Raw genomic sequence first — 68,096 nt, 5'->3', positions numbered from 1 at the left:
GTCGCATAACACAACTCAAACCAAGGATCAAATATCCCGAGTACTGTGTACTTGCACTGCCTCGCAAAAGGGTTATGTCATATGATAATACAAAGGTGAGGGAAAGCAAAAACCAACTATAGCCTCTATTTCAGTATGGAATTGTCGAAACAAATGTTTTTGGGACTGCACCAAGGCCGACTACAATCATAGGGGTTGTCTACATATTCGTCTCCCAAGGTGGGGTTGGGCGTAGAGGTGTCTTGGTGCCAGCGTGGACGTAAAAAGGTCTAGGCGCAGGTGTCTTCTTTCTAATGTTTATTTTATTTAATACGTTTGACTATAGTATGTATTGCTAATAAATATTTTTATACTGCCAACCTTTGGTGTCTTGTCTTTTTCAGTACTGGTTTTAAAAATATTTGTCCTTCTTCACTGTGTCATGTTTTTGTCCTCTGACAATCTACGTAAAGTTTGGTGCTATATTTCGTATATCATCAGATGCGTTTGATCGACTAATGCGCCAAAGTAAGCAAGGGTGAATTTATTAGTCTATGGAAGCTGTCACCGGATTATCACCGTATTAACTTTGACAAAGTCAACAACCAACGCACAAGCAAGGTATAACAGAAGGAAGGGGAGAAACTCTCTAAAGCCGTGTCCACGGAAACCAACTTTATAATAAAAAGTTCCCTATTTACGAACAACTGCAGCTTTCGGGCATGCTGAAATGGGGACAGTTTAATTTCTGGGTTCGTCGGATTCTTATTTTGCCTGTGGAATGCTGTTAGAGGTCATGGAGTCAGTATCCAGATGTGATCCTGCGGACCGAGAGCCAGAACAAGAAAACCCTTGACCTTCATAATGTTTAACTTAAGCTCACAAGATCGATACAGGAACAAATACCAAATATTCTTTTGGATTCCCTGTTCATGGGTCGAGGACAGCGCTGATTATAATGACAATGCTTTGGGCGAGGGCTGGTGCATAAACACTGATAAGTCGGCCAAAGTACTTTCAACAAAGCCATCCGTTTCTGACTAACATGCAAGACGTGGACCATGCACGAATGCGAATAATTCGCGAGACTATTTAGCTTATCTAATTTCTCATCTGGTTTGACATAACAGCAAGCAAAAATTACATCTTTATGGAATGGAAAAGTAGTTTATCCAGGCGGAGAAAAATGCAGTCATTCATATTGCAATGAAGTTCCTGCACTTTGCTGAGAAAGTTTCTGTGAATTTATACTGCTATTCCTCCGTTGGGACGGCCTTTACGTCTGCGTTTGGAGACATGAGATCTAAACACTTTATGATTTTCTAGAAAGTCAACTGAATCAAGTTCAGTTCATAATGTCTCCGTGAAACCAATGATATCATAATCGTTTACAAAACGATACAAAGTCTGAAATGGAAGTTTTCGTTTTCAGTCCCCTAATGTTCCAAATTAGAATGCACAGATCAGTGACACTCGGGCCTGACCACACTGCTATTTCGTCGCATTTTGAACGTCAATCATTTCACCTGTTGCTTCATTGACTTTGTAAACCTTCTTTTTGCCAGTCTCGTCGGTGCAAACCAGCATGTCAAACGAACTGGAGCTTTCAGCGATTCGTTGCCTTGCATCAGTGATCTACGGTGTTCGAATAAACGGGCACGAATATCTCGTACACGCTTAGAGAAATCTTCTCCAACACTGATGGTTGATCCACGAAGCTTGTTGGCACTTGCAAGGATTTTCCCCTTGTCTTTAAATTTTGACAGCATGGCGATAATAGGTTTACCTCCTCTAATTGATGGTGCACTTGAAAGGCGGTGGCATCTTTCAAACTCCACTTCTGAAATTTCAAATCTGTCCTTCAGTACAGATTTTATCTTTTTCTCTGACTCATCCCAAGTCTCATTTGGATTCTTTTGTTTAATTCCATAGAATATCAGATTGTTCCGACGACTTCTAATTTCTAGGTCGCCGTTGTCCTTTCTCAGCTGCTCATTTTCTCGTTCAGTTTACCAAGCTCTTCTTTAATTACGTCAAGAGATTTCTGATTTTCGTCGAGTTCATCTATTTTTTCGCTTTGCTGGTCTGTAAGCTCTCTTATTTCTTGCAATTCGTCTTCGATACTGTTCATTCTAGATTGAATATTGTCGAATTTCTGATTCAAAGTTGCGGAGTCTCGAATTACTACATCTAATTTCTTTAGTATACCTGATACATTTTATTTGGTTGCAGAGTCTTGTCCGGTACCAGTATTCGTGCCGTCTGACCGTAGCTTTGGACCTGGGTTCTGTTCCACGTTGCCGCTGAGCACCAGCAAACTGAATAGGCACAGCTTGATAGCAAGTGACACCTTGCAATTCAATTCAAATGCACAACGTGGCCACTCCTGGCAGCTTGGACTGGCGAGCTGGGTTACCTCCAGCAAAATTACCAATTTTTACTTGAAATTGTTGTAATCTGATGCCCAATTTAGCATGAATCTATAGTACTGTTCTCCAGGTCAGTTTACAACTATAAAAGACAGGGAGGTTGGCTTAAACAATGACATTTCCATGAATGTCTTGCGGAGCGCACTTTCGTACGTGTTGTCTGTGCGAATCAATATCGAGATTTCGTATGATTATCACAGGAAGTTGGAGACAAGAATGTATTTTTATCATCTTTTATTTCCAGGGTAACGATATATGCAAACAAACATGGTCATCCAGTGTAAGAAGTAACCAAAGCTACGCATCTACAATACACACAAAAGCTTACTAGATCCAGAGAATATTTAACTTTCAGATGTAACAGTAAATTTATTCACGCACTGGCACGTTTTAGATGTTCGACTCTCCCTCTTGCAGTACAGGAAGGTCGGTTTCAGAGTATTCCCTTACATCTAAGAGTTTGTCAATTATGCGATCGTGGGGCTGTTGAAGACGAATATCATTTTTTATTGATATGTGCAATTTATAACATCCCCAGAAATGAGTATTTATGAAGTGACACATATATTGAGCCAAATTTTGATAAATTCCAGAGGTTAGTAAAGTCAACGAATTCAGATGTACTTACAAACATTGGTAAATTCATTTATAAGCAGCAGAATGAGAAATTCCATAATAAGCACAGTGACACTAGTGTTATTAAGCCCTTTTTATAATTTCAGTTTATTCAATTATTTACTTATCTATCTGCATCTTTATATCACTCATATATATATATGAAATGGACACATTGTGTCTGTGTGATTAAGTAACTTTTTGCAAGATATTTTGTAAGTCCCTTGCATTTGGGCGGTGGCCTTGAAAAGCAATAAACTTATTATTATTATTATTATAGTTCGCGAGATGTCTTGTAAAAATATGAAGAACCATTGGGATCAAGGACAAACCTATCAAGGTCGATTTATGCTTGGGGAGATATTGATGTCACAGTCTGTTCAGAGGTTCTTCCCTTTCTTCTGTTATACCTTGCTGGTGCGTTTGTTGATGACTTTGTAGAAGTTAATACGGTGATAATCTTGTTGCAGCATTAATTAATAAGTAAGGAGCATTGGGCAATTAAACGCATCACATAATAAACGTAACACGGTGACAAAACTTCACGTAAGATTGTTAAAGGACAAATGCATGACAGAGAAGAAAAATGAAATCTTTGCAAAATCAGTGCTAGCAAAAGACCAAGACACCAAAGGTAGGCAGTATTAATCTTTATTTGTCATACATATCATAGTCGAATGTATTAAAATAAAATAAACGATATCACAAGAAGAAACCTGTGCTTGGACCTTTTCACGTCCCTGCTGAGACCAACAGACCTCTACCCCAACCCCATACTGGGGGACAAACATGTAGACAACCCCTATGCTCCGATAAATCTCTAAAACTGGTGTTGACAGGACTTGAGCAATTATCAACGTAAGTGTTACTAAATGAATGAATCGCACATAGTATACAAATAGTGCCTAGGCTTTCAAAAAAACTTTAAAACGTAATATACAAGCTATGCTTGCTTACACTTCAATGTTGTAACGTCTGGTTCACAAACCGTTCCGACACACTCACAGGTTTTCTGCAAGCAGCTCGTTAAAATTCATTCAGTAAACAACGCGAACATGGACTGATGACGCGGTGCCCATGACGTAATATAAAATATCGCATTCGGCCATACAGACATATTGTTTGTTGAAGGTCTGGATATTACACTTTTTCCTTGTTTTGAAATAGCTAGGTTGTTGATTTGTTGTCAATTTTTGTCAGCAACGTTTTCTTTTTCATTATGTAATTGTATTTGTGGTGTCTCTATATTTTAATAGGAATTTTAATTAAACATAACTTTCCAGTTACTGTACCAATAGCAATTAGAGGCCATGTAACACATTTAATACCAACTCTGATACAGTTTGCACAGTGATGAAAGTGTTTGATCAAAGGTCCCGGGTATAGGGTTTCCCACAGTTTTTTAATCAAATGACTTAAGTTTACTTTTGACATTGAACTACGAACACAAACAAGATATGAACTGGTAATACATACATAATACTTTTCTGATGGCCGAACGGAATATTGTCTTTTCTTGCCTGCTATTCATAATCTTTCACGTACGCTTGTTGTCGTTTTCTTTGAGGACAAAGTCTCCTTCCCGTGACTTGATTTGTTCTTGTATTGGTTTGCATGAGATATCATCAATTGATTCTGTTTCCTGTTGTTGATTATATGGTTCAAAGTCTTCTTCATTTTCAGTAGAGCTTTTACTCGCCAGTCTACTTTGTCAGGTGCTCTAAGTCTCCTTTTTTCTAGGGTTTCCTAATCCAGCTTTCGTACTACTGCATATACCAGTTGAACTTGCTTGCATTTTCGTATACTTACCTTCCATTGGTAAACCATCTTTCTGCAATGCTTAATCCATCTACTATTTTAGCATGTACGATGCTGGTTCATAGGCGGTTGACCATTTGCGTTTCTTCTGTTGTTTCATCTCAGTGGTGTGGTGTTAGTGCTTCTGATTCCAGTAGCATATTTATCTTCTCTATATTCCTAGTCTCTTCATTGATTTTAATCTGTTTACTTTATCCTAGGTCCTCATCTCTGATACCCTTGCATTCTAATGTGGTAGTGCTTCATAATGGGTGTATCTGTGGCTGGCTGTTGTGATGAACGGTATCGTGTCAGCATGTCTTGGGTGGCTGTTTCTCTATCCCTGACTTGCCAGTGTGCATTATTCCTCTATTATTCAACTTTTCAAGAAGCTCTCAATTTCCCAATTGGCGTGTACATGTTGTTGAGTTACTGCATGGTAAGAGAATCCTTCTTTTGCAGATTTAGTAAATTCTTCTGAGTTGAAGATGGTCCTATGTTACTCTCTGCCTGTGTTCGCATACAATATGTGTTGCAAACATTTTCTTCAATTTTCTTCATGTCGCTTTAACAACGGTTGAGTATACAGTTTTACTTCTAGATATCTCGTTTTTTCAATGCTACAAAGTTGTAGTAACCTTTAGGGTATGGTCCATAGAAATCCCCGTAGCATAGGCCTATGATTGCCTCAAAATACCTATCATTATAGGAAATCAATCTTACCCTCTCCCAATCTTCCTTGTCTTGGTCGTGCCTAGTGACCTAACATGTGTGTACTTTGATAACTTTACTTGCAAGTCTTTTTAGGTATTACCATACGGTTAGAATCTGAAGATCAAAGTATCTGCTCTTCTCAGTTCCTATCTTACTGTGTAGAATGGATGATGACTGGGTCTTCCTTTTGAATCTCCAAGTTGTCTCGATGTATCACTTTGCTCAATTTCTCGAGCTCACTTCTGCTTTAATTTCCTCTTTTATTCTATTTATCAAATTTGCATGCCCTGTCTTGATCATTGTTTTGATGATCTTCCCGTACTATCTATGTTTGTTTCCGGTAATGGATGTCTTGCTAGGACATCTAGGCGACGAACAGCATCATTCTTTTCCTGCTGCGCGAAGTTACCCATAATCATGATTTGCAATTCCATAACACTGCATAAAAACCCTATAATACTTACTGTATTAACATGGATTATTGCCTGTATTTTAGCTGAAGAGTGCATATACAGATGAATACAGTTAATAATCCATTTCTTGTATTCAGCAAGCCTGTATTCATGTTGATTCATGTGAATTCACGTGGATTATTCTATAATACAGGCAACTCAATAATGTGAATTGATCTGTATTATTGCGTTTTCATGCAGTGTAACCTGTTTTTCTATTCTTGGTGACAGCTTCATTGTAACTCGTCTGAACATTAGGATGAGCAGTTTATGTGCTGTGACGATTTTGAGTTTGGTTCCTCCTATGAGGCATATTCTGAATTTGTTCTTTGCCAATTTGACTGCTTGGTGTATTCTTCTGTCTGACTTTATCTTTCTAAGAACTTGTCACAGTATGGCGTAAGAAGCGTAGAGGTTGCAGTTCTTTCCCATTATGTTTAAAATAGTCCTGCTGAGAGCCGTTCATGGAAATTTCCTTTCTACTGTCTCCTTGATCGGTCTGAGGGTTGAAGTAAGCCATTATCATAGTATCGTCAGTTTTTGTATTATCTTGGAGTGTTTCAAAGCTACCTTTTACTTTGGTCCACATCTGTTTGTGCAAGTTCCCTTGACGGTGCTGTCAGTGAGGTGAATCATAGAATGAACTTTGACAGGTAACCTATCATCCCTGGGAAACTTCTCATTGCCACCTTAGTTGCTGGTACCGTTCGTACTTTAACTGCTCGTACCTTATCGGGTGTTCGTTCAGCAAATATTTGTGAATCAGTTCAATCAATAAATTTCAATCCCCTCAACTCATAACTGGCATTTGTCAAAGTTGAATGTGATACCGAAGTCTTGCGTACTCTACTGAACTTTTTCCAGTTTTTTATTATGTTCTTCAACTGGATCGCCTTCCAAGAGGATGTCATCCTGCTTATTGAGATATCTTGGTATGTTGCCGAATATTCTGTATTTTGTTTTTTTGAACATATCTTACAACGACTTGGCTCTGAAGATAATTCGTGTGGGCATCATGTTGCCATAGGGTGTGTCAAAGGTTGCCACTGCTTTAGATTCTGGATTAAGTAATAGCTGGGTTATCCTTGCTTAATGTAGAGTTTTGAAAATATCATGCAATCTTTAAATTATGATCAAAATCCTGAACTAGTGGACTTTGATTATGCGGTTTCTTTCTATGAACCTGTACCCTTATATTAACACTAGCTCTCAACATTGTAGCTCTAACTTGTCTCGTGATGTCTCACAAAATCTTTGTTTTGGCTATGGCCACGTCCTTGGCTTTTCTTGTGGCATCTTATCTAAAATTTGCTTTCATTTAATATGCTCTAATGATTTATTTAAAACTAGCCATATTTAATGGTGTCTGAAGGTAGTGTGCAACAGGTCTTTATGTATGTGCCACCGTACTGCATCTCTTTCAATGCAGAACTTTGCATGAATTTCATAGTTATTCTTCATATCTCCTATTCTTCAAAAGGTTCTGACCGTTGCAACTGTTTTGATGTTTCAAGTTATTTATCAGTTGGCTGTGTTTATTCCTGCCAGGGAACCATTGGTCAAATTTGCATCGTATCAATTTTCAGTGAGCGTGTTTCTGCTGAAAAGTGATTACGAATTTATTCTACCTCTAACTACAATAAAATTGTTTTCTACTCCACAGGTCGTATTTCTCAGAGTAGTTTTGAGTCCCCTTGACAGATAGCACTGCATGAAAACCCAATAATTCAGATAAATTCACATTAATGAGTTGCCTGTATTATAGTATAATACACGTGAATTCACATGAATCCACATGAATACAGGCTTGCTGAATACAAAAAATGGATTCTTGACTGTATTCATCTGTATATGCACTCTTCAGCTAAAATACAGGCAATAATCCACGTTAATACAGTAAGTATTATAGGGTTTTTATGCAGTGTAGCTGACTTTGCAAAATATTAAGTATCATATTGCCGGTCAGAAATGTAAACCGTTGGTTAGATCTCTGCAGTAAAGCCGTGAACTGATGTGTATTTATGATATGGTGCTTTGTAGTGCGGACGAAGATAACCGAAACACGCAAAATGAATTTCCTCTCTTGAGGGTATGGAAAGCAAAATTTTAAAAAATCATCACTAAATCTAGTGCGACACATTGAAAAGGTATTTCGAACAAAGTTCATAAAGAATTGAACTAATGTCACTGATATAAAGTTACTAATAACACGAGAATTGAAAGATAAATGGAAAGATTTACAAAATCGTACATAATGAGTGTCATTTTGTCTACATTTCAGTAAAATCGTGAATACAAAATGTTGTCTCTTGCGTTTTGACAAAAAATACGACTGAGTCACTTCTGAATTTTCAGATCGTTCTTCTTACATTTTGTTCTCTCCAAGTCTGATTTGGTCTCTATTCTTTCACCCATACATCAAACTAATCTTTAAAACGACGTGTCTTAGTTTTAGCAGTAAGACCACGGAACAGAACTGTTTACTTCAAATAGAACCGGCGGGTGCCAGTTTTTGTAAACTTCTGAAACAATAGCTATAGCGCATGCATGAAGGTTGTTCTCTAACGACGATACCCATTGACGCGTTTGTCCAAGAATCTCATTCTTATGTTAGTGCATCAAAGAAAGTATCTTGCTCTGGAATCATATTCTATTCGCGGTAATTCATGTAACTCAGAGCTATTTTGCATTCGGTAGAATATGTCGACTGAATCACTCAGCCTTCATCAGCTGCCCTCCTGCGGTCAGCAGACCGGTTATTGCAGCAAGCTAGATTTTAATAGTGACCAATGGCTTAATTGATAATAAAGCATTTTCGTAATGACATATCAATAAGCAAGTAAAATGTTTCAAATTATTTATTAAGTAAGCGGCGAAATATTTGAAATAAATGGGTCCCTAACTGATTACTGAATTAAACGACCAACACCTTCTGATCTAATTTGGGATTTTCTGATCTTGACCAAATCATGATATTTTCACGTAAATTCTTGCAATTTCACACTCTCTCTATTTAACTGACATTTTAAAGTATTAAAAACTGAAAAATAGAAATCTTCAACCTTTAACATCAAAAATCTTATTTTTTGGCAGGTAAAAAATCAACTTTTTCTGACAGGTTTCATTATGACATCTTTGAAACACAAAATAACCTGCATTTAAAGTCTCAGAAATTTTAATTTCAAAAATTAAAAATTATTACATATATTGTTGAAGATCTCTAACATCGGCTGTGTAGACACAGTAGCAGGTGCCTGGTACAGTCTTTTTGGAAGAATGCTAGCTGACCCTGCTTGAGATGGCGTTCAATTGAACGCCATCTCAAAGCACAGCCTGGCCCTGCTTGAGATGGCGTTCAAATGAACGCCATCTCAAAGCACAGGCTGACCCTGCTTGAGATGGCGTTCAATTGAACGCCATCTCAAAGCACAGGCTGACCCTGCTTGAGATGGCGTTCAATTGAACGCCATCTCAAAGCACAGGCTGACCCTGCTTGAGGTGGCGTTCAAATGAACGCCATTTCAAAGCACGGGCTGACCCTGCCTGAGATGGTGTTCAATTTAAGGCCATCTCGAAGCACAAGCAGGCCATTTCAATGTTGGAGAAGGAACATTTCTGATGAACAAATAGGCCACCTTGTGTTATCATTGGTGAATAAAACTGATATATTTGAGAGGGTGTTTGTACTGTTTCAAAGTAAAAAGTGAGTAGTTAATAAAAGACTACTGTAGGTAACAGCATTTCAAAAAATCAGCAAATCTAAGTGAACTAATCTTTTATTTAAGAAAATTTAATATGTACATGATAACATTATGTAAACACACAAAAATTAGACATTTTGTCTACCCGCATAACACCAGCTTTTCCCAAACATTGTGTGGAGACAATGGTAAAGACCACACAAATCCTGCACATACAGGCAGCAATTTCTTAACTTTTGACTGTTAATTGTTGTAAAGGCTGCCTCAGAAATTTGATTATTAGTGACTGATCACAAAATAAAACAAATCAATGTTGTAAACACATGTAATGTACCGTACACTTTGGCTATAATTCCTCTCTTTAAAAGTAACAAACTAGTTTGCAAGTTCCCAGAAGAAATTATTATCAATACACAGCACAGAGTGTTTCCTATTTAAGAATACATGTATTTAAGAATACATGCATCTTTCACCAATGCCAATTACACAACTACTGCTATAGAATCTAGATACATGTGGCAAATTTTGATTATGGAATAGTGAAAAATAAAATTAACAGTTATAAACTAGCGTCCCTATGGCTGATACAGCTTCACTGTGTTACATGTACAGAATAACTAGAATTTGTGATACTTGTGTTGATGATGAAGGTGGAAATCTTTGTTAGCTCATTTCAGGATGGCCTGACAAAAAGTAACAAAAAATAATAGCAAAATACACATGGAAGATTTCACCATAATTTGAACAAATTATATTAAGATCATTCTTAAAACATGTTAACCAAAGCTATCAGGTGAGTAGTATATCGAGAAACATATTTTTTGACCAAAATGGCTAATATTGCCAGAAAAATACAAAAAGTGTTGATCTTATAACAATTTAATACATCACATTGAAATAAACCCCAGGAACCTGTATATAAAATGTCAAAGCTATCAGAAAAGCAGTTTTTGAGAAACAATTTTTCAGCAAAAATGGCAAAAATTGCCCCCTGATTACAAAATTTTTAGATTTCATGATTTTTTAATACATAAATAACCCTTAGGAACCTGTTGACAAAATATATCAAGCTATTGAAAATTTTTGACGAAAAAGTATAAAATTAGCCTTAAAAATACAAATTTGCATATTTCATCACAATTTGAACAAATCTGATTAAAGTCATCCCTGGTTACCTGTACTCCACATTTTAAAGGAATCAGAAGAGTCATTTTGAAGATGCTTGGAATGTAAAAAGGTGACATACTCCAGACAACGAATGCCTGACATGACAACAGACAATCGACATCCATCAGTTTGATTAACTTTGCATCGTTAACAGTGAAGCTTAAAATAGAAGTGAATTGCTGCATGTCATTTTGATTAAACATCAGTCCTTCACTAGAACATAATTGATACTATGTTCCACTATATTCGAGGTGTTGGTATATATACTGTATGCATCAAAATAGTCACCTACATGTACAAGTACAGCAGTACAGAAGTTTATGTTGATATCACCTAGCTGACAATGCACATGTACATACACACTTTCCCAGAGGTTAAGCTTGAAAATTGTAAACTTTCAGAGCAGAATTTATCACCTACTTTCTTTAGCAATATTGCTGCATGTATTAAAAAAAAGTCTGATTGCAATGTTGCCTCATTTGATTGCCTTTCTTCCGATTGTCTGCCTTCTGATTATCCGGTGTGCTGCAGTGTTCAACAATATCCTGCTGGATGCAGTGTCGGTGGACTTATACTCATAGTTCTTCACTTCAACATGTTTTTCAATCTGAAGAACCTGTTCGCATGCTGGACAAAGAACACTTCTACTATCACAGCTGGCTTAAGAGTGCTGAAGTTTTCCCATCTCTTATCTTTTCTTCAGTCTGTGTTTTCCCAGAGAAACCTTAAAATGAATATTTAAAATTTCAAATTAGGAGAAAATTCAAAAGTGATAGGAAAAAATGAAATTTGACATTTTACAATTTACTAAAGAACAATAAAATTAAAGATGTAAAAATTTAAAGCTATTATTATCAAAGGGAAGCAGTCATAGAAACTGTGTTCAAGGGTCGTATCTGACTCGTACAACCAATGTTAACAGTGTAACTAGGGTATGATGGTGATTGGTGAAAGTTAAAAGTCTGTCATAATCTACAACATCATATAATTTAAAAGTTGGAGCTCACATGATGAGGGACATCTGGATATCTTTAACAAAATACCGGTACATTGTTTGTAAACAAGAAACTCACACAGATGCAGTTTCAATGATGGTTTCCATTGAGCTAAAGATGATTACTGGAGGGAGGGTCACCATATATTGTGCAACCATAAGAAGGAAAGATGTGGCTCATTTAGTGCTTCATCCAAAAATATCGAATCATAATACATGGAGTCTATCTGGCAAATTGTTGACAATTTTCCCCCACAAAACATGCCGTATCTGCATGTAATATATATTTGTTTGATAATGTATTTAAATGTACTTTGCTTGAATTGGAAAGTAAAATGTGCATTTGTGTACGAGAGATTGATTTCTGAATTTCATCTAAAAAGCTGGTTCACTACTGTATCCATGGTGTCTATGATGAAACTATGAATATTTTTTTTGCAGTACAAAATTAGATAAATCTGTGCATTTATGTATGCCTGATTATTTACATTATTGTTTTTGATTAGACTAGAGTGGTTACAAGTCCATGGTTGTGCAAGAAATTTGATTTTGGAATTTCACCGAAATGTTGATTCACTGTGCATTGTGGTCAATGATGAAATTATGAATACCTTTTTCCAATACAACATTAGATAAATCAGTTCATTTATGTATGCTTGATTATTTACATTATTGTTCTTGACTAGACTAGAGTGGTTACAGGTCCATGATTGTGCAAGAAATTTGATTTTGGAATTTCACCGAAATGTTGATTCACTATGCATGGCGGTCTACAGGGAAACAATGAATAATTTTTTTTCCAATACAAAACTAGGTAAATCTGTGCATGTATGTGTGCTTGATTATTTATATTAATGTTTTTGATGAAACTAGAGTGGTTGTAAGTCCATGATTGAGCAAGAAATTTGATTTTGGAATTTCACTGAAATGTCAATTCACTATGCATGGCGGTCTGTGAGACAATGAATAATTTTTTTTCCAATACAAAACTAGGTAAATCTGTGCATGTATGTGTGCTTGATTACTTATATTAATGTTTTTGATGAAACTAGAGTGGTTGTAAGTCCATGGTTGTGCACTTGAAGAAATTTGATTTTTGAATTTCACTCAAAAGTTGATTTACTGTACATGGTACGTAGCCTATGAGAGAATATGCACAAGTTTTCCAATATAAAACTGACAATATCTTTGAATTTATGTACATTTGATAATAGATATACACTTTTCCACCTGTTGCATATGTTTTTGCCTCTTGTCTTTTATCAGTTTTAACTGTTCAAGATGTGTAGGATACCACTTTATCTTCTTTGCTTGTGAAACTTGTGGATAATGTGTACATATTTTGTTGGTGATTTCCTATTCAGGAAATATCACATGGACAATCAAAGTTTTGGCCATAAAATCAGCTTCTGTCAAAAGCTGACCCCCTCCCCCCGATAGGTTATAAAAAAGTGACTCTCCCCTTGAACTGTTTTCTAAAAAGTGACCCTCCCCCAATTGCCCCCCCCCTGTAATTTCTGAAGGCTCCCTAATGATGAGTCCCTTATCGTTGGTGACTGTCACTGTGTCAGGTAAAATCATTTCAATGGAGATGCCCTAACCACTGATATAACTGAAAATATAGCTTTTTACGTACCATCCTCTCAAACATAACTCCAAAGGGTCCGTTTGGCAGTGCTTTCACCTCTTAACGTTCACGCTACGATCACAATTCCTTTCGCTCTGCATGCTCTGCAAGTGCTGACATCATTTCTCGGGAACAGCACGGTCACTCCAGCTCCACAACAGTGTTGACAGACATCAAATTCATCGGCGATATCCAGGTTTCCGTTGCAGTTTCTATGTAGTCCTGCCATTTAATCGTCGGAGTAATGGATGTTCTACATTCGGAATCAGTAACCTTTCCCAACGTAGAAATTAGTGCAGTGGACATAACAAAATCATTCGAATGCCGCGCCGTTTACCTTACACGTTCGACTTAAACAATGCAAAAGCCTCACAGCTGGGTGACCCGTGACCTTTACTATGTTAATTTGCAAAGACCATCTTACTTGGTGTAAGAGTTGGCGTCTCGCTTAACGAGAAACATATCATTGACTACACCTCCACAACAATCATGAAGACTGTAACATACTACCCAGTATTTTAAACAGTAGGAAAACTTTACGGCATAAGAGAACAACATGTACCTTTAACACAACCGCGCGGCAAGCCCTAGGTGTACCTGTATATTAAAATGGAATATGCCGCCATGAAATGATTGTTCGTGAATTGTTTACAGTTTGTGTAAGACCAGCGACTTCAGCAGCGTTCATCAGCGAGAGAGTACACTACCACTAATTTATCTAGACTGCTCGTCGAAGTTGACTGACAGTTGAACTACTGCCCAGTTCATCACATTTATGCCAGGGAGAACATGTCTTGTAGATCTCGTAGCGTGATAAATGCGCAAAGACGGGTTCCAGCGCTGACCGATCAGCCACACATCGGAGCAATGAGGACGGGTTAAGCTCATTACATAACACATTGGCTCGACTTTTGAGGTGCGGAATGGAATGTAAACATCCATGGGAATATTGACGCTGTTTATCCAGCAAGTTTGGCCAAATCTTTTCAATGATTCCTCAGCCTGTGAGCTTTACCAAGAAATGCTTGTGAATGCACTAGCTGGCGAGCGAAACTTGAATGAAGGTAATGTTATATTTTGTTTAACCTATTGTTAAACCATTGTTTACAAATCCAAGCCCCTCTGATTGTGGGGAAAAAGGGCTGCAGTCTGTATACAGTGGGAGGGGGGTATGTCAATATACTGGCCATTAGAAAACCATTTATGCGACCAAACAGAACTTTAAAATGTCGAGCCATATTTTTATAACATTGTAGAAAAATCACTTGATTGTTTTTCTCAGCTGTAATCATGATTTGTAAATCATTCCTTGTGTGACAAGAACAGTAGAGGTTGAGATAGAGAATTAATCACTACATCATCAACTCTGTATTTGATCCATCAGCATACTGTATTTGCCATACAAACTGTGAAGTTTGAGCTTAAATGATCTCAGGAGAGACAAACTGTCCAGTTATTATCAGGATCTACCAAAAACCTCCCCTGGGCATAATTCACAAAAGAAGCCCATCTCTAAATTCATCATGGATGCAGTGTCATCTTCAACAAAAGTAAATATTAAGAAAATTGAGTAATAAACGAGTGAAAAAATCACCCATATGTTCATTTATCTGCACAAGATTGTATTTTTTACGAGCATCTTATTAATTATTTGTTCTAGCAAGATCTCTGCCACAGATGGAAATGCTTGGGATGCATCTTTCTGTATAAACTTATACTTATTTTGGCATAGAAAGATAAGAAATGATGTCAGAGAATTTATATGACATACATGTAAAGTCAGTGGTGGCTAGCATAGAGTAGATATTTCATAAATGTGAGTGGAACTTTGTCATTTCTCATACCATACATGTATACTGTAATTATTGATTTTATAGACAACAGTCCAACTCTATCTGTGATGTAATAATAAACTACTGGTATATCATGTAAGTGTTCAGTGAGGGACAATGATTTAGACATATGACTCCTGTAAAATTTTCTTTTTCAGGATTTTGACACAGAGATGATGTATGGGAGACTTATTACCTGTAAGAAAAGACCACCAGTCCACCAGCCTTTCATTAACCCTTAAAATGTAAGTGTGATCATCTGACAAAGATCAAATCTGTCCAACATTCTCTCTCTTTCCAGTAATAAGACTGTGTTCACAAACACTTCAGGACAGGGAATGGCGGGGACTTGAAAACAGTTATATGTACTACATGCAGGGGTGGGGGTGTCTGAGAAAAAATTGACATTGCAAAGGAGGAACTTAAAACATTTCTGAATATCAAATTCCTTTCCAAATATGTTATAGCACTTTCATTTCCTGCCATTTCATTTTCAGCACACCCTTTGGGCACTGTAAGTGATTAAAGCATAATAATGCACTTTTCATGCACATGTAATATTTAATTTTTGCTAACTTGAGACCACTAAGTGTATATGTATGTGTTATTACATTTGGATCATCAATTAAGCTCACAGTTTTAATCATTATGAAAGCCAAGTCAGAATATTGTTTATTTCTACACAAAATTTAGCTTATTGAAAACTAAACCAATAATATTTTTCTGCTTAAAATTTTCCAATTTTTTACTTCCCATTTGCCATACACATGGCAACTGGGAGGTTGTATGCAATGGCATCAAAATATCTGCATGTGATATGTCTGACTATACATTGTATGTCCGTACAGTGTTTGTATGTCTGTCTATCTGTCCGTCCAGATCAAAAACTTCCAAACCTCTGCTCATGTTGAGCTGATTTTTGAGTAGTCATGCCATGTGTGATGTACCGGTAGATGTGCCGTTGTTTAAATGAACCTCATCATTGAAATGATGGCAAAATTCTCATATTTGTATTTTTGTGGCAATATTTTCCACTTTTGATCAAACTATCTTCTTCTTTGAAAGTGTTTATCCCATTTCTTACAAATTAGGTGCCCAGGTCATTATGAGATGAAGTACTTCATATATGCTTCAGTATAAGAATGATTTGCAGTCGAATTTTCTTAGTAATCATTCTGTAGGAATACAATGTTGCTGTATGTGTTTGCTAGCACTGAGTATTTCTATAAAATGGGAGTGCAGTGTCATCAACAGTTTTTGTTGTATTTTTCATGACATATCATTACATGTTGTTTTTTTCTAAGTCAATATCATGACCATTTGTTTATCTTTTCTGATCACAGCTTCTGGCCAAAAGAAGTCACCAATGACAACACATACAGACAGAAAAAACAATGTAGACATTTTGTCAACAAAAGGATACAATAATTCAAATAAGAGATAGACACCTTGGAAGCGTTAACCATTGTGGTCTTGTGGTCTGTGTAAGTCACATGTACAGAAACTACGTGTAGATGAGAAGTGAACATCAAATCTACAGCGATATTTTTTCCTATGATAAGCCCAAGACCTGAAAGTATGTAGACCTGGAAACTGGACATGTTTAACAACCACGTGCTGAGCAATGAAACTTCATCGGATGAATGATCTGGTGGAATCAAAGTAAACATGTACTCAGAGACTGTAGTGACAGTGATGTAACGGGATGTAATGGAGGAATTCTTCTTGTATTACTGACAAAAGTTTGTTAATTTTCTTTCTGTACATTTCTTAAATTAGATTAAGTTGTATAAGTTGTATACAATTGAGCTTGTCATTTTCTTGTGGCACATGTAGCCAATGCAGCTGCCCTTCTCACTGTCTGCTCTCTTATTCGGTAGTTTAGTGAAACAGCAACACTACACAGCAAAACTTCCATTCAGAAAGGCATGTCCAGGGCTAGCAGAAAACAAGCCTAAGGCCAGTCTTAAGCTTGTTTAAGGCTAGCCTAAAGCAAGCCCAAAGCATACCCCGCTTGACAGCAAAGTCTGCATGTCTCATTCTCACCTTGTCTTGGGCCATTGAGTCTAAAGGTGATAACTATCATTGCCACTGAATTACATTTATATGTGATTTCCTGCACATTGTAAGAGATAATGTAGTGTTGAAAGCTATTCTGTGGGTCTCAGACTTACTTTGGGCTTGTTTTGGCTTATCTAAGTCATGCCAAAGCAGGACTTAATTGAACACAAGTTTTGCTGTGTACTGTATCAGGTGTTTGTGTGAAGGTCTCATGTATTCAGTAAAATTCACTTGTTTGGAAAGGTATAGGTCATTTCTTAACAAGTACAAGGCCCTGTGTCCTAGAATTATTCCTGTCATTTGCTATTGAAAATTGTAACACATACAATTTCATATTTCTATGCTTTGACCATGACAACATCAGATATCAATAAATTTTCCTAGACACAGTGCACAATTGAACATCATTTCTACAGGGTTTGAGACGGTGTTCAATTGAACGCCATCTCAAAGAATGCTTGAGATGGCGTTCAATTGAACGCCGTCTCAAGCATTCTTTGAGATGGCGTTCAATTGAACGCCATCTCAAAGAATGCTTGAGATGGCGTTCAATGGAACGCCTTCTCAAAGAATGCTTGAGATGGCGTTCAATTGAACGCCGTCTCAAGCATTCTTTGTGATGGGGTTCAATTGAACGCCATCTCAAGCATTCTTTGAGACGGCGTTCAGTTGAACGCCGTCTCAAATATCAATTGCCTGTTTTATTCTTCCAAAAATGTAATTATTTTTTATGACAGAGGTAATAATGCCAGACTGATAATAATATGCTGCGCAAATTCCAAAAAAGATTTGTTTTTGAGAAAGCCGATGCAAAGTTACTTTTTTGCCTGTAAAATATCTCAGTTCAATTTTCTTGTTGTAAATCTGTATTATTTTATTCATTAATTGTTGAATAAAAATGATAGTCAATAAAAATGTGTTTTTGTACTGTCAATTTTTGGTTTCACTTTTGCAAGTATGTCTTACATCTGAATTTATTTGATGAAATTATAAGTTATTTGGACATATATAAAAATGTGATTTTTGAACTTGCAAATTTTAAAATATATTACATGGACTGAATGGAAATTTTGAATTGTGATTTTTATGTCAATCATTATGAAGACCCTTCAAACAGGCGAATTTTGCAAACTAAAGAATTATGCAGGAAATTTTAGCAGCCTGAAATTATAAACCATAAACATAAACTTTTGATAATAAAATTTTGCAAAATAGTAGTCAATTACAGTGAAACTAACAAATTTATCATGTAAATATCAGAAAACCTCAAGATCAGAAAATCCCAAAATAGATCAGAAGGTGTTGACCGTGATATTAAATGAGAATATTGTAAACAAAGTTGTTATTAATGATATTGCCTGAAAAGTTGACGTATCTCCGGTTTCAGTTGGCTGCATTTCAAACTCTATCGTACTGTCAAATAACCTCCTTCAGGAGCGATTTTTAAAAAATATATACCTCGACATGAAATGTTACGAACTTTAATTTTTAAGATAAGGCCGTGAGACGGACAGTGTCAAATTTCTTCGGTCACATTGTTGTTATTTAAGGGGAAACACTGCATGAATAGCACCTGTGAATGGAGAACATTATTCTTAAAGTCACATTCTATATCCGTACTCGATCTCAAACTTACTGACAAAATTAAACGAAAATTTGAAGAGCTCCACTTACTTCAACCGTTTACCAGTCTGTCTAATTTTGCTCTGGAGCAAAGGCCGGGGCCCTAGCTATGATGGAACTTGGCATATTCACCAACAATGGAAACTAGGTATACTGTGTTACTTTTTCATGTTCCGCTTGGTGTCAACATCTTCTATTCTAACCTTCACAATTTTCACCAATGCATTCTGCCGAAATTACACCTCTGACACGTTTTCAGTTTGTTTAAACAAGTCTTCACCTGAGTTTGTAGACTTTTCTCGCATGTACATGTTGATATTCTTGATTTGTTTCTGTGGTTTTATGTATTTGTGAGAACCACTTATGTCACATAAGGTTTTACTTATATGCTGTTTGTGTCTGTATTCTTGTATCTAAGCCTGCTCCTCCATACAGCAGCGCAGTGGTTCTTTTTCTGACAATTCTGACATTTTTTACCAAAAGCATTATGGTAAAATGTAAAGCAAAATCTTGACTACCGTCCTAATTACAAAAGGTTATTAACAAGTCACTTAATAATTATTGGACATGATGTTGAATCATAGTATGCTTTTACGCAACTTGAAATTCAACATCCGTACAATGTTTCATAAAAATTGGTGCGGTATTTCTGGATATATTACTTTATTAATTATTGTGAATAAGTAAATATAAATGTCTCTGAGAGTTTGTCAGCAATGGAATATTTTGCAAAATATGGTGCAAATATCATAACTAGTGCTTAGTGATTAAAATGACATAAACTACAGTCTCGCTTACGAGGCGCCAAATGCACAAACACGCGTATTTCGCAGACAGAAACAGGTGGGAAATGTATATAGAGAGGAATATATATATATATATATAATATATATATATATATATATATATATATATATATATATATATATATATATATATATATATATATTTATCACATACATAGACCCAGTTATCCCTATAGTATGACGTCGCACTATAGGTATATTCCACATGTGGTGGATATGGGACCCGGACTACTTTTAAAACGTAAACAAAAAAATCAGCTGTTTAGTAGAACTTATTTCAAATCCCTGAAATGCAAAAGTGGGAGGTAATGAAACAAGAAATATGGAGTATTAAAACATATGTGTAGAACAAAAAATACCGCCGATACTAGAATTTTTATGAATTTGTGTTTCTTCGTCGTTGATTTCGATTGAAACGTTTGATTTGTACTCCGCTGACATTTTAACGGTATGTTACCGGTATTTTGTGTTGTCTACCTCGTCAAATAGACACATTTTACAGCAACATCAAAACTTTCTAGGTTGTGAAAAATTCCTCTCCAGTAATTGAAAAGTTGAACGTCATCAACACTAGGAAAAAGGCCAAATGCATCTCAACATTCGATTTCAGTACACTATACACCAAAATTGAACATACAGATCTACTGAAAGAATTGTACAACATAGTTGACTTTGTATTTGAGGGTGAACTGAACGATATATTGACTTCTAAGGCATTTTGGCGCAAAGAGAAACAAAGCCTTTGTTTTTCTCAGGCATCACTAAAGTCTGCTATAAAACATCTCATAGTTGAAAGCTATTTCCAGATAGGCAACATACTCCTTTTACAAAACACAGGCATTCCTATGGGTATTGATCCAGCACCATTTGGGCAAATTTATATCTACACAGGCATGAGTATAGATTCATGTCAAAACTCATTCATACCGATATAGCTCGTGCTCGCAAATTTCATGGATGCGCACGATTCATCGATGACATATGTCTTCTAAATGATGGTGGAGAGTTTTGTAGATCATACGAGCAAATATATCCTGCAGAGCTCACGTTGAAGTGTTAGCATAATGGACAACATGCTACATCTCTCGAATTGGACATATCTATAGTAGAGGGAATATTCGTCTATAAAACTCTTTGACAAGTGCGATGATTTCAAGTTTTCTATAGTGCGAATGCCAGATCGCGAAAGTAACATCCCTTCGTATATTTTTTATGGCACTGTATTGTCAGAATATCTTCGCATTGCTCGCGCAACACTTCTAATAGAAGATTTCTTCCAAGAGTTGCCAGCCTGTACAACAGGATGTTGTCTCAAGGAGGACAACAACCTAAAATTATCAGACAGTTTCATAAAGCTATGTCAAGACATCCTCAACTTTTTGAAAAATTCAATGTAACACCGAAAGACATCATATATAACATAAGACTCAGAATAACTTAAGGTGTGGTGGTACCTGATCAGTACTGCTTGGGCAGCCAAGGCAGTTGACTGTATTGTTTTCAAATCCCCGAAACAGTCGCCTTGGTAAACAACTGATGAACACCTAGGAGATTTTACATCATATATAACATCAGACTCAGAATAACTTGAGGTGTGGTGGTACCTGATCAGTACTGCTTGGGGAGCCAAGGCAGTTGACTGTATTGTTTTCAAATCCCCGAAACAGTCGCCTTGGTAAATAACTGATGAACACCTAGGAAATTTTGATGATGTTATTTCTTTGCTGTATATTAATTGTTATAAACTAATCCTGCTGATGTCATATCTTCATCATTCATATGACACAATCATAGAGAACCCATATGATCTATTGCTTGCACTTGCATGACGTTACTTTACATCATTGCTGTATTTATTTCCATCCGAGTGAATTTAAACTGTTTAACTACTTTTGAATATATATATATATATATATATATATATATATATATATATATATATATATATATATATATATATATATATATATATATATATATATAATATATATATATATATATATATATATATATGAAATTCCTCCTTATATATATTTTCCAGCTGTTCTATCTGTGACATAAGCGTGATTTTGTAATTTTTTTTTAAATTTTGCGCCTCGTTTTCGCTGCAGCACAGTAGATTCTTGTATCAACAATGTAACTACTGTGTACCCAAATCATTCTAATCTTCTCTGTTATCAGAGTGCAGTTTAATACTCGATTGCGAACTGATTTATCTTGTTAAAACGATAAAAAGTTGTGTAATAATTTTAAAACTGTTCTCACAGTTCTATTATTTTGTTTTTTTCTTAAAATGTTCTCACTTTTTGTACTATTTCAGGATTTATGGACTCCATTATTGAAATGCGTAAGTTCTTTTGTAAGGTTGAGCATCTTCGTTCGACAGTACAATCTTTTGCACGCCTGAATGAATTCCTTAGCCATTACTTTTATTGCTGATTTGGAGACAACTTGTTTGTGACAACTTGTTTGTGAAAATGACTAATCTCGTTGTTGGTGATTACTCAAAATCCGGGTATGTGTCTCTTTTAGACTTACATTTGTACAAAATTTTATATCTATATGTATATTTATATCTCAATATCTAAGCATGTGATTTATAATATATATATATATATATATATATATATATATATATATATATATATATATATATATAATATATATATATTCATATATAATTTATATGAATATGATAAACAAATGATTACTGATAGATGTCGACAATCCCTTTTGCCTTTTCTGTCTCTTTTTGGTGTGGTCTCATGTACGTAAGACGTGGGGGAATCACAACGCGAACTGGGCATTTTGGAAGCATACAATGATACAACAGATTGTCCTTATCCAACTTGCCCTTAACGTCAACAACCGGGAAATTCTTGTTGTATATGACGCAGAAGAAATGATTGACAGCAAAGAGCGTCGTACATCAGCCGGTCACGGCAAGACTAGCTTGAAACTGTACACCAACGCAACATGGCGACGGCGATGGAGCTTGACTATTGCAAAGCCTTTGAGAAACTCTGATGTTCGCGCTGCCAAGACTTTCTGAGACATGTTATTTGCGGTTATGTTGCCTCTGCTGTCGCGGCCATGTTCCCGACGTTATATCTCATTAAATGACTTATACCAAGCCAATTCCTGCAAACGAGTACAGTCCCTCCTGCTTTACTGCACTCGCTACTCGAGCCTTCGGAGCTACGATTACTATCCCCACTGTCGTACGTGCGAGACACTACACCAATTAGCGACAGATAAGGCACAAGGGACTGTCGACAGTCTAAGTTAGTGATTTTGAAATATTCACATAAATTTCGTATACTTCAGTTATTGAACTAGCAAAATGTGTTTTGTAGTATTAAGTAATTTTGAAAAATACATTTAAAGATAAGTGTCTGACAATCTAAAGTCTTCTCATGAAATGGTTTTGCAATATTTTCATGAACATGCGAAAAGTATGCATTCATTTTTTTTAGGTATTTGCTGTATAGATAATGTATTAAGTCTAGCGTTCATCATTTTCAGTATTCTCTTTACAATTCTTGGTGGGAGGGGAACATATATCTTCAACAGTATTCTGTCTCACACCGTATTTTATTGTTGGGCCTACGTTTGCGCCAGATTGTCTTATCAGAAAAAAATAACCAAAATATTACAATTCATTAGAAAACTAAAGGCTATCACATCTCCATTTTCCTCTTACAAACTAGAACAAAGGCGATACCAGGGATCGCAAAAAGGGGCTTTAAACATGTTTTAATTATGTGCTGATTATGAGAAATAGTGGTTTACGTCCATATTTTCAGTTCATTTTTGACATAAGGTCGTGCAATTGTTCATTATTTAAAGATGGCACTCCTACTTGGTAACATTGTAAAACACATTTTGTTATTGCCAAGGGTCGATATTTGACGTGACGACTGCGCGCGGGTCGCGAGATATCGGTAAAGACTTGTCCACAAAAAAGTGAAAGTTTGAATTCAGATGGCCCTACTAAATTTAGTTTCCGAACATCGAACGTTCGGCACTAGGGCCGTTTTAATTAAGCTAGGTAGTACGAGTCTACAGTGACGCTGCTGTACGCCTTAGTGCCACTCGCGTAGGTGATCGACCATGTCCTGTGGGAGAAAGCCGAGTCTTAGTGACTCGACAAAAAACGACAAAGAAAGTTTGCTGTTTCAACCAGAATTCGCATAGTGACTAGTATAGGCGGTTGGGAAAACTATCGGGAGCGCCTCGGCATTCTTACTTATTGATAATCGATGCATCGATCGTCTGTGACTCAATAAACCTGGTCGCACACAGATTAACCCTTTCTACAGGAAAACTGTCTCAATATTTAGAGTAAATTTGACTTAAAAAAACAACCTTTCATCATGGAAACACCCTGGATAATTGCGGTCAGCACATCAAAGTATAACACCTCTTTGCCATGCTAAGAGCGCAATGCACAGATAGCCGACTCGAGTCGACAATGCAATGCAATACAATGTAGTGGCAATGGACATTGACAGGATTTAAACATTTTGAAACTGAATATGGCAAAAACTACCTTGACGCGGTAGTAGATAATATCAGAGATATAACTCTGAACTGTACATTTTCTTGCATATTCAAATTGGAAACATTTTTACGAATTGAAACTTAGTTTCGGCCGACAGGCTGTCTCAGCACTGGCAGACGACAAAATGTAGTAATCAGAGGCGGCTAATATTTTATACGTAAAAATCCGATATCTATGTGGTATTGATTAAAAATATAATACAACTCAATGAGATTTATGAAAATGACAAAAAACTAAGGCGAATTTTTAAAAAAGGTACTAAGGTAAAGGTATTATGCTGTAGATAAGTCTTATCAGTGGGATGTAGCGTTGTTCGATATTACTATTGATTCCCTAGAATATCAATCATCACAACAACAAACCTTCTGGGGATTATGGGTCACAATCAGAAACGATCGTAAAACTCTGGGATGTGGAAAATAGGCTCGGAAAATGACATGTTTTATCGATATCTCGCAATCCGCACGCAGTCGCCACGTCAAATACCGACTGTTGGCATTAAAATATGTGTTTTATAAATGTTACCAAGTGGGAGTGTCACTTTTAACTTGAGGACATTACTATTCTTTCCAGACAGACGACTTGACGATTCAATTCAGAAATCAGCAGGTTAGTTGTCACTCACAACTGTTTTCCTTTTATGCATGTGTATGGTTATAACACACATGTTCGATGTACGAAATCAACATAAGAATTATCGTAAACAGTAATTGGTCTAAAATATTTCATAAACAAATGTCTCAGAAAGTGTTCACTAATCAAATCAACTTGGTGTCAATTAAAAATTACACGAAACTCAAAAGTCGCCAAAGATGCGATTTTAGTGCTAGAATGGTGTGCCTTTCGACAAAGCAGATCGAATTCTCAACATAAGGACTAATTTGACAAAAATTTAGGTTGGTCAAATAAATATTGCTCTTTAGTGCTTAGGAATTTGACATCAAGTCAATTCAAGCAATTGTAATCATCCAAGGAAGGTAAATCACAAGTTATAAGAAGCAAACAGACAAATAAACAATCAAATAAATAAACAACAATAACATCACAAAACACAAAACACTGACAAAATTAATAGTGCAAGCTCAAACCACTAGTTACGTGGTGGTAACAGGTGGTCCGGAACACAAAACGTACAAGTTCTCGTAGCACAGAAAATAACATTTGTCAACAGGTCTTCATTACAAGATGATACGTTTGATTCAGCGTTTTATAGTTCTAAGTATATCTCCAAGAGAGAATTTTTCTCCCTTGACAATCGTTAAGTATTATGTTTACGTCTGCAAATGAAGATGAAAAGTGTAAATTAAATAATTATGTTTTTGTATTTTAAATTCACATGCTTCAGCAGAATAACTTTGCCCTACTTTTCATAACGTAAGTATTGTATCAAAATAGAACTAAACGCATTGAAAATTTAATTTCGATTAAAAATGACAGCTTACTATTAACGGTTACGGTACTTGTTCTGTTAAATTAAGATGCATATAGGCATACTATATTACTTTTCTTCGTCGCAGACTTGATAGCCTCACTGGCTACGGGAACAGTAGGATAGGCAATGTTGCGAAGCGAAGCACGATATTGGGCAGGGGAATTCACGTGTTGTTCCGACTATTACGCGTGCTCTCCCTGCAGCCCACTGATCTTGGCTAACCTGGACCCGTTATCGTGTCTAGGAAGCATAGACTGTACTTCGGGGCTGTAATACGGCTGCTCCTACGCATTCCTGGGAAATACTATTCAAAAAAATATTACAGCCAGGTGGAACGATGCGGACAAGAGCGATACATCTACATCAGGGAGCAACTGATCTGCGACGTGTTTTTTATATTTAGAAACTAAATCGCGGACAACTGAGTTTGAAGATATGTGGAAATTGCTTTCTAAAGTCTGTACACTGTATTGACGTGTACTTTGATTTATATAATATATATTTGCTCAGTCGTAGCGCTCTTGTTCCCAAACTGTTCCAAGACACTAACTAACACACTAATAAACATTATGTGCAAGATAGCAATTCCGTCGTTTCTTTCGCAGATGGAATCGTTGTCTGTTCCTTTGTTATTAGTAGATCTATTATAAAACAAGCGACCTAACGATAGACATAGCTCGCTCTGTTATGTACAGAATATCTATTTGTGACACGTGCTGATAAAGAAGGTGGAAATCTTGGATAACTTATTTCATGATATCCTGACCAAAAAGGCAAAAATAGCTGCAAAATACACTATTGAAGATGTCATCACGATTTGAACATATCACATCAAGATAATATCTAAGAACGTGCAACTAAGAACCTATATACATAATATCAAAGCTATCAGACGAGTGGTTATTAAAAACAGATTCTTTAACTGAAATGACAAAAATGCCCTAAAAGTAAAATCTCGTAGATTTCATCGTAATTTCAATATATCATATTAAGATAACCCCTCGGAAACTGCATACTAAATATCAAAGCTATTCTGACAAAAATGCAACAATGCCAAAACAATACAAAATTGTAGATTTCATATATAATGTGAAATAGTTATTCCACTGTAATTAGTGTCAATAGCCCCCTAAATATTTACTCTTGCTCTGCTAATCAGCATGACAAAATTTTAAATATGGTGAAACAAATCTGATCTTTTTTTTTGTCAAAGTCGGTTTATTATTTCTAAGATTCCACATGTATGTCTTAATGGCACGAGCCTGTCTGGTGTTCCTTTTTCACGCGGTGATACTGTGGGTGATTATATCTTTGCTATAGTCATGGGTAAAACGGGGAATAAGCACGGAGACTAAAGCCTCTAGTGATCCATGCAGGCCATACATGCTTTTGCACTTAGACACACACTAAATTTACCCCGCTTCATCTAGTTCCAATAGAAAAATCAACAGTAAACCATACCGTCGTCACGTCAGTCGCCGACACAGTACCAGCTGATTGCGGGATGAGAGACCACATCGCAAAACGTATAGGGAACGGTATAGCAACTGCAATGGACCCCATTCACCGTGAACTTCGTTTGACACTCACCCCCATTAACACCCCAAAGTTGGTGCCCCTAAGTTGCCCGACCATCAAGTCCTGCCCGACAGTACAGATACTGGATACAGATACTGTCGGCCGCTCCAATCATCGTCACTGGTCCTGCGAAAATTACCACTACTTTGAACTCAGCTATTGCCCAGCCTGGTCAATCAACTACTGGACACTACGAAAAATCCTCGCCCAAACAGCGACAGCAACCCATTCTACTTGGGAAGCCCTGCACCTCAATAGCAATCTGACCAACCATAGATATGGTAATCCATCAACCGTAGCTCGTGCAAGACTGCACACCGAAATGGGAGGCTATACACATATGTTCTGCTTGCAATGCAACTGACCATAATGCCCAGCAACACATCCACCTTGCCATACAAGAGTCCCTACAGCCCTTTCACAGGAGGCACTACCAATCCGACGATCATAAACATAACGACACTCGCAACTCGACAACCATCAACACCTTGGTAATTAACACTGTCATCGACGCTCAATTAGTGGACTCACCACGTCTTCGATTTGGGGGCTCATACTTGTTCAATGTTGAATTTTAAGGCACCGCTAATATGGTTGCTGCACGTTGCTCCATACCGACATTCAAACTGTTATGCATATCTGGAAAAAGATTCGACCAAATGCCTACCATCTTGCAACCTGCCAGGAGCGTCATATGAGGCAGCGGGGAGATTCCACGTCTACACCAATGTCAACGGTACTGGGAACTCTATTGTACAATTTTCTTGCTTGCCAATGGAGGGTTTCAGAGCCCTGGCGCCTAAAGCTGATACCGGACTACCTGCTGTACTTGACCCGATGCTTTGTATAGAGGACTTTAGCACAAATATGAACCCTAGGAATGTAATTTAGGAACTATGAACGAACACTGCTGACATCCGCATTACGAGGCTCATCCGTTGGTGCATGGTCACCTCATCAGACGCTGGAGGAGGGAGAGGAGGCAATGCAGCACTGTGGCACCGCAGACACTCATGTCCGCTGTTTGGTCACTATGGGGGCTACTGTCATTGGCTCAAGTGGGCCCAGTAGCACGTAGCATGATGTGCGGTTAGGTCCTGTGAGGGACCCATACCACCTTGTAGGCCTCTTTGATGCCTTGACTCCCATGCCATTGGCAGTAACGTGTACTCCTGGTAACATGCTGCATTACCCCTGGTAACATGCTGCATTCCCCTGAGGCCATTCAAATCTGCGGATTGCCTAGGGAGAAAGGTAGTGACGACGCCCGGGTGTGCCATCGCCCTGGATCTTGGCCAAAGCTTTGTCTCCGTGTCGTTTTCTTCGTTAAATATTATTAAGATAATGTGTACGCTGAATTTTACGCATTTGTATCTTTGCGTAATGGCGACGATTAATTATTATATGCATCATGTCATGACAAATGAACCTTTTCCTCTTTTTTTTACATTTATTGCAGAAAGAACAAAGGAACAATATCAGGGTAAGTTGCTCTTGCTCTTTATCATGACACGTGTTATTGATGTTTGCTCGGTTGCATCTATGGAAGGTGTGATGATGGGGTTGCTACTGTACTTCGCACTGTTTTGGGAAAATACTTTCGTAGGATATGTTTAAGGTCCTCTGGTACAATTGCTTATTAAAGCACATTGAATAAAACGTCTCCATTCTTGATTTTACTTGAGTAAACCGCCGTGAGGGGCATTTATTTGCTCAGCAAACATTAAATAGGATTGTTCCTTTAATAAGCACTCTCGAACGATAAAACAAGTTGACGTTAATTGCTCTTGAAATTAACAGCTCTTAAAATATGTCAACAACTTTTCTATGTCAGCGTACAAGGCGTATCGTTTAGTTTCCTTTCTGAATATGAAGAATGTTAAGATGTCTTTGCAAATAATTTCATAGGATAGGATGCAAGAACCTTGTAAGAAATATCAGTAACATCCTTACTCCATATAAACTTCATACTTTTTTTCTGCCACGTTTGACAAATTGCTTTATTCGACGCGAACGTTTTTGATGTTAAAGAAGAGGCTATTAACAAAAGTAATGATAAAAATAAACATTTCTTATGTCGAAAAAGTCATGATGTTGCTATTCACAACGTAATCTTCTGTAATTATTTAGTCGTCACGTGAGCACATCATTATTAAATGATCCTTTAAATACGATGTCATCGACTAACTCCCTAATTTCTCTTTGAACGTAAACAGAAAGTTCGAAACATTGTTGAAAATGGGTGAGTATATTACATAAATGAACACCTCCGTACAGAGAATTAAATGTATGTTTTGATTTTCCTGCGGATAGAAATTTACAGAAAGACACATACAGTATACTTGAAGTATTATTTACAATAAAGCATTTTCTGTTCACACCTCTAATTAGGCAATCTGAAACTTTTATCACTTGACTGAGGGAAAAGGAAGTTTCTACAAGTTCCTTTCATACGCCGTGCATCCTAACAGTATACAAATGATTGATATCTCTTTTTACTTTAGCAAAGGAAAGAACAGAAAGTGAAGCGGCCATTCGAGGTATGTTTTTGCACTTATGCATTATTATAAAATATAATTTATTTATTTATTTAGGTAGGTAGACAAACGGGCATTAAGCCTATTTGCAGGCACCTTGGAAATAAATTAAACTTAACATGTTAAAATGAAAACTATACGCAAAAACTAAAAAGTGACATCAAAATCATAACTAAGACATAGTTGAAAAACAACAACATGCGCCCTGCAGCGCATGCCGAAAGTTTGAAGTAGAACTAAATAAATCAATATTTGGATGATCTTTTAAAATTCCATTGATAGTATTTAAACATTTTAAAATTCGAGTATTTCCTGAGATTAATTCTAGAGTCACTGATGCGGAAAATGTAGGTATTACGCATCTATCTGCATGGTACGTTAAAAGGTATTTTGTACAAAATTGACGAGCAATTTAGTGTTCATTGACAAGTTTGAAAACAAAAGTGTCATCTAAATTTTACGTCTCCTTACCAGTGCGGGGAAGCTTAAACCTGGTACTGAGAGAATGATACTCTGCACAAGTTATATTGCAGATTTGATTTAAAGCATACAATTTTATAAGTTTCCCAATAGCATTTTACACTGACCTCGAATTTCATCGGTATGAAATTATACCCTGTTGTTTTGACAGATCAACTCATACAGGAATTAAAAGGTAATGTTAAAACCTCTTAAAGTCCACAGTAATCACAGACAGACCAGAACACACACAAATGCAGACTGAGGCTCGATGATACGGTCTGTAATACTATACCAATTACAGGGACAAATTTGATGTCAGCAAATTATTTTTGGTATCAATAAAAAGACCTTCATGTTGTTGAATTAACTGCAAAGGCTTGCCATTTATTAATGTAAGTGTATAGGAGCATGTAATTTAAACGTATGCGCTATATCATTTCGAGTAACGTAACCGTGCAAACATAGTAAACACAAAATGGTGACACTATAAAGTTTATTCAAAAGGTCCCCTACAAATGCCTCTGAGGTTTTAATAAAACATCAACAAGTGAAAATATGCACGAGCAGATATGCCTAATGTAGATTTAAGCAAATGATAAACGGAATAGATTCTTCTGACATGCCAGTTATTAGTACATTATCAGCTGTCAACGTAGTGTATCTACAGCCTAAATCTACATTTTACTGATAAGATCGTGTTTGAATTTCCCATGAAATATTTTGTTTGATATCGGTTCGAACTCACAACATATGGTATCAAGTGATCTTGCGCAGAAGCAACAGACAGAACCGTTCAGCCAAATCCCCACTCTTTAAAAAGCGTGGTTAGGTAACTGAGCTCAATTGTTATATTTTTCTGTCTGAGACCTCTTCACAACTGTAGCGTTTAGAAGCACTCACGCATTCACTTTCACACATCACGCACTCAAACTTAATCAGAGCAAAGTGTACATTGCTAAAAGCGGGCTAAAGACATAACAATGAAATCGAGTGATTTTATGAAGGGAACAGCATCAAGGAAATATTTCTTTACACCATATTCAGCTGTAAGGATAGGGCTCATAAACCCTTATGTACTGTATTTATCTTACAATCTGTGATTGTATATATCGCTGAATAATTGTGATCCTTTAAGTACCCAAGACAGTAAGAAGGTCCCTCGCATTTGCTATGTAAGGGCGTTTGCTAGAGATATAGTATGAGTCGCCATATTATTCACTGACAGGCTATGTCAATGATAGTCGTGTCTTTACAACGTAACAGTTACAATGAACTAATTAGAGTAGGGTTGATCAAACTACATGCAATATTTGAACTTGAGTGGTTTGTAAGGAAACAAAAAAGTTCATATGTGCAACTAAAACTAATGTAGATGTCATCAGAGCTTTCGCTATGACATATCAATACTTTCACGCCTCACATGCAAAATAATCTTACGCAATTGACTGCAAGTTGTATTCAAGATAAAAGCTTAACTATGTGAGTTATATAGAATAAAGGGAAACATCTAAATCAAAAGTCAACTTAATGGGTTAGCGACATCATAATCTATGACAAACTGACTTCATTTGTAGTAAGAGGTCCATTAAAAGCCCTGAAGTTTGAACACCTCTCGCCTATTAAATAAACACTGTAGCGACATCAAATAAGATAACATAAAATTTAGTGTCATAATATTCCTAAAAATAAAATTTAAGATACTCATCAAGCAAAGAAACTGAGTAGCCAATACTTCTCAGGCGAAATCAGAAACAAATTAATATTCATAGAAATGGCTGAACATGATCGTGACTATTTACCATTAGGACAATTTTGGGTGATTAAGGCTTTGCTATCATAATGGTTGATGCAGAAAATAGGCGCGGGGACGAAAGCCCATGGTGATCCGTGCAGGCCACACAAATTTTTACACCATATCCCTCACTATATATATCCTAGACGTACCACAATCTGTGCCTGCACCCTTCTCTCATTCATTGCTATATTATCTACTTGCATAATACCAAATTAGTCTTCAACGTCTCGCATATTTGCAGCTAAACAACAAGCTCCCACACATTCTAGCTTCCACCAAGATCAAGTGCACATCATTAAACTTCAAGCATGGTCAAGACAAAAAAAAGAAAAGGCTGCATGTAAGCCACCGCCCACTCATCGACGACGTCCTAACGACACAAAGAACACCTCAGCAAGCACCTGCTCCAGCCAATTCCAAGAGAAAGTTCAACAGTCAACCTTGCTGCCGACACGTCGATCGCCAACACCTTACCAGCCAATTGCGGGATGACAGATCACATTGCAAAACTTATAGAAACCGGATTTGCTATTGCCATCGACTTCATTTGGCGTGAACTACGTTCAACACTCGCTAACATCGACATCCTAAACTCGGCGCCTCTCTCGTCACTCGACCATCAAGTCCAGCCTGACAGTACAGATACTGGGAGGCTGTCGCCCTCTTCAGTCATCATCACGGGTCCGGCAACAATTGCTGCTACTTCAAACTCTGCCATCACCCAACCTGATCAATCAACTAATGGACACTTTGAACAATTCTCTGTTAGAGTCACTTCAACAGACACGACCACCGATGGTGACTCACAACACATCCGGGATCCACCGCCATTGGCAGCCCCCTTTATAACAACAAAACACCAAATATGGCCACACCTATGTACCAGTCGATCCAGCCAGCCACCAACCAAATGGAATGATAAGCCACCAATCCCCAAGCACTGGGCTGACTGGCAAATATTCTGTTGCCGCATCCCCAGCTCACCTGCTTCTCCCATACATCGGGAAGTCAATACTTAACGCCTTGGCTTCAAACTCAGTTACTTTCACCCGGATGCAGTAGCCCCTTGCACACCACAGGCTTCAAAGAAACTAATAGCCTTCGACACAGACAATCCTGGCTTAGCTACTAACAATCACCACCCACCTAAAACACAAAACCATCAACAATTTCGAGACTTTTACTCTGTGCTTCCTTTTCTTCCTGGTCTTTCTATCATCCACACTTAGCAATCCCACTGGCTAACTACCTTCACTTCATTGCCACCAAAGCCGCAATCTACAAGCCAGAGGCGTGGCTAAGTTATGATAAAACTTTTCGCCTGACTGCTGCACCCTACCTGGACCAAGTCAGATGAAGGAAACCAACATAGAGCTCGACTTCATGCATTTCCAACAAAACGCACACCTCCAGCAAGCATGCATGCTTCATCTGCGGTCAATGTGGCCATGTTAAGGCTGATTGCCCCAAACGCCCAAGCAGTGCCAGCAACTGATTCTATTGAGAAAGTCCTGTGCCCCTGGAGCAGTCTTGCCCCACAGGTATGCCGATACTTCAACTGTTGCCCATGCAAGAATCCATGCCGAAATGGGAACTACACATATACTCTGTGTGTAATGCAAATGACTAATGCCAAGCAACACAGCTACCTCTCCTACATAAGAGCCCTTCCAGCCCTTTCATGGTAGCGACCACTTACCCGACCAACCAGCAACCTAACAACACTCGCAACCCTATAACCATCAACACCACTCAACCTTGGTAATTAACTCTTCGCCTCCCTGTAAGGCCATCAACATGCACAACCCACAACCCTAGTCCGCTCATTGACGGCCCAAATTCTGAATGGAAGAGAACTACCCTACTCATAGACGCTTAGTGTCGGCGCCCATCACTTGTTGATTTGGGGGCTCATACTTGTCCATTGGTCAATCTGGGGGCGCAGCTAATGCGGTTGCTGCATGCTGTTATACACTGACAATCAAATTGTTACACATATCCAGAAACGACCTGAACAAATGCCTGCAAGAAGCGCCTTATAATGCAGTGGGGAGAATTCAACATCTACACCAATGTCAATGGTACAGGGAACTCTATTGCCGCACCATCTTCTTGCTCGCCGAAGGAGAATTCCAGAGCCCTTGCTCCTGAAGCTGACACTGTCTTATTCCCATGTACTTAACCCGATGCTTCGTATACATCACTTAAGCGCAAATAGAAACCATAGGAATGTAATCTACGAACTACGAACAAACAATGCTTAGAAACCACATTGCCAGACTCACCCAGGGGCACATGGTCGCCCCACCAGTCATTGGGGTGAGGGGATGCCATGTAGCACTGTGGCACTACAGCCACTCATGCCTAAGGTTTGGTCGTAAGTTAGGGTAATGTCATGGGCCTAAGTGGGTGCCCAATAGCATGTTGCCCAGTGTGTGGTTTAATCCTGATACCCTAGACGTGACACAATCTATTCCCGCTCTCTTCCCTCATTCAGTGCCAATACACTTGCGTCATACCCTATTAGTCATCACCCAATCGCTTATTTGCAGCCTTAATGCCATGCTTCTGCACATTCTAGCTTCCACCCCATTAAGTACACATCGTTAAACTTTAGCTCACCTGTCACCATAAAAAGACACATTTTAACAATCAAACGCAACATTGCTGCAGGGTAGCAGCTCAGAAATATAGAGAAAGTTTTTTTTAACATATTTGGATAACTAAAACTCAATGAAGTTCCTAGGGGTTACTTTCCTTGGCCTAAGTTAGTGCCCTGTAGCACATTACCTGATGTGTGGTTGGATCCTCTGATGGCCCCATACTGCCTTCCAGATCGCTATGATGCCTTGACTCCCATGCCATTGTCGTATGTACATCACTTCTAACATGCTGCCCCCCTGAGGCCACTCGCAAGTGTGAGTGGCCCCAGGGGAAAGGTGGTGACAGTGCTCCTGGATTTCGGCCAAACCTTTGTCTTTGTGTTTTTCCTTTGCGTTAAACAATACATATCATCGGCAATGAATGCAGGCAGGCAACGTGATATGAATGTCCTATGATGCACGCCGTGAGTTGTAATTCCTCCATGTTTATGAAAACTTGTCATTCCATCCACTAAATCGTTTGTTGCCTCAGTAAACTTCGCAAGAAAGCTTAACCGATTTCGTTAACACGTGTTTTAGTTAAAGTTGTCCACAATTTATTTCTTCATTTTGCAGTCTTGAGTACAGGCAAAGTAGGAAGTGAATACACAGGCATTGATACATTTCATCTGTACGTTAGGTTCAGGACCTTTGATCATTCGTTTGTATTGGCCGATTGCAATGATTTTCATACTAGATATTTTTGAACTGTGTTGTAATAATATTACATTTAGTTTTTTTATGTACGTATTAATATAAAACAAGATCGGATACTTATTTATAAAATTAAGGTAATCTAACAATACATTTTTAATTATTTTAGTTGTTTGTACAAATTCGTCTCAAAATGTATTTTTTACTTTCTCCACAGACAAAGAATATCGGCGTGAAAGGGGTAAGAGCCTTTTATGTTTACAATATTCTTGACCATGTTGTTTATTTGAAACAACAGCTGTAATTTGCTATTGCACACTTATCAGTAATCCTCTAGTTAAGAACCCATTTTGCTAAGGTAATTATTGTAGCTAATTATTTTTTAAATGCACGGTCAAGTGACTTGATGAAATCAAATCTTATCGCAGTTTACGAGGTCTCGTATTCGCCTTTCACATTTGCACCATCTAAGTCGGTTACTGTGACCAACTCTTTTGGGTTGGAAGCAGTGGCCGACTGGTTTTGTGTGAGGCCTATCAGCTAGGCGATGTTGCCGTGAGTGTGTTGGGGTTCGAATCCCGTTTGGGTTATAGTAAAAAATTTATATTCACATAGATTTTATTTTTTAAGTTGATGACCTTACCCTTGATATATGGCAAACTGCTTTAGAACAATGAGGAAATATCAAAATACAACCTACATCTACCAAGAAGCGTGGAGCATCAGACATGTACGTCTATTTTAAGGCCCTGTGTAAACCGAATTTTAAAATCTTCATGAATACAGATGACAAAGGATGTGACTTTACCAATAAAATTTATGTATCTTTCAAATTCTTGAATCACATTGCTGCATTCATAGTTTTGTGATGTGTGCAGGTTTTTAACCTTACCATTATTAGATGCTTACCTCCCTCGATTGTCATCATTCAAGTTTCCGATCAGATAAACTATTGAGAGGTATTCAAAATTAAACTGTTGTCCATAAGTCACTTTGCATGTATGTTAAGAGTTGAAAGAGGATGGCTAAAGTAAAAAATAACATAACAAACATAATCTCTGCTTAAGATTTTATATTTAAAATAAATCTAATTTTAGCTCAGTAAATCCCTTTTAGCAAACATATGTGTAATCCATTTAAGTGCATCTCCCTAATAGGTTAGTAGTATGCAAATTACCAGTTCTGGTGCACATCTCCCTCTCTAAGCCTGCATTTCATTCAGGATGCTCACAACATGCAACCGCCGAACTCGCCAAATTACAAAACTCGCCTATGTTGGGGGAATGTGGACAAAGAAAATGTGGACAAAGAAAAAGTTAAATTAACAATACTCGGGCACAATTTTGATAACAACCTTGTGTGTAAATGTAGGCTTGGCTTTCAGAGCATATGTTCCTGCAAGAATGCAGTATCCAAGGTACACAATGCACCATAGCAACATAGACCATGCAAATCACTTGCCAGGGAGTGGGGCTTTGCATTAAGCACTCTGGATGAGAGCTGCGAGGCCTTTAGGTTCCACTGCAGATTCATTGAGAAGCTCCTCATCCGGACCTGGAGATCCTCTTGCAAAAAAGCATTGGTTCCACAACCATGCACTGCAAGGGCCTGCCCATGATCGTTGAGGACACATGCTGGGCCTTCAAGCAATAAGACAAGCAGATCAGTACCTCTACTGGCCGCTAGCGAGCCATGAAATCCAGATCTGACTCGAGATTGGCAAGATTGAGGCCTTCTGCAACAAAGAAAGGCAGAAGATCCACTGGAATCCCCTTCATGGCCTAGAAATCCCTCCCTCCCAGTATCTCGGAACCCCTAGCATAGCAAGGCCCTGCATTTAGGTGAAGGGCATATTGAGCAATGCCTTGCTAAGCCTCTCAGCTATAAATCCAGTCAAGAGCAGGTATCATTTGTTTTTATCAGCAAGAAGAATGTTACAAGAGCGCATAAAACCCCTCAACCATTTAGCCCTTGGGGTCCTGATCCTTCCTCGCACACTATGGGCAAGAAAGCCCTAAATTGTTCAGTACAGCGCCCCCGCCGGACAACGCTTTGGGCTGGTTGCTAGCGACAGCAAACATTGTATCAATTTCTATTCAATAAAATATCGATCGAAATCTGCTCGCCTGTTGCTCGTATTTTCAGGTTACGCCATGATTTTTTCCATGACAGCCCGTATATATCGACTTATGTACCACAAAATCAACGTATTGGTTGTTTTCTTCCACTCAAATTGAATCGAAGGCAATTTGTTTAGTTTGGTGATACTTTTATGTCTCAGCATATTTTGGCGCTCTTTGGACAAGCTTGGCGCCATGCGATCCGCGGGTATGCAACACGACATTGTATCAATTCGCAACAAAAGAATATCGATCAACAATGTTCACTACACGTTCACAGTGGAGACTCTACACCAGTTCGCTTCCATTTCGTGTTATTTTTACCAATTTACTGCGATGTTCCTTGTTCATATTCACCCAAATTTTGTATAAAAGACAACAACCTGACAGGTATTTGATCTGTACAATTTAGGAGACACTTGCTGATTAATTTGCGTCAATTTCAGACCCTTGTTCTGCACATGCAAAGGCCGAGAGATCGCCATATTGTTGATGGCAACAGTATATTTCAGTGATCAGAATAAATAGAATGGCAATAAAACAAATTTTATGAAGAAATTCAGAAATCTAAAACAATACGATTTTTGCTTTTTAGTCAAAGGATCACCATGCCAATTTTCATTATTATTGGTTCAGAAAATAAAAATTTGAACCGGCGAGAAGTTTGCAATGTGTTCGGTCAATCGGACGCACATAAACGCCATGGTTTTCTATGGGAATCGAGATTATTCGGCACATCGTAAAATGAAAAATAAATCGGAAAAAACCCGCCAGTTTAAATTTTTCATTATGCTGTTATTTCTAACAATATTTGAGATTAAGCATCTCATGAAGGTTAACTAAACCTCTATGGTTTTATTTTTTAAATTTCCCTCTTATTTTTATGAAATGACGAGTTTACGATCGTTTGTGCTGTTGGCCGTGTTTTCGCCTATTTTTGCATAGAGTATTTTCGCTTCGGTATTTTAAGAATTACTTCATGAAATTATTGGCGAAATATCATAATGGACAACGGAACATCTGAGGAAATGGAATCTGCATCTCTTTTCTGAATATTTAGCTGTGCGGCTAGGAAGTTTGGCGAAGTTTTCAACATTACGCGGAAGCTTGATTTGGCTCTCTTTATGCTCATTCAGCGTATGTGCGGCAAAAACATTGTCACATGTTGAGTGAACAATATAGAGGCCATTTTGCCCATAGTGCATCACTGTCCTGAGGGCTTTCTTGATTTCGCTGTCACCCTTACAGCATTGCTTTGTTTGTTCAAAGAGAGTCACTACAGAATTATTATTATCATCAACACATCAAACGACAACAACAGCGATGGGAGGTAACTGATGTTGCAGTTAGATGTCACAGAGAGAAAACTTTAGTCATGTCTCCTTGCTGGTGTCCCTGTACGGAGGCAGAAAACGTTTAATTTGTTAGATCAGCCTAGTCAAACACTGGCGCTTGGAGGCACGATATTCCTTTTTTCAGAGATTTGTTACAAGATCAAATCCTATGTAAGAGTGGCTGGAGCGGTGGAGCAACGAGTTGTGGTTGTTTACAGGTGTTGTTTTGGTGCAACATAAAGTATAAAAGTGATGGCTGGCAGGACTCGTTTGCAATCACTTATTTTTTTATTGGAAAGATAATCATGATGACATCATCCCTTGTTCCAGTAGGGGTGCTGAATGGACTTTGAAAGGACTATATAGGCACACACGATTGATAGAAGAGGTCAGTCAGGCCAGCCCGTCAACTTTAATATTTTTTCTTGCACCTTTTGTCTAGAGTTGGTAGAGTATGATGGCCCGGAATGATACAGAGGCAGCGCTTGAGGTCAAGCAGTGTCTAATAGTGATATATTATGACCCAGAAGAGGGGTTTCAGGGCACAATGACTCCTTTGAGAAGAGTAAAAGAACATTTCGTGAATTTCAGCTGTAAATAAGTTAAAGACTGGCTAGCACAGCAGCTGACCTATACCCTTCACAGGCCCGCTAGGCAAAGTGCTTTCTCCCGCAATGTGTTTGTGACCAGAAGAGATGCAGCTGTACGCTCAGGACAAGGGAGGATACCGCTATATGCTGATCATCATCGACATGCTCAGCAGGTTGGCATAGGCCAAGCCACTGCATGAAAATCCGATAATACTTATTATATTTGCATGGATTATTGCCTGTATCTTCGCTGAAGAGTGCATATAATGATGAATACAGTTAACAATCCATTGCTTGTATTCAGGAAGCCTGTATTCATGTGGATTCGTGTGAATTCACGTGTATTATTCTTTCAAACAGTCATCTCATTAGTGTGAATTTATCTGTACTATAGGATTTAAATGCAGTGAGCTTACCAAACAAAGACAAGGGAAGAATCTTTCAGCAATCAAAAGCATCGTCAGCAAGACTGGCTGGAGACCCAGTAAACTGCAGAAACATGAGGGGTGCAAATTCAGAAGCGTCATTGAGCTCTTCGAAAAATACTTGAAACGGCTGATGTGGAAATACTTCGCCAAAAAATCTTTCACATCTGGATCAATGTCTTGCCTGATCTGGTCGTGAATTATAAGGGCTCCAAGTATGGCACCATTCTCATGAAGCTAAACAATGTGACAGCCATGAATGATCACATATCTGTCCAAGCCCTGTGCTGGCAAGAATTTGTTGCCAGAGGACTGAAGCCCAAGTTACAGGGGGGGGGGAGTGCGACTTTCGAAGTACAAGGGCTCTTTCACCAAAGCATACCTTCCGAATGTGACAGAGAACATCCTCACCATTTCCAGGGTCCTTTTCGACTACAGACCCCCATATGTACAAAATCGCCGACTTGCAGGGCAAAGAAGTCCTTGGCGTGTTTGGAAGATGAGTTGCAAAAGGTGATGGTTCTTGATGACGACGTCTATAGGTTCGAAAAGGCACTCAAGACAAAAAAAAAGTTAGGGCAAAATGTTGTTCCTGATCAAGTGGAAGGGCTAGATAATAGCTTCAGCTCATGGAAGCTGAAAGAAAACGTGGTTTTGCACCATTGGAAAAGGAAGTTGCTGCGCAAAATCCCCAGCCCCACACTACGGTTTTTTTGCCAGCCCATTTGTTCCAAGCGTAGTCGTCCTAATAAATTATTCATGAGTCCAGTACGGCAGCGACAGGTTGTCTCATTGACATTGACGCCCGACAGAAATATATAACGCTCTTGCCACCGTTTCACGCTAGCATTGTCCTAAAGATTCTCTAAATATATAGTATACATATACATGAAAACGTATATGTAAGTATTTTACTTACACATGAAATAAATTACGAAAATTCTGCCAAAATTATGCTGACACAGACAAGCGGTTATGTCTGAATCGCGTACAGCACCACTGCTAATTAAGCCCGGAAACCAATTCGTACCAGAAAAGTAGGGTGTAATTTTAAATCGAACACGATACGATTTTTGTTACGTTGAACATCCGAACGACTGTGTCTTTTCTTCCATTTCGTGCGAAAAATGAAAAAAATTGAACCGGCGAGTTTTAGGTATTGCAAGTGTGGATGAATGATACGAAAATTTCCCATAGTAAACAATGGTTTTTGCGCCGTCGTCGGTACCTTGTGGATCGCTTGCTTCAATTTTTTTAGTGTTTCATTCAATAATACAAAAATTCACACCTGAGACCTTGAGATGCCGTACTACAATCGTATCGTTTTCGATTTTTAAATATATGCTTAAATTCTTGTGATTTTACACTTGAACCGCCGTCTGTAGTTCGACAAAAACACATTGCCCGCGCCCCATAGGAAAACAATGGCGTCTACTATCTGCAAATTCACGGCCACTATCGTGCCGATCACTTGCTTCAATATATTGCTTTCATCAGCTACGAATGTAAAAATCTAAATCCGTAATCTTTAGATGTCGTTCTACAATCGTATCGTTTTCGATTTTTAAATATTGGCTTAAATTATTGTATTTTTACATTTTTACCGCCTTCTGTTGTTCGGCAACGCACATACTCGCGCCCCATAGAAAACAATGGGCGCTGATGATCTACCAGCTGTAGGCCAAATTATATGCCGCTATCGTGCCTATCGCTTGTTTCAAAATAATTATTTCACCCGCTTTGAATGTAAAAATCTAAATCTATAATCTTGAGATACTGTACTACAAGGATATTATTTTCGATGTTTGGATATTCCGTTAGTTTCGTGTAAATTTACATTTTACTCTCGTGATTTGGCGACGTACGCGCGTATACGTTACTCCCTCCCGCACCCAGTGCGATGGCATTTTTACCGGCTGTAAATTCTTCGCCGCTGCTATGCCGATCGCTTGCCTCAAGATACTTACTTCTTCAGCTATGAATGTAAAAATCTAAATCTATAATCTTAAGATACTGTCCTACAAGGGTATTATTTTCGATGTTTGCTGTTGCGTTGGTTTTATTTAAATTTACATTTTACTGTCGTGATTCAGCAACGTAATTTATAACTCCCAAGCCCATACAAATACAATGGCATATTTACCGGCTGTCATTATTCACCGGTCCCGAGTCATTCGCTCGCTTGGAGATTATTATCCCTTCAGCTATTGATTTTAAAAAAATACACAAATAATCTTGATGTTGTGCACTTCAATTGTATGGTTTTAGATTTTTGAAGTTTTGCTTTAATTTTTTAAAGTTTACATTGTTACAGACGCAAGTAATTCAGCGCCTTACATGCAGAATACCCTATAGATAACAACGGCGTTTTCACCGGCTGCAATGCTTTACCGGCCCCATTTACATCGCTCGCCTCTTTAGTCTTATTGCTGCCACTATGTAAATAAAAAATTACACATATCATCTGGAGATAATATGCTTCCATTGTGTGGTTTCGAATTTGAATGCATACATAATTTGTTCATTTTTTGCATTTGCATTGCTGGTGTTCGGCGACATCAACATGCGTTGCGCGATATTGTGAACATTGACTGTATAATCAGTCTGCAGGTGCATTTCAATGATCCGACATATCTTGGGAAGTGTATCTAGCAAAAAGAAATACAGCAGTATCATTTCTACTTTTCGTCGCCTGTATTTACATCTGTTTTTAGATATATAAGTACTATAACTCGATAATTGCAGCTTCTCTTTCTGGGCGCCGCCATCTTGAAAAATCTGTTGCTATTGACAATAGCAATGGCAGAGCTTGAACGATGGCGGCGCTGCACTGAACAATTAGAAGGCCTTTTTCCCCGTAGTGCCATGCAATCACGTACGGGTCCCTTAGCCTGAAGACAAGCTTGACGTGTACCTGTTCCTTCAACTGGCTGAGCAGTCTCTTGATTTCTTTTGTGTACAGCCCCACCCCAAATTTTTCAATGATGCTCTCATTATCTGTCTTGTTCGGAGTCTAGAAAAGCACAAGCATCCCATTGTCCTCTTTAAACCCCTTGCTGATGCTGGTGTATTGCTATGCCATCACCTACACAGTGAGGTTGTCATACTGGACACTGAATTCCATGTTTACAAGCATGTTGCTCTGCTTCTTGACATCTTTTGATGTGGCTCAGTCATCTAAAACAACCAGCGTATGTTATGTGGGCCATCTTTAGCCACTCATTAACGTCTGTGCAGGACACTGGGAGGATGATGACATCATTGTCTTTGAAAAGTAACCTCTTGCTTTAGGCTTTGTTATTCAGGTAAGTGGGCCACAAGAAAACAATCAACTCAAACAACAATAGGGCCCCAACAACAGGCTTATCAGGTACTCGTTATGATCATATTGAATGGTGAATTTATCCAGAAACCCATTAATCTCTTTTCCGCCCACTGCAAGTTGCGCATGCCTATACTTAGAAGAGGATACTGACGAGACGGTTTTGTTCAAACAAAACCTGCATGTTGGCCAGCATAGAGACTTGCGATAGCAGCCTGTTGTCATGATCTGCTGTTGCTATGTTTATTTCTGCAGATTCCCAGCTGCACCCAATCCACAGAGTTTATCACTCTTAGGCTGTTGCCATCGCACATTTCATGTTTGAAGTTTCTCAAGTTAAGGAACAGGCAGAACTTGTTTTACAAGAAATTATCTCACCAAGAAGAAGGTCCTGGTCTTCAGGAAAGTATCCGCAGGCCTCTTTCAAGAAACACCAGGAGAGCATTCACTAGGTACAGATTTGTTTTAGTAGCAAGCAATGCCTCGGGCATCAGTTGAGCTGCGGGCGACAGGGTGAGTTCCGACTCAGTGCCCTGGCAACTAATGAGCAAGTGCCAGACATTGATAGCAATCTTCTTCTAATAAATGACATATAAATGGTTGTCCTCATTATTGTTGGCATTGGCATTGCCAGCACTGCCTCTCAGCTTTTGAAGGTTCGGGCCCGGGATGCCATAAAGGGTTATATTATTTCTGGCTTATGCCCGTAAGCATATCTGTGTCTCGATTTTGTTTTATTTTGACAAATTGAGCAGGATCTTGCTTTCGAATCTGAGGATCAGCAAGCTGACTATGTTGTTGGCTACATTGTGCCCTTCAGTGTTATTTTTTGCATGGCCTTTTATCCCCGGTCAAACATCAGATTAAAAGGTCAAAGAATCGGGCACGAGCACGACACCAGATTCAAATTTTTAGCATCAGATGTGCAGTGTGCAGTGACCACATGTTGAGTCCTCACTGCTTTTGTTCCTTGTGGAATCTTGTGGCTATAGGCATGGCTCAGAGATTTGCTGTACAGCATTTTAGTTTATAATATATATAGGGTGAAACAGATGACAAATATGTCGAATTATTAGGACTAGGGGAGGAGAAGTTGTATGATTATAATCTGAACGGGACATTCGAGAGAGACTGCTTTCTTCGGGGGGTGGGGGGGGGTGCCGGCACTGAGGCTACTCTCTGTTGTAGACCAACTGACAAAACAGTGAGTACATCTCAAACAGCAGGCAGTTGATGCTTACGCTGAGCAAATGGGCATCAAACAAGCAGGTAAAGTATGCTTGAGGCTCAATGCAAAAGGTTTAAGGTGGAGAGCTTTACTACATGAGGTTGCAGCTGACATGTAACGGAAGACATAAACAACAGCAGAATCGGCATTAAAGGGATGTGTGGGCGAGAGAGAATTGTTAAAGATGTCGTTTCAGAGGCCAAGCCATTGAGGGAGACGGTGACTGTGTAAGATGAGAATGCTAGGCTATACAAATATCCCAAAGTTTCTGAAGAAACAAGGAGAAGTCTTTAGCTTAAGAATTGATCTAGAATGGTGCCCCTATGTGGAGAGCAAGCCAACATATCCTCAAGGAAGATGCAAACAAATGGCTAATGTGCGAGCTCTATACTGCATCATCCTCGGTTTTGTGCTACCGTGTCAGAAGGCCCACTTTTTCAGACAGTAGGCTTTATAGATATGATCTGAGACCCAGAAGACAGAGAAGACGACATTATATGAACAAATATTGAGTATATGAAGCTGATCCACGACACAAGGAAAATATACATATTTCAATTTCAAGAAAATTTGCACGTAAACTTATACAACCATGGTGCATGTCTAATTCTATACAGACGCCACTTAGTTGGCTGATTATGTCGAAAGCATAGTTGCTGCTTACGGGAGCAAATACAAGTTGATGGGCCTAATCAATATGGGCCAGACCATAGCACAAGGCTAGCTCATCAGCAACACACTGGCTGTCATCATTCCTGCCCTTCCAGCAGGCATAGGGGCAGTTGTCATTTTTGCATTTTCATCATGGTAAACCAGATGAGCACTGGGGTGGCAAGGAAAAGAGAAAAAAACTGCTCTGCATCTGGTACAAGCAGCTGCTCAGAGAAATAAGACAAAGAGTGACATGCCAGCCGGTGAGTGCCCGTACAACCGAGAAGCTTTAGAACACCAGCACCAGTGCAGTTGGGATCATCTTAGACCACATCCCAAGCAGTACAGTGACCCCCCCCCCCACATCTACAGTGTTGTTTGTGGCTGGATTGCCAAGTTAAAGAAGCCTGCCCCAAGAGGGTAACTATAGCTCTACCCGCTCCCATTAGATCAAAAATAAAGTAGCTGTCATAGGTGTAGCACAGCCTTTTAGGCCCTCACTCATTTTCAGAGTCTGATTTGCCATGGTTAGCTCTCATGTTATCTTGTGCGGAGATGTCAAACGTATTTTTGGTGATCCAGCACTTGCTGTTGAAGGGAGGCAGAAAAAAAAACCTTGTTTAAAAGCTGTCCATACATATGGTGTCCCATGGAATGCGATACATCTATGTCATGGCAGAAGCACCTCCTGCTGAAGAGGGCCTCTTTGAATTGGTCATGACACATGAGCCATGTCAGCACATTTTTTCATGCCCTTACTGCTCTTGATGACTGCTCCTTTGGTCTCTTGGACTGAGTAAATTTTGGGACGCAGGCCAACAAACTTGACAATAGGGCGCCCAGTGCACTCGTCCTTCACCTTGCCAAACATCTTCTGGCACTCTAGGTGAAGGGGAAGTTATCATGCTGGTAGTCAGATGTGCCATAGAGGGGCCAATGCCTGGCCAGGTCTGGTAGGCATCCTCTGTGTGGACTCAGGAGCATGTCAGTGTAGGCAAGCTGATAGCGTTCCCCATACTTGGCTTTCATCTGCTTGTAGAAGAATGTATACATGTAGAGCTTCGAGAGGTCCAGGATGATAATGCCTATATACAATGGGCAGGTGAGGACATGCTGGCACTTGTGGAACTGGACTGCTGCAAGGTCATTGTCAAATATGTTGGCCCCCGCTTAGGCAGGGCTAGCCAGCAGGTTCTCAATCTAGCCCTCCTCATTTGCATGCACAACCCGCATGATGACCAGTTTTGGGAGGTTCTCAATGGTTTTCCCAAAGACAGAGTTGTATATCAGCTTATAGAGGTTATTCTCAAAGTTGATGGCCATCCACTTCCGGAGCTCTGTGTTTAACTGGATGTAAGGCTCCATCTGTGCGAATTTTAGGGCATGGTGAGTCTTCTCCAGCTCAAGCCCCTAAGAGAGGTTTAGCAGCAGGCTGCGGTAGTGGAGGATGTAGCACTCTTGGTGCAGAGATTTTGGGACCAGCCTTTCAACCTCAGAGAGCGCTCAGTTTCATCAAAAGCTGCCCTCGCTGGTGCGCTAACAACCACTCTCCCTGAACCACCATGTGTTCCAGGGCCAGAGGGTAATCATTAAGAACCTGGTGCAGCTCGACCGAGTACTCAAGGTATACCTCGAGTATGTAGCTTTCAGGAGCGCCCTCTGTGTGAGTGGCAATTGTTGCCTCAAGCATTCGACAGTCATTAACACATTAGAAGCCCCTGTAGGCAGAAACTTGTCATCAGCAAACAATAGAAGCTGTTAACCTCTGGGGAGAGGATGTAGCTGTTGGGCTTTGCCAGGTCGTGTCCATCAACTGTGGGGTTGTCTTTTGTCACCATCGTGATCTCTCCTGACAGTCCTTGCTCGACAAAGACGTTGTTGGTCACAGTGTGCGAAATTAAGAGAAAATAGCTTCAGGTCATAAGGACCTGCACCAATCCAAAGCTTCAGGTCCTTACAGAAAACTGCCGGTCCTCAATAAAGGCAGTTGTTAAAGACCATGAAAGTCAACTTCTCCACCAATACTATGCTTTTAAATGTTGTAATATTTGATTTTTCATGTCATTTTATCAATAGAGTCAGTAAGTATTCACTCAAAGGACTATTGTTCACAAAGATTGCAGAATAGTGTGAGTGAATGAATCATTCATCTACATGATCTTGAATTTGAAAAAGATCGCAGCCCTCATCTTCCTCACTGTCATGCGCACACATTTATCAATGTTTTCCACCACGGGGAGGGGGGACTATGGGACTAACAGGAGAATTCGACATTTTTTCTCGCCATGTCAAATCCCCCACTCTCGGACTTTAAAATGATGTCAAACACCCAGGGGCCGGGGAATACAGGCTTATGCGCTGGCTACATGTGGATGATGAAAGCGAGGAAGTTTGTCTCTCATAACTTTCTATGGGGAATGGTGTTCTCTACATTGCTGTGTACAATAGCGCTGTTCACGGTTACAGGTTTGTTACTAAATATAGCTGTACGCGCGCGACATCAGACACGCAGCTTGAAATGCGGACAAATTTTATCAATGTTGCATACACGGCCGTTTTTGAAGCTTGTACTCTGAATCGTGAATATGCCTTTAGTATTCATTGTTACACTAGCAGTTGCCTACTAAGATTCTTTTTCGTCGATTTTGCATGCGCAATTTTCAAAAGCGTATATCTAAAAATGCGGAAAAATATTTATCTTTGCATATCAATGAGAGAACAGTGACGTAACTGTGAACAGCCCTATCGTACACTACACCAGGGCATGTGATATTGTGATTTGAAAATGATTGGAGAGCTGAAAATCACTTCTGGAATTAGCCAAAGCAAGTGGTAGAAGAGTGAGTGAATAGCTTAGTACCCTGAAAACAGTCACGAGTAAGGGGAGTGTATCAATATTTTTTTTTATGCAAACATTGATCACTACGACTTTTTATTGTAATATAAAACAGAAGGGAGAAAATACTTGGTATGTATTTTGATATGACGTATCGATTACTTTAATTTTTTTTTAAATTAATGAATTTAAATTTGGCCTCTGTTGCATTCATAAAGAAACAGATGAAGTTATACTTTTAATAAAAAGGACAAGTATCGTAACTTTTTCTCGATTATAGAAATTGCAGACAACATGAATGGTACAAGTCGCCACTTGTGGAAATGAATGCATATTTTCTGAACGAAAAGTTTTGCCTGAGCGATTGCTGGGTCTCATCGCCCTTTGAAAGCTTAGTTATTAAAATGACTCTGAAAAGTTTGACAGACTCTCGATACTGCTGAAAACCATCGACAAGATCAATTAATGATACCGTAAAATTTTAAGAGACGTAATTTTTTGAGACATTTAGGCGTACGGTCCACGATGATGGTGAGTTTTGCCTGCCTGTCGTAAAACGGTATACATCGCAACAATTTGAAGCCCTACTCTCGGCTTCTGAGAGTATACACGACGGATTATTCAACTCAACAGAATTGTTGATGATAAGGCCGCTCTGTTTTATAAAATGTACACTTGTTATCACGATATATCGTGGTAACAGTCGGCCTTGTGAAATTTGGTTAAAGACCAACGAGCAAGCAAGATGTTCTAGCAGTCCACAAACAAACGCAGCGAAACTTGAACTTGACTGTGAACTGCAGGTAGCACAATTAGGCTGTCGTGTAACATCTGGTCCCTGTGTCGGGCGTAGTTCAAAACCATAGAGGTAAAAAAATACCTCCAGGTTCAAAACCAAATATGTTTAGTCAAAAACACTATTCTCGTAGTAGTTTTGTGTCTTAAACTCTTCTATGAACCGTAAGGCTGTTTTTAATGCTTCAATGGAAAATCAAAGCAAAGAAAACGGAGTCAGTTTGATAAAATGAAGGGCTGTATTATGTACATTTTTGTACATGTAAATTCCGAACACTTAAAGTATGGAACTAGTGATCATACTGGGTGTTGTTATCATATGCTAACATTACCAGGGTTACACTCACTAGACGAGTATTATTATAATATTGTGTCACATTGTTGCACCAAAATCAATCCATCATTGCTAGAATCTGCATGCACGGACGTAATTCATACTGATCTGAAAGTAATCAGCTGCACCGTGCTATGCGCGTCGATCGGAGGGATTAGACTCTTCTTAAATGTAAAAAGTCGCAAGACAAAAAATTATTATGTTGCGACATTGTCAGCTCCCCCCACCCCCGGTCTGGCGTACAATAGAGATCAAATTCCCCACTACCAGGACACGAAGTGCGATCAATATCCCCTGTTGCCCCGCACTCCCACGGTGGAAAACATTGATAGGTGCATGACATTCAAGTCTGAATCACATGATTCAGAGTCAGTCATCATCTGCATCTGTTACAGGTCTTGACGGAGAAATTTTCATCATTTATTCCAAATTTCAGTCGGTCATAAGGACCGACATGTCGCTAAAAACTTTCGGCCCGACGAGAAATCTGTCGGTCTCGGACCGTCGGACCAACGTTAATTTCGCACACTAGTTGGTCAAAGTCAGATAGCAGATCTAGTTTGACCCCTGTCTTTTTCAGAAGCGTAGCACAGGAGAAACCAAGGTTGGTGCCCTCTGTGTGAGTGGCAATTGTTGCCTCAAGCATTCGACAGTCATTAACCCATTAGAAGCCCTTGTAGGCAGAAACTTGTCATCAGCAAACAATAGAAGCTGTTAGCCTCTGGGGAGAGGATGTAGCTGTTGGGCTTTGCCAGGTCGTGTCCATCAACTGTGGCACAGTACAATAAATTACCCATAATTCTCTTTAATTTGTAACCATGAAGGTTACTTTTCTAAAAACTTTTTCAGTTCTGCATGTAAGCACTAATGTTCAGCATCAGAATAATTGTTAAATAATATCTAGTAAAAGTACGTTTAGAAATTTCAGCAAAAGTTTCAAAATAACCATTAAATAACCATTTCTAAGTAAAAATACCTTGGTGTTGTCTTATCTGATCGCTTTAGAGATGACGATGACATCGAGCGACAGACGAGATATCTTTACATTTCAGCAAATATGTGATGAGAAATTTCTGCAAGTGTACGTTTCATGTTAAGTGTGTTCTATTTAAAGCGTATTGTTATCAGCTATATGGAGGACCACTCTGGAGTAATTACTCTGTGGCTGTTATGCGTAAATTGAAAGTTGCATACAACAATGCTGCACGACTCTTATTGGTTATGAAAAACGGAGTAGTGCGAGTCAATGTTTGTATCTAATAGTATCAATAACTTTGACGCTCAAATGCGTAAACAGATTTATGGTTTGAGAGAGCGACTTTTGAACAGTAGTAATACAATTGTACGTACATGTGACTTATTGTACTTCAAATCTGATATAGTTAAGGTTTGGAATAAGCTTCTTTTTGTTTAACTGATTGTTTTTTGTTTCAACCAGTATGCAAGAGAACAATTAATTCTTCAAAGAGTCTGTAATAACATTTCACAATATTTATATGGACTTTTAAGTCCGAAATAAAGTTATAATAATATAATAATAATAATAATAATAAACAACCATGGAAGTCTAGGTACTACAAATGCCATACTTTTTAGGCAGCAAGTTACTACAAACTGAAGGGGTCATTCTCTGAGAAAACTTAGAAAGCACATTTCTTTTGTCATTTCCATTGGAAAAAATCAATATCCTTTTGTTTCAAAAAACAGGTGCAACTGGTCTCCCTACTTTCCATCACATTATTCTGTATGGCTGAAGACACAATCAGTGGAAAATTTTACAAAAATGCTATCTCCTCTCTCAATCTTGCATAATTTTCCAAATCATTTAAAATGAGAATTGAGAAGAATGGTGTTCTTAAAAGTACGTTTTCAGAATTTTTACAACTAGTCTATGAATTTGTCTACACATGGGAGACCTGGTAGACTTCTCTGGGGAATCTCTGAGGATACAATTCGCAATGAATTGTGGGAAATTTACTGTACTGTGTGTGGGGCTGTCTTTTGTCACCATCGTGATCTCTCCTGACAGTCCTTGCTCGACAAAGACGTGTTGGTCAAAAGATAGCAGATCTAGTTTGACCCCTGTCTTTTTCAGAAGCGTAGCACAGGAGAAACCAAGGTTTGTGTAGTAGTAGGCCAGGTCAGGGCCATAATTGTACAGGCTTGTCTTTTTGAAAGCTCTCAAACACATCTACAGGGAAGGGGTTGTTTGTGCAGTCATAAAGGTCATGGTAGTCCCCCAGAGGGAGGCAGCCAAAGGTCGTTTAGACTTCTTCACTCTTTTTGATGCCTTAGCCAGAGAGTTTTCTGTGGAGGGCCTCTTTTTTGCATGAGCTTGGGCTTGGTGAAGTGCTCCCAGTCGTTCATATCATCGTAGGGTAGACGCCATTGCAATGCAAGAGGGCCATTACGCTTTGCTGGCCTTATACTTCCCTGATATGCAGGCGGCCATGGGCAGGTTGGCTGCCACAAGCTTGTCTTAGGAGGTCAACAGGAACTGGGCACTGTAAATAAACCAGAGCTGCCCAAGTGAGAAGAAGATATATTTTTCTGTGTTATTGGGGATGCAGGTGATCCTGCCCTGTACTTTTGAGACGGCCTGCATCAGGAGATGGGAATCATAGCCTCGCAGGTTGTCAAAGATGACCAGTATGGTTGTGGTTTTGGGGCTAAGCCACAGCTTGATGTTGCAAGTGTTGTGAGCCATCTATGGTATGGCTGTGGCAGTGGCAGTTGTCATGGACAGAGGGTCCAGAGAGAGACTTCAGGCATATGTGGCAGGTTGTGGCAGAGCAATGGACCTTGTAGCCTTTTAGGGTCTTTCACGAATCTTTGAGGCCTGGGTTTTGTTGGTTTGACACTCCTCTTCTTGGACAGCTTTGAGAAAATGTTCAGCTTGGTTGGGCCCTCTATAATCTACAGGGGAGGGGGTTCATACTCTCACAACACACAGCAAAAGCTGCAGGGCTCGTGATGCTGGTGCACCTGGAAGTTACTGGCCGCAGGGTTAGCTCAGGGCCCTCTATCTTGTTGATCAGGGCCTCAAAGTCGTAGATCACAAAGTAGGACGGGAGCTGTTTGTGGTTGTTATTGAAAGCAAGCTTTTTTTGCACCCCTTTGGCATATCAACCTACACAGCCATCTTCTTGATCCCCCCTGGCCCTCAGGCTTGTCAGCCTCCAGCAGGTCCTGCCTCCTACCCATGGAGGCAGCACAACAGTAGTGTCTGCAATATTTGTACTTTGACTGGTCATCCAAGAGCCTGTTGAGGCCTTAGAACCTATGTGTAACGGAATTTCCTAGCTGCCTCAATCAACATAACATTGATCTGGGTCATTCCCCTCGGCTGCTTGCTGATGTGAAAGACAATGATGTCTTTATCTCAGCCAAATACATTTATGGCTGGACCTCCCTGTCTGTCAACTCTACTTATCTCGGAAAGGAGGTGGGGCATTGACCCCTCTGAATGCCTTGTTTAGCATGTCCTTGATTGGATATTTGTCAGCCTTTGAGGATCCTTTTCTAGAGGAAACAAAGCTGAGTGGAGCATCCAGCGGTGACAGTGACATCTTTAGTTTTCACCTTAATGACTGCCTTGTTGCTTCTGTAAGCTTCTGGTAGAAGGATGTAAGAGACACCTGTCATGGGCTGGTATTGCGCGATATCCAGCAAGAGGTTGGTCACTCTGTAAACCACCAGGCCTAAGTCCTCTTTGTCCAATTTTCCAATGTCTACAGGAGAGTGGGAAGACTTTGTCTAGCACCTCATCAATCTCCTTGGCCTATAGGAGTACATCTTGCCTGCTGCAGAACACGGACTGTGAGTGAACCTGGTTACCTTGGTGTTTGTCTAGTGTAAGGTGGACCCTCGTCACCCACGGGAACTTCTGGCTCCAAAGGGCCTGAACCTCTTTGGTGAGTTTCTGGCTGATCTTTGGTCGTATACCATACAGTAAGGCTTAGGGTCAGCTCGGCCATGATGCCTTTCTGTAACATCCATCTGCCAGCCCCCACAGGTGGTTCTTAACTTATGATGTGATTGGTGGAAGTTGAGATCCTGATCCTCAAGCACTTAGTTGGCCATATATATGCACCACTTTCTTAACTCTAGGCTTTCACCTGCAACTTCTAAATTGAGATAAAATGCCCATCACATGAGTACATGTTGTGTTTATACCCTTCTCTCTGCTCCCTTGCAAAATCCCTGATCTTGACGCTCAAGCACTTGGTTGGACATCTTTGCGCCACCTCGTAATTTACGTCTTCGTCACGTCCTCTAAAACGAGATAGAATGTCTTCCATGGGATTACAATTCATTTTAATGCCTTCCTGCTATTTACTCGCAAGGTCCCTCGTTTTCCGTACAGAAGCATCATAAACACATTTTTATACCCATACCTCCCACGAAGGGAGAGCTTATTTGTAATCCTCCTCTCACAGACATAACACGGCTTTGTGCACAAATCCGTCTGGATCTGAAAGCTGTGAATGCAGTAGTACTCCCTATACCCTTGCGACCACTAAGCTCTGTCGAGCTCAGCATAAGCCACTTGCATGAGTGTTTTGGAATGTTCTTGCTTACTTTATATCATTATTTACATTATCACCTATATCAAAAAGGATTTTTTATGTTGGGTCACTCCAGGCAGTTTGTGAGCCCTAATGTGCAAAGATGGCTTATGAATGCCTCATTATTGGTGATAGTTGCTTATTTTTGGTGAATTCGTGAGTTACATGTTGTGAGCCTCCTAAGTGAATTGAACATTTAGAGAGGGAGGTATGCGCCAGAAAAAGTAGTTTGCATACTACGTAGGTTACTTTTGTATTAGTGTTGTCCATGCTTTTCAACAGTAGTATTTTACTTATACTGAGAAAAACACACTTCTTGTACACTTTGTCACTTAATAACCTTGTATTTTCATCTACTCGTGAGCTTGTAGATTGTGATAGTTCAATATTCGGACATTGTTTCTCGGAATGAATGATTTTACCTGTAAAAGATAAAAGTGATTCATTTCTGTTATTGAAACTAACTATATTCTGCACATTCTGCCATTTATCTATAATAGAAAAGGCGATGAAATAGGAAAGTGATGAAAGAGGTAAGAGGTAAGTAACTTGATGAGATCAAGTCTAAGCAGATGTTTAACCCCTTGACTACCTATGGCGCCGGATATATCCGGCGCCATAGGTAGTCAAGGGGTTAAACTCATTCATCTCCATCAATATCGCCTTAGAAAAAAACAGTTGCAAAGTGGCTCTCATGAATGTTGTTACTGATATGTTACGCAATCTTGATGGCGGCAACATTGTGCTTTGAAGCTTTTTATACTATTGATCACAGGACTCTTCTAGACAAACTCCACCTGTATGGCATTCACGGAACAGCTTCCCATTGGTTCAAGGGCTATTTAAATAATAGAAAATACTATGTCAGTTCATGTAACTACGTTTCGACTCTTAGTCCCATTGGCTATGGTGGTCCTCAAAAATCGGATTCTTTTCCTTAATTACATTAATTATCTCCCAGATTGTACGTCGTACTTCACCTCTGGCCTCTTCGCTGATGGTTCGAATTTTTTCAACTTCTTCACAAGTGATACACTTGATATCAACGATACCAATGTTGAATTTTACAACACCGTGAACTGGTGCTCAGAAAATAGACTGACCATCAATAAGGACAAAACAAATTATGTTGTTTTCTCCGCTCATCACAGTCCTACGTTAAATATAGACAGATATGTATCAATTCAAATGAGATTAGTAATATTAATCATGTTTCACATCTGGGGGTAAAGATTGACAACCACTTATCCTGGAAACATCACATTCATAAAGTCTGTACAAAAATCAGTCCTAAAATTGGTTCATTAGCAAAACTTGCACACTTATTTCCAAAACACATCTTTATTATGCTCTATAATGTTTTCATTCTTTCTCATATTTCATACTGGCTGGAGATATGGGGAAACACATGCCATACTGCTTTACTCCCTATCCACAAACTTTTGAAAAGATAGAATCAGAAGTCTTACGTTCAAGTGAACAGTGAACAGATCTTTAATATTTTAACATCTACAGTCAGTTTGAATATCAAATTAGGATTTTTATTCATGAACTTGTGTCTAGTAATCTAGCCCGTAGGGTTAATTACTATTTTTCCTTCCTTATCACAAATATATTACTAGATCAGTTTCTAGCTCGTCCTTTCTATTACCAAAGTGCAAACTTTTCCTTGGTAAATTCTCTTTTAGTTATCACGGCGCTAAAATACTCTTAGAGCTCGAAGTGTTTCATGGCGGCACGAATTTCAATGTTCGGGTCGCTTATTACACGTTTGAGGTGTTGTCTTTGTAGGTGAAATCTCACATGGAAAAGACTAGGAAAAATATCGTTCAAAATGAGCTCTTATTATATCACTAGCAGCAATCTGGCCTCCAATTGTTCAGTTTTTCCACACGGTGAGCAACAAACCGTGACACTTTCGACACAAAGGATTGAAGGACGGGGAGGAATATATGCTGTCGAACGGCATTACTCTATTAATCTTCTTCTGCAAAGCTGCTTCCTGTGACCTTTTTGACATTACTTGGTATCTCATTGTGCTGCATTCTGTACAAACGATGCATAATATATCCGGAGATTTAGACGGTGTCTTCGGGGTAGCTTGCAGAGATGCTTTGTCGCCGCTGTATCAGGGTCCATGCCAGCCTATATTTTCGTAATGGTACAGTCCAAAAGAGTAGCGTGACATACCAATAACTGACCAATAACGAAAGGCATCTTCAGAATCATTGCAAGTGATTCATTGGAAGTCTGACAAGTTTGGGAATTTATGGGGAAAACCTCATCCAATGGCATTTATTTTCATGATCAGTCTTTCTTCTATTATTGTCGAAGGAGTCTGGGGTAATGTAGGCGACGCAACGCAAGTCAATGTGAAAGGTCACGTAATTGAAAACGCCGCTGAGCGTTCGACAACTGAAATGGTTAGACCACGTCAAGGGGCTCCGCACCGATACACTCGTAACGTGTCGAGTTTTAATTGTTTTCGCTGTATGGGTTGGTAACCCTTTAGTCAAATTGCGAAATAATGATAAACACACAATTGTGTGATACATCGTCGAGGTGTAATCAATCCAAATGGGCAAATCGTAAACCATTTCTTTGTTTTCCTTCGGCATCAGAATACCACAGAATTGCATAGGGTAAGCGACGGGGTCACGTATGACAGCTTTCGAAAATGGTGTCAGGCAGTAAATGGAAGAGCATCACGTGATCCGCTCGACCGTCCACAAAAATACACAATTTAAAACTGCAAGCAGCTTCACGGGGCCCAAGCACTTTGAAACACTGGCGAAAGGTACGAGAACGATAAAAAATAAAAACCTTATAATGCCAATAGGTACTTCATCATAGCAAAAAGGTGAAGCATTCGTAATGTATAAGCATATTTGTGAAATCTTGGTCAAAGGTCGTCTGGAACTTATTCGTTCCAAATTGATACATATATACAAAACTCTGACCTCAAGCTCTATTGGCTAGCCCAGAATTAGAATTGTGCATATTTAATGAGGTTAGGATGTTGTGCATTAAGGTAGTTCACCCAATCAAATATGGAGACAGTACCATTTGTGGACACTGATTTATAGGTGTATTGTGAAATTGTAGTCAAAAGTCATCTGGGTCACCTGACATTTTGGCCAAAAACTTTGTTTCAATTTTTGCCTCAATATACAAAACAATCAATTAATTATCTATATCATAACATATCTAATTATCTGGCCGATAATTAGATATGTGCTTAACTAATGAGGTAGAGAATATTGGGCCATAAGGTACCCAACTTTACTCTCAACCTCAGCAGCAATCTTCAAATGACAGTTTAAAATTCTCATTTGCAAAAATAGTAATTAATCAGAATTCTGTTAACAGTATTGCAGGCCATAGCGATTGTCTTGGATAAGGTTTACAGTATTTGTGGGCCTTATTTTTTATCATTTTCGTACCTTTCGCCAGTGTTTCAAAATGTGCACCGTGAAGCTGCTTACAGCTTTAAATTGTGTGTATTTTGTGGATAGTTGAGAGGACCACGTGACGCACTTCCATTTATTGCCTGACACCACTCTCGGTAATATTTGGCAGGATAATGTATCACTTGAATGTCACTTCTTCAGAATGCATTGTGATATTTATTTATCTATAACTTTTTTTATTATTGTAAATAGAATTCTATTTAACATATGTGCTAGCTCTGTGGTCAGTTACCCCAGAAAAGCTATTTACGCTATTTATAGCTCATGTGATCTTTTACAAAAACCAATAAAAATAGTACAGTATGTTGCATTTTAGGGCTTCATCACCTCCATGTAATTTGAATCATGGAAAAGACCTCCAGGCTTGGAGCTTGCACCACGTCATATGGAAGGGGCATCTTTGATGGGTATGGCATTGTCCACTCACCAAAGCTCAAACATGTTGTGCATATTTATATAACTGTTGTTGAGACTGAGTATCCTTGCATAAACGATGAATCACTTATAATGAACTGTACACTGTCAGATTTTGTGTTGCTGTTTACTACTAACCACCGAATCTACCACAAGCTTCAGGAATATATGGTTATAAATGTAGGGATATAGTTAGAACTATCACTCCACTCTATTGTTAAACGGCCAGGAAAGTTGATGGTATATTCTATGGCTAGAAGTAACTTGGTTTATAATTCTATTAATTACTTGCAGTACTATCGGCTATTCTAAACCAAAAGGTTGTAATGTTTACTTTTACTAATAGTTTCAAATTAGCTTTTTATTGCAGATGAGCTCACGTTTGCAGATTAAACCGACATTAATTCAATGACCAATTATCTAAAATTTGTAACAGTTGCCTCTTTGTGTGTTGACTACATTTAAAAGGTCCCTGAAATAGTTTCTCCACGTGTGTACAATATTTTCATCACCACTTTTGCCAACATTTTAGAGTTAACCACTATACAAACTTTCATCGGAGCATATTTAAAACATGCATGTGTACGACGCTTGAGGTCAAATAAAGGCCCAGACATTTTGTACATTTACCACAGTCACATCACAGTTCAAAAAGGTCTCGCGCAATGAAATGGGGTTTTTTATTTTGTCATATCAACCTGGCACATTACACTCAGAATTGTTATGAGAATGCAATGACTTACTTGACTAAGTGCTTTATATGCGCTTAGCATATTTTCGTATATTGACGTACTAATTGCATACGTAACGTATATCTTTGTATATAGAACATTCCAATACGTTAATATGCGTAGCGTATAATTATGCCGATCATGAGTATACGTAATGCCGATCTTTGTACACTATAAGTTTACACTGTAGTTTTGCATTTTATGAGTAAACGTACGTCTATACTTAACATATTTGACACATGTACAGAATCCGTATATGTGTATATATTGTTGTATATCAAGCATTTTGCCCAGTGAAAACTGCAGAATAAATACTATCAATGATATTATCTTTGGGAGGAGAAATACTCTTTAGATGCCCGTTATTACGGCAATGCTAATCATCACCATTAAGACCATCACTTGCAGTTGAAATGTTAATACCAAACAGAAGCATATAAGAAATATCAACATAGATATTGCGTTTCTCACAGTCAAACTTTAACCAGTTTAGATTTTCTTCCGAGTACCGCATTTTTGTAATTGTTATGTTTTCACATTTGGATATTTCAACGAATTTTTGCTTTTATCTCAAGATAGTTTCCTGAAACTTGATGATTGTTCTATTGATAACGATCATGTGTTTATATAGAATACATCTCAGTTTGTGTCTAACTGCATTATTAAATGTACTTTTCCTTGATCGAATCGTGAACCTTCTCAGCTAGAATAATCAGATCATAAAACACAGCAAATTTGTAATTTACATAAATGTGTAGCGGCATCTTGTATCTTATAAATGGGTTTCTGTCCAGAAATAGACTGAAAATGTCCCTGTGTGAGATGATCAAATGACATTTGTTTGACATAATGTTTGATTAATTTATGAGATTGCAGATAAACATATCTATACATACTTTTGTGTAAAGTATTCTAAAGCTGCTGGCATCATTACATTTTGCTCTGTGTTTTGAATGGTGAAGGTAGTAATAGCCAAATTAAATTAATGTTCGATCTTAAATGCTGTCTCTATATATATCTCTTTATGTGTCATACTTTTGTCATATAGTCATACTTTTGTGTAAAGTATTCTAAAGCTGCTGGCATCATTACATTTTGCTCTGTGTTTTGAATGGTGAAGGTAGTAATAGCCAAATTAAATTAATGTTCGATCTTAAATGCTCTCTCTCTATCTCTATGTGTGTGTCTGTGTGTTAAAACAATAAAGGTAGAAAGTCAAAGTCTTAAACCAGTCACTCGAAACGGAAAAGTTACCCTTTACTCATTAATATAGATAGTGTATTTACAACATGATAAAAATGTTATTTGGCTTGTGCTCCTGGACGGTTTGACTGTTTTACAATTACACAAATATACTTACAACACCTTCAGTATCAGCTAAAAGCAAATTTTGTAGTTTTCATATGCCTTAATATCGAACTTCTTCTTATCTTGAACAGAGAAAGATAGACAACGTCGAAAAAACAGCAGTAAGTAATGTAACGTACTTTTGATTTTTTTCTATCTCTAGTAAAACATACCATATGCTCACCTATAAGTTATTCTCAGATTAGCTTATGTTTGTTAGTTTTTGCGGATAGTTGTTCCTAGCTAACTAATCAGTTAATTGAGAATCTATTAAAAAGACTTTATAGAGATGTTTGTCCTTTAAAATATGCACGAGAACAAACTGCACTCCGTTTATGGGTAATGCCAGTGTATTATCCATGAGTAGTAGCGATTGTTAGGTATGTGCGTCATTCATTCGCTTTTTAAAACTGCTTTAGCTTTGAATTATATTATTATTATTATTATTATTATTATTATACGTCTGAATTCGGAACAGTAGATATTAGCATTTGCTACAAAGTCCCGATAATATTAGATGCCACTAAATATTTCATGAGTGGTACAACTCATTTGCTATGCGAGAAAAGGTAACTTTTCAACATTCACTTATGTACATTCGTCCAAAATGTACAACTGTTTGTTGATATGCTAATATGTTGCCCATATATCACTGCTGTTGTTTAACAATTTCAGAATCAATTAATACTTTTTTGAGGCTAAAAGCATTTAATTTTTCGCACAGCATGATATTATATATTGTCACTTCACAAATACGCTGTCTTTGCCTATATTTACATACTGTGCAATGTAGATGTGGGTCACCTCGTCGATTACACTTCTTTAATCAACATGCCTGACGTGTAAACGCATTATGCAGTCACAATCGTAACAGTAATCTATAAATATATACAAAGAATGTCGCACGCTTTGTAGATTTGTTTGGTATTATACCAAATATATGTTGCCGTTTTACAGATTCTCCCAAGGATAAAACATTGTATATGAAAATATTTAATAAAGTTTGACATTTCGACATTTTTATCCTGTTTCTTTGTTAATACGAAAAAAACGCCAATGAAAATGTTTATGTTCATAGACATTTCAAGAAGATCCGTAAAACGACGAACATCTCCAAACACTTGTCTTAAAACCCACTTTCACATATGTCAAGTAATGAGAACACAAATATCAACATTTCAAAATCGGTTATTGAGTACGAATCAAAACATGCCTTGAATACCAAATACTCACTTGATTCCTTTTATTCCGAAACGTAATACTCATTTCCTTTAAAAAGTACGAAGTAACCTTTTCCAGGTAAATTTAGGCTGCGTTCAGACGAAATAAAAATTGTTCCGAGGGGTGCCGCTTCTCTGTTTGCTTATTTGGAATTTCTTGAATCCTGTAAGATAGTCTTTTAATTTTCCGCTGTGTTTTCATTATTTGGGTAAGAGTTTTCTATTTTTGCCGTCAAAACAACGCTATGTTAACAGTCACAATACCAAAGTTTTAAATGAACATTATTTCATCCGGTGGTGTGTATTTCGTCAACGCTAATTATCGTAATATAAATTGGTAATGATATTGACATTGCCTTGCATGAAGCGCGCTAATTACAATATTAATCGGAAGGCGGGTCCTTCTGGCCATAAAAATAATTTGAAATTTCATGTGTAAAGGGATAATGAACGATGTTGATAACAAAAATTAGTACATATACTCTCATATTTTTAACATAAAGCCTGTTCTTCTTTGAACAGTGTGGTACAATCTGTGGAATTGAGCTGTCTCTGCAATGAAGTCGTATGGTCTCGTTGATCACCTCCCGTACACTGTGATCACCACTTGCTGATAATGCAAGCATCTATAACATCATTTTCGAATAATCAACTCAATGAGTGACATTGAGTAATTTTACTTTATTCTATACGCAGTTGAAATAGTAGATTGTGTGCGAAGAATTTTGGGATATACACCAGATTTTTCTAGAAGCTAACTACACTCAGTAGAATAGAAAATAACTGTACATAGAAAATTGCCGTAATATTAGCACAAACAATAACATCGATCAGAGTAATTTCGTTGTTATGATAAATTCATCGATTAAAGGGACAAAGTCGGATGAATTTTGTATAATAGGAGATACTATTTATATCGTTTAACACGTTGAAAGATACTGAATGGACGGAACACGATTAGAAATAATTTTATATAATCGGAAGGTGAAGTAATTCCGATTTAATCTACAAATGTAATCTCATCTGTATTTCTTTTTCAATTACACACTTGTTTTTATGAGTTATTTGTATTATTGCAACATTCAACTATCTGGCACTTAACACTTTTTAGAATTTTAAAAAAAATGAAATTCCAATTATCCCAAATTAGTTCCAATCGTGTTCTGGGTGATCATGCGAGTATTCGACCATAATTTTAGACACGATAAATGAAACCATCGTGAAAATGAATGAATTCATTGTCACGATGGTTTCGTTTATCGTGTATAAAAACGGGGTAGAATATTTGAATGGTCATCCATTCATTCAGTATCTTTCAATATGTCAAGCAATATAAATAGTATCTCCTATCAAGCAACATTCATGACAAATGGGCGACTTTGTCAATTTAAGCAAAAGCATTAATTTCATGTTTCAAAATATTTCTACGATTAAAAATGTCCAAAAAAAATTAAGTATATAGTTGGTTGCATGAGAATATCAAATCGTACACCTAGGAGTATATATTGTTCATGTTTAGAGCATAAGCTGTGATTTATAATCAGATGGTTATAGGTTCGCGAAAAATAGTCTGTAGATTTAGCTGAAAAAGTGTTCAACGAATGTCAATTTATATCGCTTCCACAAATGTTTAGAGACTGTTAAAACTCCATCGTGTATAGGCTGTTACTAGGATTTGTAATTATTTCGCTATTAGTCTCTCGGCTTTTGTGATCTTTTACGATTGTATTTTTAATGTATAAGTGCTTAGTGTAGAAATTTGTAATATACTATGACGTATACATATCATTGATTTAAATCTCTAATGAGTGTTTAAGAAACCTTTTAGATGTTACTGTTGGCGTTTTTTTAAATTTACTATATTAGGTGTGATTATTCAAGTATCAGTAACCAAGTACAGAAAGCTGAAGCGGCAAGTGTAACCTACATAAATATGAAAGGATGGTCGTACTCAAATACAGCCGTTTCTAAGTAAGTTTGTTGGTAAAAACACGAACATTATTGATATAGATTTAATAAATGCCTGTCGTCTTGATGAGAATCATAAAGTGTAATTCATTGATAGAATTTTACAGCTTTTCAAATTCACTTGATTTGTGATCTCCCACATTAATTAGAGGCAAGGGATTCATAACGATTACATTGATTTAACGACATTAGTTCATTTAAATGTTCTTTTCAAAGGATGTTTATTCATGTGATGACTATCGTAAAACCTTGACCTTGATTTAACGAGATTAAATAATTAGTTTGAGCCAAACTGAAATATGTTGCCGCCTCCGTGTACGTTTATAGAAAGAACCAGAACATTTAGATATAGGTATACACGTACTGATATCATCAAAATGACAACATTTCGCTAGCTATTGGAACAATGAACACTGGAATCTCTTCAATCTTTAATGCAAAATTAGGTTAGGTACACATACTAACCACTTTGTCACCAAATGTCACCAATGAATTTCATTCTACTGGAGTGTCATGTTTATGTTAACTAAAAATAATTGATTACGTATAAATAGCATATAACCAAACGGTGTGTCATAGTTAGAAAAAAAACATATGCTTTTTATGTTTTATACCAAGTTTCCTTTGAGCCGCGAGATCACCTTCATTATTAAGGTCAGAGGTCGGTGAGAGGAACTGCCTCAAAAATCAAGTTATATTTTGGTACCCCACCCCGCCACTCCCCTACTGGAAAATTTATATGACTACCAAATTAACAATAATAACACACAAACACATAATGCACCCATATGTTAATCATACTGTGATTTCGTTTTTACTCCTAACGTTCTGAAATAAGGACAAAATTTAAAAACGACCAAAAAATAATGAATGTGCGATCGGAGATTGAACATTTGCGTTAATTTTGAAGATGATTTTTCGGTTTAGATTATGAATTCCTGGGAAATAATCTATCTTAGCCCAACCCCATCTTTCAAAACCTATCCTGAACCTGTCGCTGGTCACTGATCAACGGCGAAGTTCCTGAGCATGCGCTGTCAGTTGTGGTCAGAGCTAAATTAAGCATGCGTGGAAAGGTTTCAAGATCCCTTGGTCGTATACTCTGATACCGTTTCCCTTTGCCTTTGGTGTTGTTTCGAGACACCTAAACATTGCAAGATCCTGATGAATTGACAGCAGCAACGGATCATAGAAAAAAGCGGACAACTTTGAAACTGTCACAAGAAGGAAAATAGTTGTATCAATGATAATGAAGAATATCTTACCATTTTGAAATATACTGCTGTATCAAAGTATGGTGAAATATCAGCTCTGTGATCGAAAGAAGAACTGCAAAGTTTTAAGGAAGCTTAGTATAGTTGGTCAATCAAATATTTGTCGTTTGACGAACTTCCGATTGATTGTTTTCAATGAATTTGCTAATTTTAATGTTTTTTTTTCTTGAACATATTTCACAAGAAACTTTCAGCAAATTTTATTTAAGAGGCACTCCCACTTGGTAACATTTCTAAAACACATTTTTAATGCCCATGGTCGATAATTGACGTGGGGACTGCGCGCGGATCACGAGATATCGATAAAAAATGTCCTCAAAAAAGTTAAAGTCTGAATTCCGGTGGCCCACCTAAATTCAGCTTCCGAACATCGAAAGTTCGGCACTGGGGCCATTGACAACTAAGCTATGGAGAACGAGTCGACGCTAACGCTGCTGTACACCACAGAACCACTCGCGTCGGTGATCGGTCATGCCCCGTGGGAGAAAGCTGAGTCAACAGAAAAAAAAACAATTTTGCTGATTCTACCAGAATTTGCATAGGTGGCTAGCACAGTTACGTGCCGTTGATACATATCGGCCGTCGTGTGGCATGCACGCATACCACGCGGCGGCCGCTATGTATCGAACCATGTGTAACTGTGTGTCAGACGACAAAATGCAGTCATAGGAGGGGGCTAATATTTTACACGTAAAAACTGATATCTTGTGGTATTGGTTAAAATTAGGATCGATAGAACTGACTGAGAATAATGAAAATGACACAAACTAAGGAGAAGTTTAAAAAAAATCCTTACCTAAAGTTGAGTCATAATGTTGTATATAGGCCTATACAGTCTTCGCAGTAGGAGGTAAATTGCGTCGTTCGAACTTTTTATGGACTCCCTAGAATACGGTCAATCAGCACAACAACAAACCTTCAGGGGATTTCGGGACAAAATCAGAAACGTCGTAGAACTTCGGGATGTGAAAAATACGCTCGGGAAATGACATGTATTTATCGATATCTCGAGATCCGCGCGCAGTCGCCACGTCAAATATCGACAGTTGGCATTAAAAGAACGTGTTTTAAAAATGTTACTAGGTGGGAGTGCCTTTTTAATACTGACACTTTTCACTGATGTTCCATAGACAATGACGTGCAGTCACACACTGTATTTTTAGTATTTGTATTAACTATATTTTTTAGGATTACAAAATGACAATCATTAAGTATCATCAATGACTGAGATGCAACAATAGCAAACAGATGACTGCACAAGAAAACGGGGATGGTTAGAATCTTAAGTCCATGTTCTAGGCTCGAAATTAGCGGTAGTCCCGCGTCCATAGACTACAACTCCACAACTTTTCTCTTGGGCTCACAAAATCCATGAAATGGTAGCCAACACGGACACTTCTTAATGCCTCGGACCTGGAATTCAGTCAGTACTTGGAATGCAATGTCCGGTCGGTGAGTCACAAAACCCGGACCGAGACGAGATGAGACGAGACCAAAATGACCCCTCAGGCCAGGCGTTGTAAATACATCATATATACAACACTACAGAAAGCTTGCAGTTTGTTGAGAGTGTCAAAGATCGATGCACAAAGCAAGAGATAGCACAATCAACGATTGGAACAACTGAAAAAAGATTTGTTGAGGTTTTTCAACTTGAGTTCAAGGCGAGCTCGAAACATGCGAACTACGACGTCGGCATTTTGGCCTAAGCGATAAGCGCCAGATTCAGATTCTACTCTGATATCATTTTTTAGAAATTAGATTCACCATTTATAACACATTGTAGAGAAGTAAACTGAGAGCTCATATGTTTACTTTTATTACAGTGGCTCTGCACCAATTTTCTCCATTGCCGATACTATATTCATGTTATGTGTGTGGAATCTGAAGCAGCCTCAGATTAAGATTCAGATTCGGAGAGCTATGTAACCACTGACTTGTAACTACATAGAATGTACGAAAATGAACAAGCATAAGTCGATGGTAGGAGTGGGATATCCATTCTTTGACCACAGTCACTCGTGATCAGTCTATTCCGCTCGGCGTCTATGCCCCCATAGACGTGCGTAGGCCTACATATGCCTGAGAAAAACCAAGTCAGGAAATCAAATGGCTATTTCCTGTAGGGATTATGCCACCATGTCATCTTCGACGGTCGATTTTACCGTGAAAAGTAGTAAGTTCATTTATCATGTAACCGTCGATCGTTCTCTATCATTCTCAAAATTCATACCTGGTACTTAATTTGATTCAAAAACGCTCATTTCGTATGATTTTCGGCCGAATTTGACGGACACATCGCTAAAACATAGGCGTGAGCAACATCTGTAGTGTTGTATTTACTACGCCTGGCCTCAGGGGTCATTTTGGTCTCGTCTCGTCTCGTCTCGGTCCGGATTTTGCGACTCGCCATGTCGGGTCCGTCATTTTGGGACAAGCCACAGTCCCTCCGAGGGACTGTGGATGAATTACAGTGAACTTGCACTTTTTCCAACCCGCCCAGAACCAACTCGTCCGATTCCAACTCGTCCGATACCAACTCGCCCGATTCCAACTCGCCCGATAGGCCTATAGGCCTACCAACTCGCCTTTTCCAACTCGCACGATGCCACTGCAGCTCGCCCGTCGTTTGAGATGTAGTTGTAGATTCTATGTACGCAAACCGATGGCCCGAGGCCTATGGTGTCCAATCCATGCCAAAATTACTACTTTGATTTAACAACTTGACATGCAACTCCGTTTTCTATTTTACTACTCAACATGCTATTCCACTGCTCTGTATCCTATTCCACAACTGTGTATGCTATTCCATTTTCTATTCAACAATTCAACATGCTGTTCTGAATTTCATTTGACAACACAACATGCCATTCCAAATTCTATTTCACAATTCAACATGCTCTTCTGAATTTCATTTGACAACACAACATGCCATTCCAAATTCTATTTCACAATTCAACATGCTCTTCTGAATTTCATTTGACAACACAACATGCCATTCCAAATTCTATTTTACAATTCAACATGCTCTTCTGAATTTCATTTGACAACACAACATGCCATTCCAAATTCTATTTAACGATTGAACATGCTCTTCTGAATTTCATTTGACAACACAACATGCCATTCCAATTTCTATTTTACAATTCAACATGCTCTTCTAAATTTCCTTTGACAACACAACATGCCATTCAAATTTCTATTTTACAATTCAACATGCTTTTCTGGATTTCATTTCATAACACAAAATGCCATTCCAAATCCTATTTTACAATTCAACATCCCATTCTAGACCGAGCTCTGCGGAACAGGGCAGTGTTACCCATATTCAAAATGGCGGACGCGAAATGGTCCCCTCGCACAGAGAGAGAAATGCGAACTTTGCATAAGTCTAAAAACGTAGCTTAGCACATTGTGTATCTAAACAAGATGAGCGTGCTCGAAAACTAGGATCTATCACGATTTTAAATTAAAAATTGGCTTTTTTGGAAAAGAAACTGCGCGTTAAAATCAGCAGTTTTGTCTATGGTGCACCATGGGAGGCTTAGGGGGGACCATTTGATATCCAGGGTGGGGGCTTGGAAGATTGGTGGAAAGCCATTATTTTTTGCAACCTGCTTCACCATGAATTATTTTTTTTCTACAGGGCATATGCTGTTGAATTGTAATATAGAACTCGGAATAGCATGTTGTGTTGTAAGATAGAATTAGGAATGGCATGTTGTGTTGTCAAATGAAATTCAGAAGAGCATGTTGAATTGTAAAATAGAATTTGGTATGGCATGTTGTGTTGTGAAATGAAATTCAGAACAGCATGTTGAATTGTAAAATAGATTTCGGAATAGCATGTTTTGTTGTGAAATGAAATTCAGAAGAGCATGTTGAATTGTAAAATAGAATCCGGAATAGCATGTTGTGTTGTGAAATAGAATTCGGAATGGCATGTTGTGTTGTCAAATGAAATTCAGAAGAGCATGTTGAATTGTAATATAGAACTCGGAATAGCAT

The 68,096-nt window shown here is 38.4% G+C and overlaps 1 long non-coding RNA gene across 1 annotated transcript; it reads left to right on the top strand.

The window, feature by feature from the left end:
* Positions 1–14,160: 14,160 nt before the first annotated feature.
* Positions 14,161–18,283, top strand: LOC139129566 (uncharacterized). Its single transcript, XR_011551615.1, has 3 exons — positions 14,161–14,539; positions 15,466–15,552; positions 16,651–18,283. It is a non-coding gene; the product is annotated as an uncharacterized lncRNA (long non-coding RNA).
* The last annotated feature ends 49,813 nt before the right edge of the window (positions 18,284–68,096 follow it).

Source organism: Ptychodera flava, chromosome 3 (genome assembly GCF_041260155.1).
Source record: "Ptychodera flava strain L36383 chromosome 3, AS_Pfla_20210202, whole genome shotgun sequence".
Taxonomy (NCBI): Eukaryota; Metazoa; Hemichordata; class Enteropneusta; family Ptychoderidae; genus Ptychodera; species Ptychodera flava.
This window is presented reverse-complemented; position numbering and strand designations above follow the sequence as displayed.